General features: G+C 40.3%; 4 protein-coding genes, 1 long non-coding RNA gene and 1 pseudogene across 10 annotated transcripts; 2 read left to right on the top strand and 4 right to left on the bottom strand.

Annotated features, from left to right (window-relative positions):
- Positions 1-985: 985 nt before the first annotated feature.
- On the bottom strand, positions 986-6819 carry LOC146679427 (uncharacterized). 4 transcript variants are annotated; one of them, XM_085450456.1, is made up of 9 exons: positions 6732-6819; positions 5182-5490; positions 4921-5095; positions 4736-4819; positions 4488-4633; positions 3749-4293; positions 3507-3664; positions 3000-3177; positions 986-2822 (listed from the first exon to the last, which is right to left on the bottom strand). In XM_085450456.1, exons 2-6 carry the CDS (start codon positions 5478-5480, stop codon positions 4035-4037), a joined length of 963 nt encoding a protein of 320 aa, XP_085306582.1. In that variant the 5' UTR covers positions 5481-5490; positions 6732-6819; the 3' UTR covers positions 986-2822; positions 3000-3177; positions 3507-3664; positions 3749-4034. The 4 variants fall into 4 exon arrangements, with proteins under 4 accessions (XP_085306582.1, XP_085306581.1, XP_085306584.1 ...); XM_085450457.1 differs by having other exon boundaries at positions 987-1051; positions 2643-2822; positions 3507-4293; XM_085450455.1 differs by having other exon boundaries at positions 3507-4293.
- Positions 6820-7198: 379 nt separating this feature from the next.
- LOC146679426 (regulator of telomere elongation helicase 1-like) lies at positions 7199-27246 on the top strand. Of its 2 annotated transcripts, XM_085450453.1 has the most exons (29): positions 7199-7562; positions 8821-9010; positions 9870-9963; positions 10467-10548; positions 11957-12017; positions 12648-12723; positions 14063-14147; positions 14314-14379; positions 15122-15278; positions 15566-15604; positions 15694-15766; positions 15936-16033; positions 16162-16217; positions 16460-16531; positions 16735-16816; positions 17005-17137; positions 18552-18665; positions 19219-19259; positions 19766-19851; positions 20644-20721; positions 20872-20949; positions 22144-22290; positions 22422-22537; positions 22721-22844; positions 23325-23490; positions 23774-23913; positions 25538-25748; positions 26814-26951; positions 27068-27246. In XM_085450453.1, exons 1-29 carry the CDS (start codon positions 7461-7463, stop codon positions 27079-27081), a joined length of 2919 nt encoding a protein of 972 aa, XP_085306579.1. In that variant the 5' UTR covers positions 7199-7460; the 3' UTR covers positions 27082-27246. The 2 variants fall into 2 exon arrangements, with proteins under 2 accessions (XP_085306579.1, XP_085306580.1); XM_085450454.1 differs by lacking the exons at positions 23774-23913; positions 25538-25748; positions 26814-26951; positions 27068-27246 and having other exon boundaries at positions 23268-23392.
- A 2629-nt stretch (positions 27247-29875) lies between these two features.
- Positions 29876-35673, top strand: LOC146679425 (nanos homolog 2-like). Of its 2 annotated transcripts, XM_085450465.1 has the most exons (3): positions 29876-33613; positions 34349-34409; positions 34895-35673. In XM_085450465.1, the coding sequence occupies exon 1, from the start codon at positions 31005-31007 to the stop codon at positions 31503-31505; it is 501 nt and encodes a 166-aa protein (XP_085306591.1). In that variant the 5' UTR covers positions 29876-31004; the 3' UTR covers positions 31506-33613; positions 34349-34409; positions 34895-35673. The 2 variants fall into 2 exon arrangements, with proteins under 2 accessions (XP_085306591.1, XP_085306590.1); XM_085450464.1 differs by having other exon boundaries at positions 29876-34409.
- Positions 35674-36336: 663 nt separating this feature from the next.
- LOC146679424 (uncharacterized) lies at positions 36337-39056 on the bottom strand. Its single transcript, XR_014918657.1, has 2 exons — positions 38996-39056; positions 36337-37192 (listed from the first exon to the last, which is right to left on the bottom strand). It is a non-coding gene; the product is annotated as an uncharacterized LOC146679424 (long non-coding RNA).
- Positions 39057-49031: 9975 nt separating this feature from the next.
- Positions 49032-52344, bottom strand: LOC146679423 (uncharacterized). Its single transcript, XM_085450467.1, has 9 exons — positions 52125-52344; positions 51558-51866; positions 51297-51471; positions 51111-51194; positions 50863-51008; positions 50588-50668; positions 50288-50469; positions 49705-49929; positions 49032-49619 (listed from the first exon to the last, which is right to left on the bottom strand). Exons 1-9 carry the CDS (start codon positions 52199-52201, stop codon positions 49222-49224), a joined length of 1677 nt encoding a protein of 558 aa, XP_085306593.1. The 5' UTR covers positions 52202-52344; the 3' UTR covers positions 49032-49221.
- A 7781-nt stretch (positions 52345-60125) lies between these two features.
- Positions 60126-61347, bottom strand: part of LOC146679422 (cytosolic arginine sensor for mTORC1 subunit 2 pseudogene) — a 2066-nt pseudogene continuing 844 nt past the window's right edge.

The raw sequence follows: 61347 nt of genomic DNA, 5'->3' as shown, positions 1-61347 counted from the left end.
CGTCTTCGTGTGGAATGCGTTTCCTGCTCTCATTTGCTGGTTGTTGTTGAAATAGTTTTGTGAGCTTTAACCTGAGATTCTGGCGTTTCTGGTAAAACACATTTATATTCATTCAATTCAGGATTTAATGAATCGATATCGCTTCATTCAAGCTACTCACCTGTCTATATCCACCTCCACTTCCAGCTGGACCACGGACATTTACTGATTGGTTTAGACCACGAAGGGGAATCACGTGTGTCTGTTGTTGATCACATGGACGTCTGTGGCAAATTTTACAAACACTTCTCATAATGAACGAACTCAGGAGGTTCAACGTTCCAGCGGTGAGCTGCTCTGTGCCACTTCCTTGAATATTAGCTGGGGAAATCAGCCAGATCAGCAGCAGGTGGACACAATCACACAGGTGCGTGGGCCAAGAGCGAGAGCCCGTAAGGATCTCCACCCAGGCAGAGAGGAGGAGGAGAGACAAAGAAAACAAAAACGAACAACAAGAACAACAAAACCTGTAGCCAGCGTGAGCGAACCAGAGAGACACGGGGACCGTGACACATTTTCCCCACCAAGTTGAAGTCACTGATTTTGCTGTTCCAGACTTTTGGACTGAAAGTGAACAGCGGGTCCTGACTCCGCGTCTGTGGTAGAGGTTGACTGTCATGTTGTGTAAAGGTGGCATCCTCCTGCCCTCGTAGGAGTTTTTTGAGCTGTGGATCTAAACAGCTTTTTTTATTATTATTTTTGCTTTGCCAGACTTCTACAACCTCAACTGAAAACTGTACGCTCCATGGTAATCCGCTGTTACTGGGAAAATATAAGTCAATGCAGTACTGTGTAAATACAGGGAGTTTATTGAAACACAAAGAACTTCAACAAAGCATAGCATGTTAAACCATGCAATCTGAATGGGAAAAAAAGCCCCCCCCCCCCAAAAAAAAAGTGGCATTTAACATGATGATATTCTATTGCCTTCTGGGGGAGGAGGTGGTGCGCTCTTTCGTTTTTTCGCCTCTTTGGTGCCGCTCTCCTTCTTCTGTTTATTGTCCTCCTGTAGCTGTAACAAAGAGGGACGAAATAACAAAAAAGAGAAACATATTTGTCAAGTAATTTTACCCCCCCCCCCCCCAAAGTGGCATTTAACATTTAACATGATGATATTCTACTGCCTTCTGGGGGAGGGAAGGAACAGCGGTTTTTCTTTTGAGTTTATATTCAAGTTTTCTCCTTCTTGCCCCCTCTGGTGTACAATTTCTTCCTTTTTCCTGTTTAAAAAGAGTTCATATATTTTGTCATTTGACTGTAAGCAGTGCAAGGAGGAGATGCTCGCTTTTTGCATGACAGTCTGCCACTTCAGCCTTCCCTTTCTTTATAAGGCTGGAAAATACTTCAGACCCCTCCTCAGGCAGTAAGGGGCCTGAGGTGGGGTCTGAACTGTGGGTACCGGTATGAGGAGAGAAGGGGCACAGGACTGGATGGTGGGTTAAGGTTAGGATTTGGTTGGGGGAGGGAATTGCTAAAAGTCCTCATCTCGTCTTCAAATCCCTTCTTTCCTGTATTAATGAGAATCCTGCGACAGTCTGTTCAGACCCCTCCCTGACTGAGGAGGGGTCTGAACCGGGTCGGGTAGAAGCTGGAGTGGAAAATGGGTTAGGGTAGAAAGGGAAGGGTGACAGACAGTCACACAAAAAGCAAGCATCTCCTCCTTGCACTGAAGTGGCTGCAATCAGCTGGAGGTCCAGGCTCCAGTGGATGAGGGTACAGGTACTCAACAGGTACAGGGGGCAGCCACGGCATGTTGGTCATGAACTGTTGAGATGGAGATGAATGGCTGCTGGGGTAAAAACCAAACAACCCAACTATGGAAGGCTCCTCACATACCCTCGAGGATACTGGGCAAACCCCACTCAATGAGGGCACCTCAAGAGCCGAAAGAAACATCCAAAATTATTGTTTTATATTATATTATATTATTTTATATTATATTGTTTTATAAAAAAGCAAGAAAAATCTTTTCATTTCAGACTGTTGAGGCACACTTGGTTGAGTGGAGCTTCAGTGGCACTGTAAACTATCTGAAAACACATTCACTTCAGTAATTATAATCTTTTAAATGGAAGTAGATCAAACAAGCAACAAGAAAAACTACTCTCGTTCAGTGTAACAAAAAGCACTGTAACAGCTTCATATAGCAGAAGCTTCTCCTGACCACTGGAGCATAGCTGATTCTATAATGAACAGAATAAACAATTATTGAAAGAAGAAGAACTTATTTCTGTCCAAAGGACCTACTGAGCATTGGAACTTAAGAAAGGTGAATCACTCCTCCCACTTTTCCAAGGCTTATGGGGATGGCTCATTTACACACTGGTTCCACTGTTCTAACATACACATTGCTGCTCTACTAGTCGAGTGAATGTTGTCCTTCTGTGCCGAATATCACAGTAGGAAGTGCAGGAATCTGTTCATCTAAACCTGTAATAAAGTTGTTAAGATCCAACATTGTGGCTTGTTCTTTACAGATAAGGGCCTTAGAAAGATTGCTGACTGCTCTGCCTTTAGTCCCATTTTCAGCTCCATCACTGGTATTCAGTCCAAAGTTATAAAACCAGATTTTCCACAGGGTGCTTTCTCCAACTGGGCCTCACCGGGTGGCAACATTTCGCTCATGGAAATCTGTCGATCTGTACCCCTCTGCTTTATAGGACGGAGGAGTCTGTGCACATAGGAGTCACCGATGATCACAGATATTTTCTTCACATGAAGATTCCAGTCCTGCAGTTTCCTCTGTGTGTTGGGGTCTCTCGTTGGAGTGCAGACCTGTCGTTCTGGTGAGGATGGTGAGGAAGGAAGACAATAAGAGGAGGAGTCCTCTGTTATTCTTGTTTGGAGGCAGGTCTGCACACAAGGTTTCAATCTGTGTAGGTTTGTGAGTGTAACTCAAAGCTGTATTGTTTCAGTGAGGGGTTGACACGGTTATTCAGCTGTGTCGTTTCCCTGCTCACCTGTGGCTGTTGTTCTGGTTTACTGGGTGTGTCACTGCTGGTGTGGTAGCTGGATTCCAGTCTGCTAGCTCGGCTATAACCACCGCCTGGTTCTGGTCCAACGACTCGGGCTGGAGACGGCGGCCCAGGTTCCGTTTCTCCCAGGATGCTGCCATCTCAAAGGGGCCTCTCTAGAAAACTGAAAACAAATTTTAAACTCATACTCTATGCTTTGGTTATAATAGTCATGAAGGATAAAAATTGATCTCTGAGCTGAGTTTTTAGCATCTCCTCAATTAGAGTCTGTGTCCTTCTATTGAGATAGCTGGTTTAATCAAAGTTACTAAGTTTGTGGTTATTTTTATTCAGAGATTGATGATAACGGTCTTCTGAAACATTTTTCTGATGATCAACCGCTTTAATAAGTCTGTAAATTTTGCAAACTTTAATAAAAAAAAGTGTGGATCATCCGATTGTACTCTATTCCTCCGAGGTTCAGCTCTTTCATTCAGGGTGGATTTTACATACCGTTTGTCTCTGGCCACTCCTCGTTAAAATCTCCGATCTCCACCAGTCTGTACAAGGTAACAGATCATGTTGTTTTTTCATGTTAGGCTTCTTCTGGGTTAGGCCTTCCTGTTGCTCATGGTGGAAGATGGGTGCCTTTGTTGACCTAGGAGGGATAGCTGGAGACAGGTATTCTGAAATTGCCTTCTTTATTTTTTTTAACGTAATTTGAGATGGGCTACGTAAAAGGTATTTGCACATACCAAGGCAACTCTTTGGATTCCCCGTCCATAAACATCCGACAGTTCTGAAACATGGTTTTTTCCACACAGAGGATGGGAGAGGAGGAGGGGTGAGGAGGGGAGAGCTGGATGGGGAGGGTTCTGTGGGTTCATAAAATGGAGGTGGTCTGGTCTGATGGATTCCTCAAGCAAACGTGTCCGGTGGCAGTTTTATTTTCACCTAAATAACATTTGGGTGGGAGGAATCGGATCCACCGCAAGGCTTCTTTTTAAACAATTTTTCCCCGTTGTTGTAGCCGTTAACTTTTTAAGTGTCATGAGGGACTGGTTGTCTTGTATACTGGGCTGCGGAGCAACCCAGGCCTGCAAGATGGCATTGACAGTGGGCTTGTTGGTGTGCCATTTCTCCTTGTCCAAAGCCATCTGCACACGTGCAGGCTGAGGTGGGTAAAAGTATTTTCATTCTGAAATACATACAAAACAAACAAAGCAATGCAACAGAAGAGGCTTCTACTGAGCTTGATGCTGACTCAGCCATAGCATCCCCAGGTTCAGTGCTCAGGTATCTGTGGTTTTTAATGCATGCAAATTAATTAGAGCCAAGAGAGATGAAAAAACCAAAATACAAGGGGCGAACATCTCTGACATACAGCAACATATGTGGCTGACTGTTATGAGTCCAGGGTTAGGGTTTCTCTGTCAGATCAAAGAAACAAATCTTTCTTAATATGCTATTGATCCAGTTAGGTCAAGCACTCACCTCGCTTTCAGGCGTTTTACATCTAATGATGGGTTGGACAGTGGGACCCCACATTCTCCTAGGAAGAACTTGCCCCTGTCATCGCTGCCAGCAATTTGATTTTGCAAGGACACTGGACGGATGTTCCTAAAATAGCAGTCCAACAACTGCAGAGAAAAAAAGGAATCAATGTTAAATATCTCATAAAATCAATTCACAAGGTGCCTATAGAGCAAGAAGAGAGTCGCTGCTGAGAATGAATGACTTACTTGTTCTTCCTGGCTGGTTATCTTCAAGTTACCACTCAGCTCAACACCATCAGCTACTGCTTTCCGCGCCATCCAGTCCTCTACCTGTGTATGTAAAAAAAAGGTGTTGGAGCTTAAAGAAATACAGACTTACATCAGCTGTCATTTCACTTATCGTGCACTTTGGTTGTTGGTGGCGCACTTACACAAAGTTCTTGAACAGCATTTCCTGTCAGTCCATGTTGTAAAATCAGGATGGCCTCGCAGTACTGTCTGAAGGTAGTCATTGCATATGTGGGGATGCAATCACCGCCTGAAAGTCTTGCGTGGAAATATTCAATATCCTTCTTGGCCACGGCAAGAATTTCCTTCTTATCAGACCTATTGCAAATGTGACAGAGGTAAGACATTATTGAAAGTTTGTATGTGTCATCCAATATGTGGAAGTGGCAATAAGGTCATCATACCTCGCTGTTGGCACAACTGTCGAAAACGCTTGGGGACTGTTCGTGATGATAAATCCACGTGTTTGAAGGCGAGTGCAGAGTTTAATGCAAGATTCTTCATCCTTGCAGTACTCCTGGAGCTCTGAGAAGTTCCAGACTCTACCTTCATTAGAAAACAGCTTCTGTGAAGCAATGGCTCTGGAAGCTTCTTCCTCACATTCCTGTGGTGTGCAGTCTTTCAGGCACACTCTGCTCAGGTGTGTGCGAATGGACTGTTGCGGCTTTTTACAAAGCAGGCAGTAGACAATGTTTCTCTCCATCTTGTTTGCACTGTAAATACAAAGAGTGAGAGGCAGAAAGTGAGAGAGAAAAACTGCATACCAATTTAGTTTATTTTGATAGTATGAGAAAACAAACAAAGAACAACAACAATACATCCACACACAAACTTTGCTTCCATCCCACCCCCCCAAAAAAACTTAAAGAAAAAAAAGTTTTAAAACAAGTTTTAAAGTTTAAAAATGAGGAGAATGGCACATGCAAGTTTTACATGTTCAACCTGTCACGGCTGCCGAGGCGAGCCGTGTGGATTTAGAAGGAGGACCCAAGATGCAGGCAGTGGATGAGATACCGGTGGTTTTATTTACAGAGGTGTAGAAGCAAACAAACAGTGGGGCATAACAAACAACTAAAGACACCTAAACTGGGAGAACTAAAATAACAGACCTGGGAGCATATGACAACGGATGATGAATAGCAGAGAGACGCAGACGAGGAACAGGACTCCGTGGAACACAGGGTAACAGACTGACACGGAGTTACACAGACTGACACGGAGGAACACAGACGAACCGGCAACAGGCAGGAGAACACACAGGGCTTAAATACACACACCAGTAATCAGGGGTTGAGAGACAGGAGGGCAACACAGCTGGGAGGAATCTGGGCTGACGGGACAGGGGAAACGTAAACTGATCACACTCACATACGACGCGGACCTTCACAATAAAACAGGAAACTTGCATTAAAATATTCATTAAAATACCTCATTTGTAGATACCATCATTTTGTAGACCGCGGCTGAATACCCGCTAACTAGCTTTAGCATCCAGCTTCACCACGAGACAAAGAAATCACCCAAACACGCATAAATTCCAATCCAGGCAGAGAGACATACGCATAAATAAATCACTTTCAAACCGGGAGACGCTTAATATCCACTAAATAGCTTTAGGTGCCGAACATGACCACGACAGACAAAGAATCACCCAGTCACATGAAAAAAATCGCGATCGCCAAGATACACATACAAAGAAAAAAAATCACTTCGCTTCTTACAAGTTTTAATTACAAACGATACCTCTGGAATAAAGTGACGTCCAAGTGCTAACCACACCATCATTTTGTAGATACCTCATTTGTAGATACCATCATTTTGTAGACCTCGGCTGAATACCCGCTAACTAGCGTTAGCATCTGCCGAACATGACCACGACAAAGAATCACCCAGACACATTAAAAAATCACTTTCAAAGCTAAATTTTAAACCGGAGAGAGAGAGATACACTTACCTTGTCAAACCTTACACTGTTGTTCCGAATACTTCAGAAAATGACGTTCAAATCTCAATTTCAAAACGTAGGAGAGGTGGACAGATGCATGCGGGTCCAGCATACGCTACGGTGTCTTCTAAGGTCAATTTCAAACTGGAGGAGGGGCGGACTGACGCGCGCCGTTGATAGTGTCATCATTACGTTAATCCGAATAGGCCGCACCACTCCCGGCATACCACTAGAATAAAGGAATTATCGGCCCATATTAACGAAAAATAAGTCCAGTGTGAAACAGTCGCTTGGCGAGCGATCGGGTGGTTTAGCGAGTGTCAGCCTCTTAAGTTTAAGACAAGCCCGGCTGCTTTTTAAGCGACGCGGCGCTAGCTACCCAGCTAGCGTCAGTACACAGGAACTACTTCCGGTAGTTATACAAAATAAAAGCGTCCCCCATTATAATCCGCTATAATGCTCTTATTGTGAAGGGCAAGCGGGACGCCATACTTCCGCTGCAAAATGTATTCTAAACGCTTTTAGGTTGTTTTTTTAACTCACTTTATGTGTCTTCCACAATGTTATTTCCCTTTCCTACAGTGTCTGTTACAAATGCTCAGGCAGGACCAATTAAGTAAATTATGGGATTAGTTATCTCGCGACTTCTTGGACAGCCAATAGCGATCGTCCTTACGTAGGCGTTGACAAAACTGGGCGCGATTGGGAACTGCTTTCTACAAATCGTCAGAGGACAGGATGCCTTCGCTGACTCTTAGGGGAGTGACAGTGAATTTCCCCTTTTCTCCGTATGAATCTCAGAAGGCATACATGAACAAAGTAATCGAATGTCTTCAGGAGGTAAGAATCGACTGTCATGTGTATGTCTGTTGATGGAAATGGGGGCAATACCGAGTAGTCATGGCTGCTGGGCTTTGGAGTTGACACATTTCTTGCAAGTATCAGCTCGTCTCACAGCTGCTATCCAGGCTAGATGACTTCTTTTGGTAACATCTGATACACGAGCTCCCTCATGATGCTTCCAGGTGGGGAAATAATAAAAATAGAGCCGATTTTCCAGCTTATTCCCTTCCCGATCGTGCGATTTAACAACCAACAACACATTAAGTGCGAGCCATTGCTGATGCTTTCGCTCCTTCAGCCCTTTGTTTGGCCTGCTAAAATGGCACTTCGGCAGTCACACCCCCTCCCGTGACATCACGCTCCAAAGCCCCATGAAGCCACCATGCTTACCATTTGCCGAAAGACAAGCCGTCTGACGTCTGCTTGTCCAAAATGTAGCTTCACATAATATAATGATAATAATGGGGAAAAAAACATATGACAAAAGAGGCTTCATGTCATTGACCTGTCCTTAGAATTTCTTTACAGTTTCTATGTAATACAATAAATAGCACTCTGCTGACTTGTCTTGGGTTTACCCTGGCTCTTGACAGCTGACAAACAGCTCAAATACCCCCGATGTTTAATCAAGAACTGATTTAAAAATCTGCCTTTTCATGTGTATGAATGATTACAATGTTTTTCAATCATAAAATATTTGCTCTGGCAGTGAAAGCTTACTGAACCTGAACCATCCTTATGTTAGGCTCCCGAGACAGTTTTGCACTAAACATGTGGTTGTGTACTCTCTCTGATAGTTTTTTTCTACTTCTCACCACACTACACATCTGGCCAAAGGTCTGATCAGTTTATGCAATTGCAAGGTGTATATCCACATATCAGCCACAAGTCACAAGAATTTCTACTTCTACAGTGCTGGTCAGAGTTTGATCAAACTTGTACACAATTGTCACCTAATGGATCTTGACACACGCTGTGCTGTTTTATTTATTTATTTATTTTTCACCTTACCTTTTAACTGATCTGTGCAGATATCTGCCCTTTTATGAACCTGATCTGCTAGATATTTCTTTCTGCTAAAAGGGAGATCTTTCTCCACAATGCCAAATCTTTGCTCATAAAAGCGTAGTCTAATACCTGGAAGTCTCTAATATTTTAATGTTGTTACCATCACAATTTGTGTTTTTGGGTTTTCTCCGTTTGTTTTTTATTTTATTTTATTTGATGTATATCTTTACCTGTCTGGTTATTTCAGAAAGTCAATGGGGTTCTGGAGAGCCCAACAGGCACAGGTAAGACTTTGTGCCTGCTGTGTGCCACCCTGGCCTGGAGGGAGAACTTCAAGGACACCATGTCTACCTGTATGATGGCAGAGAGGCTGGGCCAGGAGATGTTTCCAAACACACCTATGTCTTCCTGGGGGACAGCTGACGGTGACAAACCATGTATGTTTGTATCATCTGCAAATCAAGAGTCATTTGTAATTTTACTTGTCAAAGAAGAATAACAGATACATATACAAAAACGCAAAGGATATAAGCTACGAAGACATGCTGTGTGCTTACATCGCTATGCAATAGAAAATGAGCTAGCACTGATTTCTTTATATTTTGATAAATGGTAAATTGACTGCTTCTTCTATAGTGCTTTTCTACTCTTTTTGAGCACTCAAACCACTTTATATTTTGTTAGGAAAATAGGATTTAACGATTCACTCAAACATGTAATGTTTCCAAACATACATGGAAATATTCTACATATTTCAAGACAGCATTTGTACTACTCTAACAAGGTTGTAAGTCAATATTTGGTAGGATGTCCTTCTTCCATTCCCTGTCAAGATGGGTTGTCATCCCCATGTTTCAGCTATGCATTCAAATCGTACAAAGAATGGTTGAGATGTAGGAGGCTGCTCAGCTTGGTGTTCAGGGGCTCCATGAGGTGGTAGCACAGCTAATAGCTGTGGCAGGTGCTCAGTCTCTCGCTTTGGGAAAACAGCTGTTGTAGAAATGTCAATCTGGACAGAAGGCTGATATAGAAGTTTAGAATATACATCATGTTGCAACTTTTGCATATTTATTGCTCAGCTGTTTAATCTGTTCAAACTGTATTGTCTGTGTTCTTTTGGATCATTGCATAAATTCTCAAATTTCTTCAAAGACAGATTTGCGCATATACACTGTTAGTAAATGAGGCCCAATATCCCAGAAGTTTGACTTGATGGTATACTATGTTAAAAAGTGTTCAGTTAATTTTTTTCAGCAACGTATAAAGCCCTAATTGTCTTTTCTTATTGTTGTCAAGCCTACTACACTGATGTCCCCAAGATCATATATGCAACGAGGACACATTCTCAGCTTACACAGGTTATTAATGAGTTAAAGAACACTTCATACAGGTAAGCATTTCTAACTTTTTGATCATGCATGATTGTCTGAATGACAGCTATTCACAATATAAAACAACATTTCTAATAGGTTTTGTGATCATGGTGTAATGAGGACACCAAACCCCTACTGTTAGTATATACTAGGGAGATACAAATTTTAATTACCAGGTTTACAGTATACATTTTAGTATAGCTGAATTTGATCCTGGAATGGTACAATAGCTACCGTTTTTATTTTGTTTTGTTGTGTAATGAGTTCAGTTTCACAAAAAAACACTCAGGCCTGATAACTGAAACCTAATAACAGAATGTATCTGACAAAGTTTAACAGGCTAAAAGATCTCAAAAAGCAACACACAAGTCCCAATTAACCAAATACTACTGGTGCTTTAAAGGGTTATTACATAAGCTATAATCATTTTGAAGTCTTACTGAGTGCAGCACCTTTTGTCTGTTCTGGTTTTTTTGGCTATTTGTGGTAAACCAGTTCTCCCATGTCTCTTTCGATTCAGCCCAAAGGTGTGTGTGATGGGCTCAAGAGAGCAGTTGTGTATTAACCAGGACGTCATGTGTCAGAAGAGCAACCACGTCAAAGTAAGTTATAAAGGCAATATTAGAGATATAAATATAATGGGATGTTTTAACTGCTATGTCTAATGAATTGTTTTAAACACAAAACAGTGAATTTCTTCAAGCTCACTGCTGAAAAAAAGGAGGAAAATCTACTTAAAGTTTGACTACATTCACAAAGAACAAAAATCAGTTGTGCCAACTGTATTCTATTGGACTTCCACTCGAAACAGTAACTTCATCCTTGTTCTGGTCAGCCGCCAACAGTAGCATTATAAAATCAGTTCTCCACCTGCTGCAGGTTCTGGTTGGTGTGGTGCCTTCAGTGTGCATTAGATCTCAGGAACACAAGCACTACTATCGCCCGCTCTAGTTCAAGACGGTGGAGCTTTATTATATCTGAGAGCAAGATGAATTCCTCATTTTTGTGGAAGCAGCTCAATGAAACCAACGGCCACCACACCAGCCCCTTTACATGAATTCCAAATCCTGCTCCTCACATACAAGGTCTTAAATAATCAGGCCCCATCTTATCTTAATGACCTTGTAGTACCATATCACCCTATTAGAGCACTTCGCTCTCGCTCTGCAGGCCTACTTGTTGTTCCTACAGTATTTAAAAGTAGAATGGGAGGCAGAGCCTTCAGTTTTCAGGCCCCTCTTCTGTGGAACCAGCTTCCAGTTTGGATTCAGGAGACGGAGACTATGATCATGCTTAAAACCTTCCTCTTTTCTAAAGCGTATAGTGAGGGCTGGATCAAGTGACCCTGAATCCTCCCTTAGTTATGCTGCAATAGGTGTCTACTGCTTCTACATTTTAAATATTTACAACATTACATCATGACAATTTTCTAATTTTGGTGGGCTCAGGCCATTTGCTAGTAGTTGTCTTTCTACTGCGTGCCAATAGTGCCTCTACCAACTTGTTATACTTGTTCAGTGTCAAACAGGGAAACCTATCCAGGGTAAATTTTCTCAGAGTTTAAAGTAGGCTACTCCTCCACATTCAAACGAGCCAGTTGAGGTGGTTTGGGCATCTTACAAGACCTCACCAGCATGTCAAAAAATAGTTATTACATCTGCAACAAGAGTGTCTCAACCGTGTTTTTCACGTAACAGTCACATGAAGATTCACCTTCCAAGGCCTCCCCCCGCAGGCCCTCTCAGTCCCAAAGGTCAGAGACGGGTCTCCTCTTCTCCAGTGATTTATGGTGCCTGGGTGTGCCAGTCTACATATAACTTGCAATACCTAACTGTGTGTGGAATAAAGCATAAAAGACATATGTGACGCTATCCTTTCTAATGTCTGTATGTGTACTATTAAAAATGAGCCAATGAGCTAGCTGGTGGAAAAAAAATGATAAGTAACGGGTTATGGGTAGATAGTTAGTGATTTTTGTCTTATTGTGGAATCAATTTTTTTGTTTTTCAGGTTCATATGTGCAGAGGAAAAGTTTCCACCAGGTCATGTGTCTACTACAAAAAACTTGAAGGTAATGGTCTAACAGAGTGACTATATCCGTGTAGCATAATAGTCTAGAAAAGCATGTAATTTACCTTTTTTGTTTGTGTTGTACAGACTACATATATCATTCAAATATTATATTATTCAACACTAATAACTTTCTATGTATCGTACAACCTTGGCCTCACGTACTACTGTGAGGAAGTTTGAAGTCCAGGAATGTCCAAAATGTGGATATTAATGAAATGTCTACTGCCTGCTTTTAGTGGCTGTAAAAATTTGAATGAAAATTGTTATGTTGAGAATGTGGTCCATGCATTTGTTACTTCGAGGATAGCAAATTATAATAACTTGTTATGACGCCGTTCTATAACTTATATAAAAATCCCCCATTTGATAGAAAACAGGAAACTTGACACGTGTCATTTTTATACATCTCTCTGTAAATTTTTATCTGCACATATGAATTTGGTTTCTTGTGTATAAAGGACTACTTGTGTTTATATCTGTCTTGCTATAAGAGCTGTGTAACCATCCCAAATTTCTAATTTCTGGGAATATAAAGGTTTAATCTATTCTATTCTATTCCATCAGTGATTTATAGCAATTTATCTTATAAATACTCAATCTTAAGCTTGATCTTCTTTTTTTCTTCTAGAAAAGAGCACTGATAGAGACTTTGTTAGTTCTATCCTTGATGTGGAGGATTTGGTCCAATTTGGCAACAAGCAGAGGTGTGTAATTGATGTGTTCTTTTTTTTTGTAAATTTCTGTTTCACTAATAAGTCTCTGTTCTGCACTTTCTTACTTTGGTAAGAAATAATCAGCATTGGCAGGTGGGTATGTCTCTGTGTGACACCAAAGTATTGTCTTAATAGTAGCTAATGAATCAAATAGTATTTTATTAATCAGTCACTTGATTAGTAGTATCCTCTTTACTTCAGTATAAGATGCTATTTAGCGCTGTCCAGCAAAACCCTTTAAAACTGTAGCCAGTGTGAAACCCCTGTAGGTAATCTATAGATGGGTCACAACTTAAAGTTAAGCTGAACTCTTGATTGGAACAGTGAGGTGACCCAATAAATATGTTACAAAATAGAGGCATTTCATTATAGTGGGTGGAGTGGGTTAAGTGACTTGCAAAATGAATGGGGCTTAACAGATATTTGGTGTTAACCGTTTAGGAATTGCAGCCATTTTTAATGCATCGTCCTCTATTTTTAGCAGTTTAAAAGTAGTTGGATAACTGACTGATAGACAGTTTCATGGCCAGGTAAGGACTGGTCTTTCATCATTTCATGACAAATTAAGCAGAAAAAAGATCTAGAGTTGATCAAAGTGTTGAATTTGTATTTTGTATCAGTTCACTAAAACTTTCAATACAAGGACCAAAGTCATATCAATACAATTGAAGGAGAAACATCATAATGCTGAAAAAACCCAAAGAAATCCATCAGAGGTCGAAAACAAAAATAAATAAGAGTGGTCAAATCAACAATCTAAAAGTACCTGGGTGTACCATAGCCGAAATAATAAAATGGCCACTGACACCTTATATAGGCTACTGATATCAGGACATACGGTGTCCTCACAGTTTATAGAGATCTTCACCCAAACTCCAGCACCCCAACCAATAGAAAGAGGCAAGGTGATTAGTGAGTTCAGGATGAAACCCTCAGCATCCATGAAGACACTAGCAAGATGGGCCACCCGAGATGAGCTGCTTGGGTGACTCAAATACATGATAAGGAATTGTCATGCACAATCCCTCTAGCACACGCACCATTGACATGGCAACTAGCAAAGGCTGGCTTAAAGGACAGCACAGAGGCTCTGATTGTGGCACCACAACAATAGGCCCTAAGCACCACTTCAATAAAGCCAGGAGTCAACCATAGCGCACAGGACCGAAACTGCAGAGTGTGCAATGGCTCCCCGGAGACTATCCAACACACAGTAGCAGGATGTAAGATGTTATATAGGCCTGGCTACACTTAGACCCAGCTATCAGGATGGGTCTGTTTTTGTTTGAAGTTCATGTATTTGATTTCGGATTTGCACATTTTTCCACAGAGTCTGTCCTTACTACCTCTCTCGTTCACTGAAACAAGAAGCAGATGTCATTTTTATGCCATACAACTACCTGCTAGATCCAAAGGTGAGCTCAGTCATCCATCCTCATTACATCTCAGGATGATATATGTGACCATAATTGAGCATTGAAAGAGACTTTAGTGTTATGATTGGCACTGTCATTTCCAATTTCCATGAATCCTAATATTCAACTGCCACTCTCTCGCTCTCTCCGTCTTTCCATTCCACAGAGCCGTAAGGCACTCAGTATCGACCTGAATGGAGCTGTGGTTATCTTTGACGAGGCTCACAATGTGGTATGGTTATATCTTTCCTTTGTTAAATGTATTCACTAAGTAAACTAAATTAAAGCTTCGAAGACCAGAAGTGACCCACTACTAAGGCTTTCAAATTCATTTTAACTTGTATGCCACATAGAGCCTAAATAAAGACCGCTGGGCTGCTCAAACCCTAAGCACATATTAAAACAAATGCTTCCAGATTTTCCTTTTGTTTTAGTGTAGAGAAATACAAGTACATGCACAAATTCACATTAATGAACTATCCTTTTGCAAGCCAGATATTGAACAGCATAGCTTCACAAAAAAATGCATTTTTTAATAAATCCCATGTCATTACTGTGCATTACAAGTGATTGATTACAGTAGATCTACAATTTCACAAAATGCTCAGTGTTCAGTATTTAAACATGAACAAATATTTTCTTTTATTAATTAAAGAACCTAAAAAACATAAATTCAAACTCCTGTATGAAATGTACTCTTGGGCATACTAAAGTACTAATGTCATCATCATGCCATAATAGTTGAAGTGAAATGTATTAAAATTTCCAGTTACTTAAGCTTTACAAACAATTTGTAATAAATAAAACACAATGTGGTGCGATCACTATTATTTATAGGCTGATACATATTCCATTTTCAAACATGAAGAGAACGTTTGCAGACCTTTCAATTTGGGGTAGCAATGTTTATATTATATTATATTAGATAAAACTTTATTAATCCCTCCGGGAAATTTTACTTCTTTTATTTGCAGGAAAAGACATGTGAAGAATCAACATCATTTGATCTCACTCCCTACGATGTAGCCTCAGCCATTAATGCTGTGGACAGGCTGCTTGTGGAGCAGTCTAAAGAAATCAGCCACAGAGACTCTGTGAATGTAGACTTTCATGGAGAAACCTCCGCTTCTGGTAAGAAAACCTACTTGTCTCAATTTCTCAGGTTATATACATGTTTCTAAAAGAGTTTTCCATGGAATATAGTATAGTTATGTATAAATTTCATGGCATTTTGGGCTACTTGTATACTTGTATAAGTTTGGATTTACTTCTACCTTCTAAGTCTTCACTAACTTTATTAGCCTTAGTTTAGCCTTGGCCTTATTAAATTATTAATAGTAATAATTTTTTGTTGTTTTGTAAAGCAAGTAAAGGATTGTCAGCTGCACGTCTTTTAATATTTTCTTTTTTTGTTTTAGGTTTCAAATTAGGTTTGTCCACCATTGCAAAAATCAAACGTAAGTATTTATTAAAGTATTGCGGAGTCAGTCGTCCTGTTGGTTTGTGACAAGAGTTAATTTTCAAAACTTATTTTCTGCTTTAACAGAGATACTACTGGATCTGGAAGCTGCCATTGATGCCTATGATCCAAGTGATCAAGGCATTACCAAACCTGGAATGTAGGTGACAGCATGGTAGAACAAATAAAGTGTGGTCATAGAATGTCTCTGTAGTTAGTACCTTAACCGTAGTGCGGGTTCTCACTTAAAGCTGCTGAGAGAATGATTCTGAATCTTAACTGTTATAATAAACCTAATAAGCACTGCATGTCTCTATGTTGTGTCTTAGCTTCATCTATGAGGTGTTCGAAAAAGCTAATCTGACCTTCAGCAGCAAGACAGCAGTCTATGAAGCTCTGGAGCACATCATTGGATACCTGGCACAACGTAAGGCATCATATTTTGGCTTAGACACATTATCACATCATTTATCATTTGTAACATTGGCTGGTTTTATTATACCGATCAGTGCAACTAATTAACAAATGACCTGTTTGATGCATGTTTCTCCTCAGAGCCAGGAATATTTCTCAATACTAGTGGACTCCAGAAGCTTTCTGATATCATACAGGTACACTTTGTATGGCTATTAAAGAATTTGGTCAATATTAAACTTTTTTTGGGGGGGGGGGATTTTTGTCTTTTTGAGTGAAAATTAATATGCATTGGTCCCATATTATTTGTGTGGCCTAACAGATTTGATTGAGGACAGTCAATAAAATTATAGAATTCATTACTCTTCGTTGTATAAAGAGTAGTTATTTAATCACCTTGTGGCATGTTTGAAGGTTCTCCTTTGTTTTGTTATTTCAGCTGGTATTTTGTGGTGAACCGTCAGAAAAGGAGAAACTACACCAGATGGAAACCAACACGGCTCATTTCAAGGTGTGTTCATTAAGTCAATGGAATTTTTTTTTTTTAAATTTTTTTTTTTGGGGGGGGGGATACAATTCGTGTTCATATTGGAACCAGCTAAAAGTAGCATATCTTTGCCACAACTATCACCATTGTTCCGGTATATTAAATTTAAAAAGAAATCTTGGAAATTAAATAACTAATTATGAGCTTCTGTCATTTGTTCGGCTCAGGTTCATATCCATCGGGACACCAGCATTCACTCAAAAAAACATAGTGTTGATATGTGGGCTTCAGGTTCATCAAAAAAGCAAGGTAACGGTGCACAACCTGATGCATTGTTGTGTTACATGGATCCACATTGACAGAATGAATTTTATTAATACCATTTATATATTTCCGCTAGAGTGTGAACCCTGTTAAAAGTTATAGTTTCAATCGTTATTAGTGTATGAAAGATTCGTACTACAGGTAAATGTGATGTGTTTCTCTGGAAATTGCAGGAAATATTCTGAGTTACTGGTGCTTCTCTCCGGCCTTCAGTATGCAAGATCTGGTGAATCAAGGCATTCGCTGCATCATTCTGACAAGTGGTACCCTATCGCCCCTGTCTTCTTTCACATCTGAGATGAGAATGTAAGTTAGCTGTCACTCTGACTGCCCTGCTGCACAATTACATTTTTCCCACACCAGCTTGAGTAGCAACTACTTTAAAATAAAAAAAAATAAAAAAAAACAATCACCTTTATACCTGTTTAGTCTGAACATTGAACAGAAGAATTAAACCCTTTCTACAGTGAACTGCTGTTTGATGTAGAAACTGTTCACTATCTCATAATTTAAATCTTCTGTTCATTATTTGATTTTTCTAGCAATTGAACGATGCTCAACATAAAAGTTAATGATTCATTTTATAGCCAGGAGAACTTGTTTGACATGGTCTATGAATAAATCAGAATGATTCTGACAATACACAGATCTATGTAATCCTCTAACAATTTGTTAGCATCCAAAGGCATTGTCATCTCTGCTATATACAGTGTAGTATATAGCGAGACAAGACGATGAGGCTCCAATTCCATGCAGTGCAAATGACTAACAATAAATATAAGAAGAGTAAGAAACAAATACACACTTTATGACTAAAGTAAAAGGATCAATAACAATTTAAATTTACAAGTTACAGTTGAAAGAGTTAAATTGACCTTGATGGTCAAAGGAGCTTGCAAAGGAAAGCGTCTGGACTTCTTTAAGTTGCTTGAAGACGTTTCACCTCTCATCCGAGAAGCTTCTTCAGTTCTAAGGTCAAATGGTGGAGAGTCCCAGATATAAACCTAGTGGGAGTTTCTCCCCACAGAGGGACAAAAGGACCCCCTGATGATCCTCTAGTCGCCTGAGCCAAGGTGGGAAACTGGGTGTGGGTCCCAATCAGCCAGAGTTTCGGGTGTGTTCATTGTGAAACCTGGCCCCACCTTATCATGCGAATTCCTGAGGTCAGATGGCCCAGGATGTGAGTGGGCGTTAAGGCGTCTGGGAAGGATCTCAAAACTGGATTATAGATGGCAGAGAGTTGGTGTCGTAAACCCCGCCTCTGTTCAAAGATGGTCGCTCACAGTGGACATAGATGGCTTCTTTCACTCCTCTTTCAAACCATCTGTCCTCTCTGTCCAAAATGTAAACATTGGCATCCTCGAAAGAGAATGCCAATTGACCTTGATGTTATTTAAAGTGACGAGTGTAGCAGCTTGTAAATATGGGCAGGATTCTTGAGAGTGGAGTTAGTCAGTATGACACATGCCGATGAATTTGCGGCATTTTATCTTTACATTTTCAAAAAATTCTGTCTAATACATCTAACATATATGGTTTTCTGTAAGTGTAATGCTTTTTGAAAATGTTGTAACCTCCAATTTTTCTGTCCTTCACTGAATAGAAATTCATCATGAAGTATCATATGAAGTAGCATTACTAGTAAACTTTTGTTTGCTGCATGGACAGCGGGGTAAACCTAAAACTTGATCACAGTGAGTTTCTGCTCCTCCTCTTACAGAGAATTCCCAGTATGTCTGGAGAACAGCCATGTGATTGAGCGCGACCAGATCTTTGTGGGCGTCATTGCACAAGGCCCAGATGGAGTGCCCTTAAGTTCAGCGTTTGATCGAAGGTCAGTATTCTTTTTTTAGCATATGATTACTTTCTAACAGGTCACTTTGGAAATTTGCAGTTGTTTGAAATGAAATATGTTTTGCCATATGCCTAAATACAAATTAAGGTGCATGGCAAAACTTATAATTTGCTCATTTATTTGCTAGTTTTTCTGACTTCTGGAGTCAATTATCGTTGTGTAACGATATTTTTTTCTCATGTTTTGATTTATTATAAAGTCAAGTTAAATCCTTTTATGTGTATGTAAGACTTTAGTTAATTTTTATATAATACTAATTCAAGAAAACAGTCTTTTCTATGCACTTTGTATTGCAAGATAAGTATTAGAAAGAACACCCCACCAATCATACTGTTTTATATTCTGCACTCCAGATGGATTGAGTGCGTTAAAATATTTTTCATGTTAATTGTGAGGACTGCCTTAACGCGTTTAAGCCTGTTAACGCCAGATTAACGTGTGAACGCTGACAGAACTAATATATACCTACATTGGTTCTGACTGTGAAGTTTTTACTTGATTGCTAAACTCAAACTTTAAATTTCTGTCACAGGTTTGTTCCTGAAAACATGGCATCTTTAGGCAACACTGTTGGTAAGATCACAATATACAGTATTGAAATTGTTTGGTTTTGCTGTTTCTAAGGAGATTTTTTTTTCTTACTGACATCAGCAACACTGTTAACTTAATGCTCTGATCTTCATGGTTATTTCATATTGCTTATTATCTTTTTCATTAAGTGATGACGTACCTGAACCCAGTTTCCGGGCCCAAACTACTCTGCATTTATTGAGGCTGTTGTGTTTTTAACACATTTTAAGGCTTTTATCTTGTTCTATTCAATCTGAACAAGCCCATTTTAAAAAAAAAAAAGTTAGCGTCCATCCTTCGGCTGTATGTTGTAATGTTTTTTTTTAGAAATCTCTCGATCAGAACATGGCGTACTATGTTTAGGTGGAAACTAGCAAGCTAACTCTCTGCTAACTTTTAACTCTGTTAAATTTCATAAATTCTATTTTCACAGATGCCTGGATTTTAAACTTAATTGTTACCTTGGTTTTGATTGTGATACAGTTTTGTAACCTGTGTTCTTTTCTCAGCCAACCTGAGTCGTCTGGTTCCTCATGGACTCTTAGTATTTTTCCCTTCCTTTCCTTCAATGGAAAAAACATTGGAATTCTGGAGGGTAAGTGTAATTCAGCAGAATCACCTGTGGAAAACCATAAGGGTTTGGTTTTTTTTTTTTTTGTTTTTTAGCTTTTCTAGTCACTTTTATGTTTTGTGTTCTCTTTCTCCATGAATTATATTTTGTATTGTCTAGCAAATTAGAAATACATTTAATGGAAATTTAATATACAGACAACTCTGCTATTGTTTCCAGTGGATGATGGGCCATGCAGACGAGCTTTTGCAACAGTCGTATACGGATCGAATGGCCCGGAGCAATGGGCCAGACACCCTTCTCAAAGTCCACAAAACTTCTCAAAGTTTTGTGGACTTCTAACTATACCCTTACGTTCACGTGGTCTGTCCAGCATTCTCCCTGGTAACCCTGTCCCGGGTAGTAGGAACTGTTCCTTTGACGTTCTATTACCAGGGGCCTTTTAAATCGCTCTTTGTGTGGCCCCTCAACCAGGACCAGTTTGCCATGGGTGACCCTACCACGGGGCAAATAGCCCCCTCACAATTTAGCCTCTGGGATACCTGGGACATACAAACCCCTCCACAACGATAAGCTGGTGGGGCGGGGAGCCATCAGGGTGCGTAAGGGTACAGTGTGCATATTTTAAAAAATAGTAAAGATATCAAAATATAAATGTAATAATTAAAAGTAAAAAGCCTTTTAACCAGTATGAACTCATTTCTTTCTTTCTTTCTTTTTAAGTGAGGTACTCCACAGTCAATTTAATCATTTATAACAATCTAAGATGTTACTGTATAAAGTAATTTCCTGCGTGTGTATATGTGTTATCACCAGGCTACTGGACATGCAAACCGCATTGAGAAGTTAAAGCCCATGTTTGTTGAACCTACAGAGAAGGGCACCTTTAATGAAGTTAGTATTTATTTATATTTTAGGTGTCTTATCACTCGGCTGTGAACCCCTCTTTAAACATTTCACATCTGAAGAAATATCCTAAGCTTTTTATAGTTATAAAAATCTAAAGATTTGAAAGAAATTGAGCTTCTTTCTGTCTATTCCTAGGTCATTGATGGTTATTACACCAAAGTCAATGATCCCCGATCCAAAGGAGGAGCCTTCTTTGGTGTGTGTCGAGGGAAGGTGAGGAGGCTGTCCATGGACTCTGCAAAAGTCCTACAATGTTTTCTGTTGTCATGTTTCAGCTCCAACTTTTGCTGTATAGTGTGGGTATACAGTTGTGATCAGAAGTTTACATACAATCATCATGATCATGAATGTTCGTACAAATCATCCATCTGTACCATACTTGATAGTTGGTGCAGTGTTGTTAGGTGTTAAGCCCTCACTTTTACTCGTCCAAACACACCTTGTAATTGTGGACAACAACTCGATCATTGTTTTTCTCGGTCCAAAAAACTGTTCTCCAGAAATCATTTGGCTTATCTATGTGGACACCTGCAAATGTTGTAGTTGTTGATATCCTAGAGTCCCCCCCTTCAGAGCATGGTAAAGTAGTGAGTCATTTGAATATCTTGTATTTAATTGAAGTTGTTTGAACTAATGATCTTGGAATTGCAGTTCAGAATGGTTCCAAGAGACCTTCCCAATTTACATAAACTGAGTTCCTTGGACTTTCATGTTGTTCTGAATATTTGTCCTTTTTATGCTTGCAAAGAGAAACTTCCAGCTGTAATAAATCACAATCACTGATGAGTTTAATGGCCTTGACCTCATCAATTTGAAAGACAAAGACCTTATGAAAGATTTAAGTGGATGTCTGTTGATATTTGAGTTTATTATATGCCTTTGACCCTGTGCGATTAATATAAAATCTCAATTAATTTAAAGTAGTGCATCCAATAATGTTCAAGTCATAATAGATGAATGCTGTAAAACCATTTCAACCTGGAAAAAGAGCAGTTGAAAGAAATCATTAGAAGCCCAAAATAATCATGACATTCATACCCATGATGAGTGTTCATAAACTTCTGATCACAATTGTATATGATATTCAAAGGACATGTCATATCTTTGGTACCCTTGTCCTCTTGTGTCAACATCAGGCAATTTTTTTTCTTTTGTTTACAAGTGTATTACCATACAATGTTTTGGGAATGACTGTTCATTTTTGTGACATGAATATCTCTCTTTGTTAACCGTTTTATGCTGTTTTTCCATTTTGCAACCTACCTCTTTTTCTATGATGGCTGTGACTAATTGGATAAACATTTAAGAAAACGTAGATATGGAGTTAGGATTCTCTTTCATTTTAATGTAGGGTTACACAAAAACTTTCTCTCAAAGCTGCTATGTAATTATATCTTCTTGTCTTAGGCGAGCGAGGGTCTGGATTTTGCAGACATGTTTGGTCGGGGTGTCATCATTACTGGCCTTCCTTTCCCTCCAAAAAAAGACCCTCGCGTTGTCCTGAAAATGCAATTTTTGGATGAGATGAATCAAAAGAATTCTGTAGGGCAAAAGGTGAAAGAAAATCAACAAAATTAACTATTGAGGTACACTAAAGGATTGCTTGGTCGTATAACGGTAGTTGGATTTCTGTGTGTGTGTGTGTGTGTGTGTGTGTGTGTGTGTGTGTGTATGTGTGTGAACAGTACTTATCAGGGCAAGACTGGTACAGACAGCAGGCTTTCAGAGCTGTGAATCAGGCCATTGGTAGAGTGATTCGTCACAAGGAAGACTATGGAGCGATCTTCTTGTGTGATCAGAGGTCAGATATAGACCACGTTTACTTAATTAAGTAACATCATACAAGAGGGAACATTCTCCACTATACCAGACAGTGTCTCCGAAGCTTCACATTTAAAAAATTCTCAATTAAGTGCTTAGTTCACCTTATTAATTGAAAATGTAAAAAAGTATTCTTAAACTAAAATGAAAAGTTTCCCAACAGATTTAAAAATGCTGATACCCGGGCCATGCTTCCATCATGGGTGAGGTCTTATGTGCGCCTCTATGACACCTTTGGCAATGTCGTCCGTGATGTCTCTCAGTTCTTCAGGACTGCACAAAAAATGGTGGGTAGTCGCACCTGCACAGTTCATACAATGCTGCAAATTCTTTCATTATTCAGTTTTGTTAAGGAACCAGCTAATAGTACTGTTGGTAATCCGGATTTGTGGGTAGGTTTTTTAAGCTCTGAAAAGATAGGAAACTTGAGTTGTGATTTAAAACAAAAAAAATCCAGAGTAGTTAAAAATGTGAATATTTACCTTGAGTATTTTCATTAATGTCTATGGCACTATTTATCTCGCCAAAATATACTTTTAATGAACTTTGATTTCTAGTTTTTTCTGCCAGTTTTTTTATAATAAAGTTAGAGTTATGGGTTTTTGTAACACCGTGCCAACCTTTGTTGTCGGATTCTTTTAATAATAAATATCGGCTAACATATCATATCATTGCATGTGCAGTAAAATGTGTAGACGCTTTTATGAAAGTTGTTTGCAGGTCAGTTGGTCAGCTTCTCCTGACAGTGTGTGCATTAAACATTTAAGAGGCCTGTGGTTGGGAAGAAGGCTCCAGCACACAACCACGAGACTGAGTGTTCACGAGACACTCAGTCCTCCAGTTCCACTTCTCGCCGCTACTTGCAAACTTCTCACACCCAGAAGGCCAAGGTGTTGGACACATACCTTCCCAGCTTGAAGAGGAGGAGACTCAGTTAGTACAATGGATGTGGTTTGATGTTTTGCTATGTTTCGTTTTAGCATATTAAAGATCAAGGTGTGCTTTTGCTATACCAGATATATTTCACTAGAATGTCTTTACAATTCATTGAGTTTAAATGGAGAAAAACTACATTAGAAACAATGAGTTCAATAATAAATGGTATAAATTGAAGTAACTAAAAGCCAGTTAAACCGAAACCTACAGAAATGCAAATATTAGTTTTAAAATGTACAGCTGCCCCAATGTGAGTCCTTGATTATTTTTTTGTGATCAGATGAGAAGAATGGAGCCAATGACATGGCCAATTTCCTTAATCAGTATGAGGTGCTGCACAATAACAGGAGACCACTCAACTTGCTGGATGCTTTGGAGCAAGCCAGCAATACCATTGAAGAGGACATGCGAGAGCAAAAGGTAGATCATTTTCTGACATTGTCACAGTGTAAGAAGTACTAATTCACATCATGAGTAACAGACAAAGTGTGTGAGTAATTGTGTGTGTGTGTGTCTGTGTGTATGTGTGAGGGGGGATTACTATAGATTTTGAAGAGGATGAAAATTGGAAAGGCAGTTGGTACAAATGACATACCTGTGGAGGTATGGAGATGTATAGGAGGGAGAGCAGTGAAAATTTAACCAGATTGTTTAACATAGTCTTGGAAAGTGAGAGTATCGCTCAGAGAAGAAGGATATTGGTACAGTTATTTAGGATGTGCAGAACTATAGTAACTACAGCAGGATAAAGTAGATGAGATATACCAGCAGCTAAGGAAGATATATATTCTTGGTGCATATATACCAATCTGTTTCAGGTATGCTAAGGCACGAAAACTAGATTTGTTTTTTGCATTGAGTGTTAACAGAGAAGTATGCCAGTATGGTATAACGTTATAACCATTTTCCTAATATTGTGTTGGTTGTCCTTACTTTCCGAAACAGTCCAAAAGACCTCTGAAGGTCGTCTGGGTTATCTGGCACCAATATGTTTGCAGCCAGAGTTGTGTTCCTCAAAACATTTTTGAACGTATTTTACATTATCTTGCTTAGCCATCATGGAATACTATTTCCATGAAAGGGTGTGCATGATCTGCAACAATGTTTATGCAAAATTTACATCTCAAAGTAACATCCAAGTAATGATCATCTTCTACTGTGGCTCCATTGAAAGTGTGCTCACATGCTGCATCTGTTTATGGTTCTCTAGCTGCACCATGCCACACAAAAAGGCATTTGAGAGGGTCATTAATATGACCCAAAAAAATAATTCAATTCTAATTACCTATTATTGGCAGTGGACAGGGCTTAGCATGATCACCCTGACTGGTCTGAAGCTATGTAGCCCCATACTTATATGTGATCCACTCTGTATTCTGACAGATTTCTATCAGAATCAACCAAGACTTTTTTAGCAGTTTTAGCCACAGTCGCTTTTTTTGATTAGTACACATAGGCCAGTTTTTACTCATTAGTGAGCCTTGGCCACCCATGACCCTGTCGCTGGTTCACACACTTTCTTTCTTGAACCACTTTTGATAGATACTGACCATTGCAAACTGGAAATTAATATAAACCAAGACAGGTACCATGATGAAGAGAGAATCAATCTTCTTCACTTCAGCTGTTAGGGTTCATAATGTTAAGCCTAATCTGGTATATAGAGAAGGTCAGAAGTATTCGCATTGTGTCTTTTTGGACCTCACATGGTAGCATGCCAAGAAAGGAAATATGGTACTGCAGAAATAAGTCAGAGTAAGAGCCAGATACATGAGTAGGTGTGCAGTAGGAATGACAGATGGGGATCTGATCTGGGCCACTTTTGTTTGCAGTACTAATGGTTGACAGATGAGGTCAGGCAGTAGTCTCCATGGACTGTGATGTTCTCAGACAACATTGTGAATTGTAGTGAGAGATGTAAGCACGTGGAAGACAGTCTTGAGAGCTGGAAGTATACTTAGTTTTTGATTGATTTCTGTACTTGTAAAATAGTGGTAAAAAAGTTTATGCTGCTCAGATTTTGTTTCTTCTAATGTCATTGAAGAAGCTGGGTGTCCCTGAGGATTTGTCTCAAGAACGTAAACCCAGCAGGGCTAAGACATTCCTGGCGGACATGAAGAAGTCCCTGAGTGAGGTCTGCTGTCACCGCATCATACGGGCGCTGCACACCTACAAAAAGACTGATGACCTGAATCACCTGCTGACTGAAACCGCATTTTTAGGCAAAGACACTAATACTCAGAATCTCCTACATGGTAAATCTTCTGCTGTCATAAATTAATAGCTGCAAAAATACCTCACTTGGTTAACACTGAGACTTTAAGAATGACAATATACTCACTGGAGGCATGAGAGTACGCTCTCTCACCTACATCTATGAAGTATACCTGCTTTGCACAGGTCTGAACTCGGAACACGTTTTCTAGATTTACGAGTAGTTCATATTACTCTCTAGGTAAAATGTGTCTAACCAATTCACTTATTTACAAATCCATTAAAGTCATTATCTTTTTTTCAACTCTTTCGAATTGAATGAAATATTTTAAATTATTATTTTTTTAATATTAATTTGTTTATTTAAAATCTCACGCCAGCAAAATAGTTGAAATATGTGCAGAATGCATTGACTTATTGAAACAAGCAGGGATTTTGATTTTCAACTTGGTCATGCACAGTACAAAATTGTAAAAGTTGTGTTTTGTCCAAATGGTAAAGATGAAATGAGCTTTAATTCAAGATAGAGAGAGAACTCTTTATTGTAATTGCACATTCATACCTATCACAATAGTAAAACAAAATAGAAAAATTTCCCACGTCGGCACTACAAACCAGGATAATTGTTAACATGGATTGTTTTTAATAACTGGGTAAAAATCTCTTGCAGTCAGTGATTTCCTAAATTGTCCCATCAACATCACCATATTTAATTTCAGCCTTCATACATGTTGACCATGGCTTGCCCACCTCAACTTGGATGAACTGGCATGTTTGGATACAGTGCAGATCATAGTTGGTCAATATGAATTTCCAGTCTTTTCTTAAATTGATTTCTCTACCATAATATGTATACGTAATGAAACTATGTACTGTGGATAGGATCATTGCGTTCTTTGTAGTTTGCCCAGTTTTTCACAATAGCTTAGGAACCCCTCAACCAATGTTACTTTTAAAAAACTGAATATATCTGTATTCATTATCAGACATTTACACAATACTAATAACAATGTCAAAGTCATAATTTCGCACCAATATAACAGTGTGTTAGTGGAATATTGCTAAAACAGTTTGTAGTTGATTGCTATTGCTGCCTTGTGTCACAGGCCTCTACCACTTTGTTCGCCCACACCACAAAAAGAGGTTTGATGAAAATTGCCAGAAGATGGCAAGGCAGGGCTGTGGATACAAACCTGATCACACTCTGTCCAAGGATAGGAAGAATACAGTAATGCTGCAGAACGGTAAGAAACATTATCTGATATTTACTTAGTGCTCTTGTGCGAACAGATCAAGTTAAATTTTAGTTAAATGCCTGCTGTGGATGTCATATTATAGTTTGTGGTGTATCTACTCACAGACAAGTCCAAGTAGTTTGGAGATGACATTTGGGTGGAAGATGTCAGACTGGCGTATCACCTCTTCCAGGATGTCTCCTATTCCAGCAGAGAAGATGACTTGTCATTTGAGGACAACTTTACAAAAATGTTTTCAACGTTCAATAAAATAAACCAGCCATTCAGTGACTCCCGTACCTCAGCTTGGCTTCAGAGTTGTGTTCTTATGAACGTATGTATGTATATGTGGACAGTGATTGTGGAGAAGTGTTCTGGCAAATTGGAAAGACAATTAAAATTACAAAAAGCCAAACAGACAAAAGCTGTCTTGGAATCAACATTCAAAACATGATCACTACTGTATAAAAAAAAAGGTCCATAAATTACAAATGAATATGTTGCTTAACTGTAAACTGTAATCTCAGGTAACAAGGCAATTCAAGTGGCTTTTATTTTAATTTCAACCATGTATAGTGTTACAGTACAGAGTGAAGTGAGACAGCGTTCCTCTGAGACCCTGGTGCTACATACGACATATAACGGACAAACACAGGACTACTAACATCAGTCATAGTAAATGTTCTGTAAGAAAGATTGCCAACTCTAACTACATAAACCTGTAGTGGACATTTCAGTTAAGTAATTATATAATCTACACATTAAGGCCACTATTCAGCATCAACATGGACTGTCAACTTACAACATGAAGCATGTAGAGGTGAGCACTATTGCTGTTTTTCTAGCAATTTATATAGATCCAGCCAAGTGCTGCCTTTTGGTGGTTGCATTGTGCATAAGCAGCATGACCCTATAGAAAACAAGACGAAAGGAAAGCTTTGTACAATGTCATCACTCTGAGATGGACATCAAAAGTTTCCACGAGGACTCTGTGCCTCCCTGGACTACTTCAACCACAAAAACAAGAAGGGCTGGAGATGTGTCAAACCTCAACATATTAACCAAAGGAAGAGCAGGGAAAGAAGAACTAAGTAAAATCACAGGGGGACCCTGAGAGCTTCAAAAGACCAATCCCTGGCGCTCTGATCAAGATTCCTGTGGATGCAACTCATCAGGGAATGGCAACGAGGAAGAGGAGAGGGGAGGCCTGTGGGAGTAGCATAGTGAGAACAACCACACATCTGCCAACTGAGTCAGCACTGCAGGATTGATCAGAATGACACAGAATGGCCCTGTCACAAGCCTATTTAGATATGCTTGAAAACAGACTTTGGGGGGACATGTGATACCACTGACTACTCCCCAGCTTTTTCCAACTTGGATGTTGTATGTGGAGTTTGTTGCTTTTTTCTCCTCTATCTCTCTCCACGTTTATATACATTATTTTAATCGTGTGTGTTTTGGTCTGCCTCTGTAATGTGAGTGTCAGCCCAGTGATGCTCCAATTCAAAGTGACATTGCTTTGGCAATGACTCCATCTAATGGTTAAATTTCTGAACTGCAGGCTCAGTAAGTAAGTAAGTAAGTAAGTAAGTAAACTTAATTTATTAAGCGCTTTTCACAGACAGACATTCACAAAGCGCTGTACACAAATATTAAAATAAACAATAAAATCAATAGACATTATATACAATGTAAAAGATCAAATGTAATTAGTGTAAAAAATATAAAATGTAGATCAACAAAAGGCTTGTTTGAACAGAAGAGTTTTTAACTGTTTTTTAAAAGAATCCACAGAGTCAAGCAAACGTAGTGGTAGTGGTAAACTGTTCCACAGCCTTGGTGCAACAGACTGAAAGGCTCTGTCCCCTTTTGTCTTCAGTCGTGTACGGGGAACAACTAAGAGACTCTGAGTCTGTGAGCGGAGATGACAAGCAGCAGTGTATTTTAAAAGAAGCTTGGATAAGTAATCTGGAGCCGTTTAGTGCTCTGTATGTTTAAACAAGAATTTTAAAGCGAATTCTAAACTCTATTGGGAGCCAATGTAAAGAATATAAGATGGGAGTGATGTGAACACGCTTGGTAGAGCGAGTTAGTAGTCTGGCTGCTGCGTTTTGTATTGTCTGGAGGCGAGAGAGAGATGATTTATCCAAGCTAGTAAACAGGGAATTACAGTAATCTAAGCGTGATGACACAAATGCATGAATGAGTTTCAGTCACAAAAACGCAATATTTTGACCATTACTGAGCTTACACTTGAGAATACTATTTGACCTTTGTGACCTTTTGTACTCCTATTGATATATGTTATATTGTACAAATAGTTCATTAAACACACATTTTCTCAATTTGATGACAAAACAAACAAACTGGGAAATAATTATTGGCTTTATTTGTCACACCGTGACTGTGGCTGTGGTCTGTGGCAAATTTTCATCTTCACCACTGTACGTGGAGTCTAGCAGTTATCTTTGTGAAAAACAAAGGATCTTGCGGTGCTTGCGGGCAAAATTGGTGCTTGAGGGCACTTCTGAACTCCTTTCAGGCTCTTTTACTCGGTCTTGTCTCACTAGGGTGGGCTGTTATGCAGTGAAAGCAGGTGGGAAGATGTGAGGGACACTTCTTCAAAGAATTTGTTTTCAAAAAAATATTTATCACTTTACACAATATTTATCACTAAGCAAATGTCTACGTGACTTTTGACATGAAACTCTTGTATGATAAACAACTTACAGCTTCCTCTTACTGTAAGAACATGCAGATTTAGAAAAAGGGGAACCTCAGCTCTGAATTCTTAGAATAACTCTGTTGTATTTGTACACACACACACACACACACACACACACAGACACACAGAGAAGTATAAATAAAGCACGCACACAGTGATGAGACGCAGGTCTTGCGTCCATGACTGCCCTCGCGAGTTAAAGACAGCTGCAGTGTTTGTGTTTTCTAACTCAGGTGTCTCAGCTGAAGAACTGCGGGGTGATTTTAAGAAATCCCCTGTCAATTGGTTATGAGCAAAAATTGTTTCTATAAAATAAAAATTAAAAAAACACAAAAAAACCCCCAGTTTTAACCGTAACGTGAAGTACACATTTTATTATTTTTTTCCTTTTAGTGAAAGGAAACAGCCGTCGCCGGTATGCTAGTGCGCACGCTCCACCCCCTCCTACGCCTCTTTTCCCCCCTTCTTTTTGCTTTGTGAATAAACAGAAATGTGACTTTTGCTTCATAAACAGTTTGACAAACAAGTGGTGCCTGCAGGGTGTATATTCATGGTATAACCGGCATAAACACAGCCTCACTTCGTGTGTGATTGTGCAGGAAATACAACTGTGCGCTCAGCTTCGAAAAAGGACCGCATCTATCCATTTATCCTCATACCTCACCTCTATGTATGTGCTCTCTTTGAGCGCAGGTGCGGCTCTTTGCTGTGACACATCTCTAATGTAGTCTAGACGCTCCGGCGCCAGGGGTCATCGGGTGACACACACACACACACACAAACAACAAGTAACACAACATGGACCATGAACTCTGCGTGACTCAACTATACCAAGACAGTTCACCTATTACGAGCCTTTAAAGTAAGCTTATTGCTAAATAGTCTTGATATTTAATCAACAGGTAAGGTAACACCTGATTCTGTTCACATGGACGGAGTTTTTTCAGTGCTAAATAGTCTGCACATCCCGGCTCTTATTATTTATTTTGCTGCGTTATTTTGCAAAATTATCTAATCTAAAAATAAACTACATAAATGAGTGCGATGCAATATTTTGCTCTTGGTGTTTTCAGTCCTTTATGTCCATCTTATGTGTCCTTTTTTTCTGTTATCAATCAACCAACCGATCATTCGATTAAAGGCCTGTCAACGGGCTTCGTAAAGGTTCTTTTAAGGTCACCAGAAAGCTACATAAAGACTGCACCTGCACCTGCACCAAAGTTCTTTTTTTTTTTCTCTCTATCTCCGAACATTGTTGCATTTTAAAACCTTCTTCAGTGAGCTATAAATATGAGGCGCTCCAAACACACTCTCAGTTTTACTTCTGCCAAAAAATGACCACAATGCCGAGACAACTGGAGGTCCAGAACTCGATCCTCACTGGTGGGGACAGCTTTAACATGTGGCACGACTACATGAATCTGAGCCAAGTGTTCGAGAAACTGTGCAGCAACCGTGAGGTTGATAACCGAGACACCGAGCGTCCAAAGAAGGGACAAGCGCCCCCTTGGAGTAAGGTCCACACTTCCACTCGGGGGAAGAAATCCTCCAAAAACTCATCACAGTCCAGTCCGACCAGCAGCGCGTCGGACACCAGCAGCAGCGCCTCATCCTCGGACTACTGCCGCTTATGCAAGCAGAACGGGGAGACTCCGAGGGTGTACCTATCTCACAAGCTCAAATCAGACGACGGGATAGTTTTCTGCCCCGTCCTCCGGAACTACACTTGCCCGATCTGCGAAGCCACCGGTGACAGCGCTCACACACGCAAGTACTGCCCGCAGATGAAGTGCGAGGCTGCTGGGAGGATGCAGACGGTAGGCAAGTTCTGGTAGCTGCTGAAAACTGAAGCTGCGAGAAACTGTACATATTTACCGAACTGTTTGGGGTATGTGTTCGTGTTGGCAGAGACCGTTTCAGTTCCAAAGACTGTTTCAAGTTTGACTGTCAAACACTCCGCTGCAGTCTGCAGCAAGGAGCTCTCATCCAGCACATCTGTGGAGCCCCGAGCCGGGGTGAGCGCTCTCAAACCTCGGAAAAAATTAAACTCTTTAAAGTCCTCGAGTGTTTATTGTTGTTGTTATTGTTGTTGTTGTTGTTTAATATGATACAATTTCGGGGGTACTTCATAGGTCACAAGTGAAACACTAAAGTGGCTAACCTTTCTGTGGAATTAAATAGATTTCTAAAAATGTGCCCATAGTGTCAGTGCGCGAGTCTTTTAGTTAAAATGCAAATGCTATATTATCCCTCATGTCAGACAGATTATTCGACAAAAACGTCAGTATTTTGTCTTTTTTTTTTTTTTTTTTTTTTTTTTTTTGGTATTATAGAAAATTTTTAACTCACATGCAACTCTTCCACTTGAAGTTACAGATGTACCTGAACTCACCAGAGAACATGCGTCATAAAAAAATAATTAAATTAAATTAAAAGTAACACTTCAAGGCAAAAGTGAAACGATTATGTGAAGTGAGAAATTGAATTAAGGTTCAATAGTTTTAGTTTCAAAATAGAGGGGCTGGGGAAATACAGTATACAAGGTCAAAACAGAGTTTGTACAAGTTTGTACAAAGACAGCTGCAGTGTTTGTGTTTTCTAACTCAGGTGTCTCAGCTGAAGAACTGCGGGGTGATTTTAAGAAATCCCCTGTCAATTGGTTATGAGCAAAAATTGTTTCTATAAAATAAAAATTAAAAAAACACAAAAAAAACCCCCAGTTTTAACCGTAACGTGAAGTACACATTTTATTATTTTTTTCCTTTTAGTGAAAGGAAACAGCCGTCGCCGGTATGCTAGTGCGCACGCTCCACCCCCTCCTACGCCTCTTTTCCCCCCTTCTTTTTGCTTTGTGAATAAACAGAAATGTGACTTTTGCTTCATAAACAGTTTGACAAACAAGTGGTGCCTGCAGGGTGTATATTCATGGTATAACCGGCATAAACACAGCCTCACTTCGTGTGTGATTGTGCAGGAAATACAACTGTGCGCTCAGCTTCGAAAAAGGACCGCATCTATCCATTTATCCTCATACCTCACCTCTATGTATGTGCTCTCTTTGAGCGCAGGTGCGGCTCTTTGCTGTGACACATCTCTAATGTAGTCTAGACGCTCCGGCGCCAGGGGTCATCGGGTGACACACACACACACACACAAACAACAAGTAACACAACATGGACCATGAACTCTGCGTGACTCAACTATACCAAGACAGTTCACCTATTACGAGCCTTTAAAGTAAGCTTATTGCTAAATAGTCTTGATATTTAATCAACAGGTAAGGTAACACCTGATTCTGTTCACATGGACGGAGTTTTTTCAGTGCTAAATAGTCTGCACATCCCGGCTCTTATTATTTATTTTGCTGCGTTATTTTGCAAAATTATCTAATCTAAAAATAAACTACATAAATGAGTGCGATGCAATATTTTGCTCTTGGTGTTTTCAGTCCTTTATGTCCATCTTATGTGTCCTTTTTTTCTGTTATCAATCAACCAACCGATCATTCGATTAAAGGCCTGTCAACGGGCTTCGTAAAGGTTCTTTTAAGGTCACCAGAAAGCTACATAAAGACTGCACCTGCACCTGCACCAAAGTTCTTTTTTTTTTTCTCTCTATCTCCGAACATTGTTGCATCTTCAGTGAGCTATAAATAGGTCACAAGTGAAACACTAAAGTGGCTAACCTTTCTGTGGAATTAAATAGATTTCTAAAAATGTGCCCATAGTGTCAGTACAGGATTGTGAACATCGCAACGCAAAGTTTTTGATTTCTCTCAAAACATATATTTCTTTTCATGTTGAACAGATAATATCTTTAATTTGAGTCAAAGTGATTTGCACTTGAACACGCCCACCAGAAATAGACCGGGACCCATTTTTATTCTGCATGGCTGCTGGAAACATCATGTCACATCTTTGATTAATTTCATCTGAAAATAAACGTAAGTAAAGCCAAGTGTGTTACAAAAGCTTTTATAATTTGTATTGCCAAAATCGCAGAAAATAACCCCATTTAAGCTGGGTCGACAGCCACCCCTAATTTTTGCATGATTGTAGCTGCTAGCTATAAGCTAGCTAGCTATCCTGCGCAACGTTAGAACTGGTTACCAGAAACCGACCATCACAGTCGGGAATACAAGTTAGTATACTGGTAAAAAACGGCTTTTTGCCTAACTAGCTAGCGTTACCACGATGCATCGGTGGTGGATAAAGCTAGCTAGCATAAGTTCATAGTTCATAACATTCATAGTATAACTCCGTGCTCCGCTTCGTTTGAATTTTTCTGGTGAGCTCGCGGTTTCTAGACACAAGCTTGTGTTTGTGCGCGCACGTTTGTCTCTCTTCATATAAATATCTGTGTGTTATGTGTGTGTACACCGAGGGCAAAAGATAATTATTAATGTGCATGATTTAGAGACAGAAATAACAAGCCAGCATATAAGATCAATGACATAAGACTAATTCCTTCAATTGACTTTCAGGCGCAGCTCGGAAAAATGTGCATTTTCTGAAGAAATTTTAATTTTAACAGCAAAAAATTGACCCTATGCCAAACTTAGTCGCTAATGGCTGGTCTGTAGACTGTTTGGTATGTCATGTTACGTATTTCTTGGTTTTTCTATGTAATGTGTTTTATAGAGAAGTAACATTATTCTTTTTTTTCTGTATGCTTTCAGAACCACAGATCGCTCCATCCATTCCATGGCTGAAGCATACATTTTCATTTAATCTGAACAGGTATCATTTTGCATTTACACTGCACATCCTTTTTAAACATTTCATAATAATCTAGACTCTCCCTCATTATCCTCTCATTCACCTTGCTGATGTGTTGAGGACTTGATAAAAGAATACATGGTATGTCCATATCTGTTCTGTCTCTACATGAGATGCAGTCTCTTGATGTAAATTTGACAACTCTGCTATTAAATGCAGTGATTAATGTAGGACAGCAACGATTAATCAACTCATCAAGTTAATATCTTAGGGTTCTGTATTGTTTTCTTTTTTTTTCTTGGGCTTTGTGGAACATTTATGAAAATGTTCCACCATTGATTTAATTTAATGATTATGCAATTCACAATCTGATTAGTCAAATAATTGTTCTAATAGTCTGTGACCAAACAACTATCAAAATAGTAGTTTATTATGGTCAAAGATTTATCAGGTGTGCCAGACTTCAATTCTTCACTTGTACATTTTGTTCCATATTTTACCTCAAGATATCCCAGAAAGATGAAGCTGAGGAAGAGCTGCAGAGTACAACCATGGCACTCTTCATCTTCAGGGACAACTCAAGCCTCCTACATCAGCCTCGAGACATCGGGATAATCATTGATGGTGTGGAAGTCCTGAATGAGTTGCCTTCTGTGGCAGCTGGAGAGGCAATGGTCTTTGGACTCTGTTATGCTCTTAATATGGAATATCCACGAGGATTCAGGTTCACCTTTGAGGCTCTTCAAAAGATTATGATGGAGCTTGACTTTAACAAGATGACCTCTAAGATTCGCAAACTTAATTGTGAACTTAACACTGCACAGTAGTGTGTTTGCATGCATGTGTGCATGTGTATGTGCACATGCATGTGCATGTGTGCTTGGTTATTTTGCTTGGTTGGCCTGCAGTGGTATTCTACATTCAAAATTTATAAGAACACCCATTTGAAAGGGAGATTTAAGTTGATTTCATTGATACATGTGTAGATTTTTTTTTTTTTTTTTACATTGTACAGGCACAGTGCACATATAAACATTTTTGAGTACTTGCAAATTGGTTTAAAAATAGTTTTTATAATGGTTTTATGCCAGTTTTAGACAGGTTGCAGGTTTTATACTGGTTTTCAAAAGATTGCAGGTTTTATACTGGTTTTCAAAAGATTGCAGGTTTTATAAAACAAACATTTCTCTAATCATTTCTGCCGTAGCACTAAATCTGTATATTACTAATCCTCTCTATTGATTATAGTTAAAATGGTTTGGAACAATAAATAATTTTGAAATAATTGGTTGGCCAACTGTCTTGTTTTTTATAGGAAATGCAGAGCATTTTTGAACTGAAATGAAATGTAAAAAATATAGTTTGAATATATGTAAATCAATTACCTGGCTTCAACACAAACATATTAGTTCATGTTAATTTGGTTCGATGTGAATACATTAGGTTGGTTAAATTTCAATATATTAGCTTGGTTCAATAATTAAAATATGGTTCTATGTAAAAAAAATCAATTTGGATCAATGCAAAATTTAAAGTTTCAGTCAAGTCTAGTAATATTGTTTATATCAACATAAAAGTATCAGGTCATATCAAGTGACTCAATTTGGATTCTATAAAGCCAAATATTTTGGATGTGACAATTGGACATTTTTTTTAATTTGAATAGGGTTATTTTTTTTACAGTGTAGTTTATTTCTCAGTTTTTTAAAAATTCTCTTGCTTTATGGTTCTTAGCGCTGTTACCAGTCTTTGCATTTATCATCATTTTTTCTCTTTTTTCTTTCATGTTACACAAACATGATTACATATTGCATATGAATCAAGGTTGCGCAGAGGTGGTTGCATTTCCCAGACAATCATGCAAAATATATACATTTCTTTTTTAAAAAATGACATGGTGCGACAGGACTGTAGCACAGTAATACAGCAACATCAGAGGCAAATTCCATTCAAGTTTTGCAAGCCTAGCTTTGAACTTTATTTAAATAAACGGCAGTGACTCGTTATGACAAGGATCATTCTTAATCTCACTCAAACCATGCTGAACGGCTCTAACCCAATTAGGAACATAGGGTTGTTGTTTTTTTTGTTTTTTTTAAAAAGAAAAGAAAAACATAACTGAACACAACAGTATGTCAGTGCAGTGACTAATCAGGCAGTACAGTTTCAGGAACCGTTTTAACTGAGGCAGGATGGCATTTTGGTTTTTAAATGGGCATTTAAAACCTGAAATAATCCTAAAGGCTTAGACAAAAAGGTGACATTTGTTTTCGAAATTGAGGTGATGGGCATCTTAGTCGCTGTCACTCCTCTCTCCTCTCTGGAGCAGCCTCTTTCCACTGGAGGGCACGGGAACCTCATGCTTCACTGAGACCTTTGACTTGCTTTTGCTGTCCTTGTCAAGCAGCTCCAAACCGTCATTGATCTTCTTCAACATCTCGTAACGCTCACGCCCACGAACAGGGAGGAGAAAAACCTCCTTGTCGTCCCCCTCAGCACTGGAGGTACATTTGGACTTCTTTGTGGATGTGGTGTCAGGAGGTGGTGCGCTCTTTCGTTTTTTCGCCTCTTTGGTGCCGCTCTCCTTCTTCTGTTTATTGTCCTCCTGTAGCTGTAACAAAGAGGGACGAAATAACAAAAAAGAGAAACATATTTGTCAAGTAATTTTACCCCCCCCCCCCCCCCAAAAGTGGCATTTAACATGATGATATTCTACTGCCTTCTGGGGGAGGAGGTGGTGCGCTCTTTCGTTTTTTCGCCTCTTTGGTGCCGCTCTCCTTCTTCTGTTTATTGTCCTCCTGTAGCTGTAACAAAGAGGGACGAAATAACAAAAAAGAGAAACATATTTGTCAAGTAATTTTACCCCCCCCCCCAAAAGTGGCATTTAACATGATGATATTCTACTGCCTTCTGGGGGAGGGAAGGAACAGCGGTTTTTCTTTTGAGTTTATATTCAAGTTTTCTCCTTCTTGCCCCCTCTGGTGTACAATTTCTTCCTTTTTCCTGTTTAAAAAGAGTTCACATATTTTGTCATTTGACTGTAAGCAGTGCAAGGAGGAGATGCTCGCTTTTTGCATGACAGTCTGCCACTTCAGTCTTCCCTTTCTTTATAAGGCTGGAAAATACTTCAGACCCCACCTCAGGCAGTAAGGGGCCTGAGGTGGGGTCTGAACTGTGGGTACCGGTATGAGGAGAGAAGGGGGACAGGACTGGATAGTGGCTTAAAGTTGGGATTTGGTTTGATTAGGTGAGCCGGTTTTTGGTTGTGTCTGCTTATGATTTGAAACAGGTCTGAAATGAGAGAAAGAGGAGTTTGTTCCTGGGGAATTATAAGACAGTGGTGTCCCGTTTTCCTTCTCATTAATCATATGAGAAGAATGAAGGCGTTTTAAAGATTTTTGAGTTGAGGTTTGTCCTTCTCTTTGGTTTTTCTGTGTGTTTTTTTTTTTCAAATCCACAGCAAGTGTCACTGTCTCTCTCTGAGTGCGCAAAACTTTTTTTCTTATGCACACCATTAAAAAAAAAAAAAGTTGGGCGCACCCAAATCAGCGTTCAAAGATTGATGGCTCCCTGTCAGAGCACTGGCTATGAATTTCAGATCGATCAGGCCTTAACTTGACAAAAAAGTTATCAATCGTTCTTTTCATCTTTTCTCATTGCCCACGGTCAGTTATATCCACTTCTGTCGGTCCTAGGATATTCACAAGGCCTGTGTATCATCACTGATTTCTATAATCCACTTGATTCCGCTTCACAAGGTCCAGATTCGATTTGGTGCAATTTTTACTCAGAAAGTGAGAGATCTTATAATTCTGATCATTTATCAGTACTGACACTAAACTTTATCAGAGATGTGACCATCACAGCACATGCCGTTGTGTCAAAGTAACTGAGAATAAAATAAAATAAAAAACATAAAGGAGATTTTCCTGGCATGGATTTTATAGCAGATAACCTTAAAAATATTCTGCAATTATACCCAATTTGAAAAAGTTTACATTTCTTCAGTATTAAACAGCAGAAATTATTCTTTCTTGTCCGAGGTCATTTAAGTACAAAGAAAAGAAAAGACAGCGGCCGCCAGCGCTGTAAACAACGGTAGACTGATGGGTAATAAGCGAATGAGTAATGCGGAAAACAGATGTTTGAGATGGGAAACTTTTCTTGAAGTACAGAGCGAGAGCTGTGCATGAACTGTGGTTTTTATCGTGTTGGAAGCAAAACAGCAAAAGTAATAGGGAATTAACGACGATATTTATCAAATGTGAAGCATAGTTTGGTTCTTCTTTTGCTGCTGGCCTAGTGAATTTTGGTTGAAGAGAGACAAAACCTGCAGCCCAGAATCTTGCGCAAAAAAGACGTAAAGACGATTCAGACACGACGAATCAGAATTAGTGAGCTTTTGGCTTTCAGCCCCGACGGCGGCTAAGCTAATTCTGATGCGCCGGTCCGCTCTGTGTTTACCGTTTCCTGCTCTCATTCGCTGGTTGTTGTTGAAATAGTTTTGTGAGCTTTAGCCTGAGACTCTGGCGTTTCTGGTAAAATACATTTATATTCATTCAATTCAGGATTTAATGAATCGGTATCGCTTCATTCAAGCTACTCACCTTTCTCTATCCACCTGCACTTTCAGCTGGACCAAGGACATTTCCAGAGGTCCCGCCCCTGACTATCTCTGATTGGTTTAGACCACGAAGGGCAATGACGTGTGTCTGTTGTTGATCACATGGATGTCGGTGGCAAATTTTACAAACACTTCTCATAATGACTAACTACTCCTGACATTTTTGAGATGTTAGCTCTTTATACAACGAAGTTATAGTGCGATACAAATAATATCAGGCTGATCCTGCCACAATTTGTTCCCCCTGTGTAAATCACGGACAAACAGTATCCCACATTGCTGATTTTTCATTCACAAACACTTCTTATTATGACGCATTACTCCTGAAACTTTAGAGGATTTAGCTCTTTTTAGAGTAAAGTTACAGGAGAATAAAAATAGTTATCAGCCAAAATGTTAATGTTTTATTAAAATAATCCCATCTGATACCCCGTGAGATGAGATAACTCTTTAATGTCATTGCACAGTCATACATAGTACAGTAGTACAATGAAACTGGAAAACTGTCCTACGTCGGCTTTTCCATATATATATATAATTTTCTGTTGTATGGTAATGTAACGATACTAATTTTTCACAAAATGAAAACATCAGTACTTCCTGCGTGCTCCCAGCACAGGGGAAACAAATTCTGTCGGGGATACCTACTTTGGCACAACAGATCCAAGTATAAAAACAATAACAAATACAATTTCTAGGTTCCATAACAGTTTTTATCATTACTTTATTGTGGATTAGGTGAAGAATTGTTAAATGTGGACAATTTAAATAATAGACTAATGCAATAGCAAATTGTGCCTTTTTCTCAGATGGACAGCAGATGGAGTTAGAGGAGATGAGGTAGGAAGAGAGGCAAAGATTGAGTCATGGGCAGAGCCTAGTTTATTTCTCATAGTTTTTTAAAAATTCTCTTGCTTTATGGTTCTTTGCGCTGTTACCAGTCTTTGCATTTATCATCGTTTTAAGTGTCTTGATTTTAACTGGATCTAAAAGGCTTGGATCTCCACATCGTTGGTGGGAGAAGGTTATCAGGGTGGCTTCAAAATTTGCGACCACACGTTTGCTTTGCATTTTCCCCACCAAGTTGAAGTCACTGATTTTGCTGTTCCAGACTTTTGGAATCTCAGCTGAAACCCACATTCGCCAGGGTAATCTGTCGTAACCGGAACAGTGGAGGCTGCAGGTGTAATGCCGTCTTTTTGCAAAATGTCATTTGGCAGCTCAAAGAGATTTTCACCAAAGTTTTCAGCTAATTGCTGCTCATTGATGATCTGAAACATCTCCATGGTGTCATCTGGCCTCCAGGTTTCATCATGACCCGTTGTATTGCTGTTCACGGTTGAGGTAGTGTCCAAACTGACGGACAGAGATTCAGTCACAGGTAGCTGTTCCCACAGCTCTTTAAATGAATTCTGGCTGAAGGGTAGATTCTGATTAAAAACCAAAATGCCATCCTGCCTCAGTTAAAAAGGTTCCTAAAACTGTACTGCCTGATCAGTCACTGTACACTGTTAGGGTTAGGTTGTGGAAGATAATCCCTTCTCCGAGAGGAAAAGGAGCGTACCCGTACCCGTCCCAGAACACTTGGCGGTCACGTTGGCGCCGGCGGCCATAGTGCACCACAGTCCAGCCGTTTTCCATGGCGTCCAGTCTTTTTTTCTTTTCCTCTTTTTTAAATTGTCTTTCAAAAAATCAAATGTTCTTCAAAAAAATATCTATTTAAGTTAATGTGAACCAAAAACGGGAGATTTTTTTTTCTTTTGTGTCCTTTCTCACTGTCCCTGTTGCCCAGTTTTTCTGTTCCTTCATCTTTCTCTCTCATCTCTCTCATCTTTCTCTTTCCCCCAACACTGTTTGTCCCGTCATGAACAACTGAAAATAAAATTTAATAAATAGTAACAACAAACGTTGATCAAATTGTTTTAATTTTCATTATTCAACATTTGCACAGTATTCAGGTGAGTATTCGCTACGACCAGGTAAGTATGTAGGTAGGTGTGTGCTTGGTGAACAGGTATGTATTCAGGTAACTTTGTGGGGAAGGCGTCACGGTGTGCAACTTGGAGTCACGCGCTGCACTCCGGGGATGGATGCACACAAGAGAATTTATTAACGTACAGTGTCCAACAAGTGTATATACAAAAGGTGAAACGGGCATGGCTCCGGGGGGAAATCCAGGGGAAAACTCTCGTTTCTCTCCAAACAATCACAGGAATCCACTCGAACACTCGCCACTCAGGGAACACCAGGGAAAACAGTCCAGAGGGTCTGCGCATAAGGAAACGCTTGTTAGTTTCAAACACACAACGACACGGAAAAACACTTGCTAGAATTTCACTTACGCGATTCTTACAAATCCAGCGAAAAACAACCGTTGTTTCCTGGCTTAAATGCAATCCACACTGACGAGGCACAGGTGTTTCTTCCTCCGAGAGCTGGCCCGAGGGCGTAAACCCGTAATCAGTTCCGCCCTGGAGAGAGAGATAGTGATAGGGAGAGAAACACCTGATCAGCGACCAGCTGAACCTCCAGGCAGTGACAGGAGGGTGAGGGACAGGAAGTATACTGCTCTGTCCTTCACTGTTATGGCCTGGAGGTTCAGCTGGTCGCTGATCAGCTGCTGGACTCTTTGGTTGTGTCCCAGAGGGACACGTAAGCCCTCACGCCACGTCAAGGCAGAGTCCATGTGAGGGGTGGTTTTTTTTTTTGGTTTTTTTTTATTTTAAATACCTCTATTTACAGTGGAACTTGTGAACACCACAAAATGAACTGAGATCACACTTCTTCAAGATCAACTACAACAGAAATCAAATTCACACTTGTCTTAAAGTGGATTCAAAAGATAAACAAATATGTCCTACTGTGCTAGTTCTAAGCATAAAGTCAAAATAAAGAAAGGACATGATTAGAACAGGAAATCAGCTTGTATGCCTATGCATCCCTGAGAAGGTCTCTTCGCTTTCTCCCAAAGCCCTTGTACGACCTTGCAGGTAGTCTTGCTGCTTTGCATTGTCCGACATACTCCTTGTACGCCACGCCAGTGGAGATTGTTGGATCAAGGTTGATAAATCCCTCTTCCTGCTGTGTCCAGTGTCTGCTGGTTTGAGCGGGCATGTACACAGCTCTCGTCTGCAATAGGTCAGGTTCCTCATCCTCTTCAAGTACAGGTGCATCCTCTTCCTCCATCTCCAGGGGGAGATCTGGAGGCAACTTTTTCTCCGCATGGGGTTTTGGGTTCCCCATTCGATAAAGAATGTCATAGTGGAGCTTATAGAGAGTGAAGCCGAAAACCTTTTCACAGACTGACGTTGAAAGGATCCTGTACTTTTGGAGCTCTGCCTGTGTCATCTTCAGCTCCAGGAGTAGGTCCTTCACTTTCTCATATGACACAAAATCCTTATTCATGATAAGTCCCACTGAGCTGACCAGCACCAAGACCTTGTTCCGTGTGTGTTTTTCAGTCTTCCCCGGAATCCTCTTCATCACTTGCGCCAGCCATGGCATTCCATGCTCTCTGTACCTTTCAAGGGTCCTGGCGTAGCACAGTCCACGGCGCTCCATCTCCATGGCCACATCTCCCACTATGGCCATGGCCTGGGACTCGATGGAAGGCTCCCTGTCTTCATTATGTATCTCTACATAATCAATCAAGTTCCAAGAAGCCCTCCTTGTTCCCTTTATGTCGCGGTACTTAATGTCTGGGAACCACCTGACCTTCAGCTCAAGGAATCCTGCTCTCAGGCATTCTTGTACATTCTTCCCTTCCCCTTCAACAAGCTTCCTCGCCCGGGCAAAGGTGAATGGGGTCGGGAAGGAGTCTCTGGTGGCCAGGTTCTCCGTCAGTGCAGCCAGATTAATGTGTCCCTTTAGATTCTCTGGGCATTTTTCCCCTTGCAGCTCTGAGATGAAGATGCCGTCGTTCCTCCTGAAGAGGTCTTTCAGCAGGAGTTTCACAAGCTCAGGTCCCAGCACGGAAGGCTCGCACTCGAGAGTCAATGTGAGAGCAAATAGCCTCTCGATTCTTTTCATCTGGAGTGTGTCCCTTGTCCAGTGTGCCAGAGGAGGTGGGCAGTCGTCAACAGCTGCACCAGTTGCTGCACCCAGGCCCATGAAGCCCCGCATGTTGGTTGCACTGAATTCGTGCAGCGAGCTGGTCCCGAGTGCTGCAGAGTACTGTCTGTCCATGTTGGACAAGGGGTGCCCGTATAATGCCTCCTCCAGCGCAAGCTCCAGCTGGAATGCCTTCCACACTGGGAGAAAGCCGCCTTTGCCTGTGTGCTTCTCCCCAAGTTGCCGGAGCTGGTCAGCCATATACTTTAGACAGCGAGACAGTATTTCATTCACGCTTGGCTGTTCCTGTTCCCGTTTAAAGGGTACAACGAGGGGGAAGTCCGTCAGGCACTTATGTAATGCACTCAAGTCGAAGAATGAGCATGCATAAACAATGTCTGTAAAGTCTGCCAGTTCCTTCCCTTCTATCCCCTCCACGATCTCTATTCTCAGGTTATAATTACCTGCTGCCTTCCTGGCCAAGTCCATCATGTGGATGTAGTAGTCCTCAGCTCTGGTGGCCACCGCCTGAACGTAATTCGGGTGGCCGAGGCCACCAGTGACGATCAATCCACTAATGGGGTGCCGGAATGTGGACATATAATGAGTGTGTGGGCTGTCCACATAAACTTGCCAGAAGGTGACGTTAGGCCTAGTGGCAATCTCTGCCAAAGCTGGCAAGATGTCCGGTGGGTGCTGGTCAAGTTCTGTCTGCACGTTAACACACTCGTGCATGGACATGGACGTGAAGAGCCTAGCTCTGGGTCCAAACATCCTTTCCAGTCCTGCTCTTGACCAGAAAAGTGTGGTGTGAGGGTCCAGTGGTATGAGGTTGCAGGCCACGTGCAGAGAACATCGCACAACCTCGTCAGGGTCAGCTACTTCCCACAAATGAAAGGGGTCCCTTGTCTTTTGTCCAAATTTATAGACAAAGAACCGGACTTCCAATGTTGGATGCTCCGGCAACATCCTCTTCGCTTCATCCAGTTTGGAGAGTACGAACGTTTGATCCTGTGGCAATACGTTCATGCTCCCCTTGTTGTGAATGATGGTCTTCTGCAGCGTGGGTCTGCTCAGGTCTTCCAGTGGAAGGTCTTTGAGCAACTCAACAAATTTTGTTAAGATGCCATTAACAAGGTCCACCGTGTGTCTTGGTAAATAGTCAGCCATTTTACAGACTCTGTCCACCACCACAAGGGACTTGGGAATTACTATAGCTTCTAACTTGAATCCCCCGTCCAGGTAGGCAAAATCAAAGCCTCTTACCTTTCGCAGCACTTTTAAGCCCTCCACAGACAACTTACTAAGGTCAAAGTGTTTCTTTATGGTGTGCCAGGAGTTTTTCAGCTGGTGCATTTTGAAGGGTGCCATGTTCAACCTAGAAAAGGGTATATGCAGGCCTTCCAAGTTTTTTAGTTCAACCACCACTCCGTCGTAATCAAATTTACTCCAAACACGTCTCGTTGGATCCTCAACTGTCGTTGCCTGCAATGGAATGAAAATGTTGGGGTCCAGGAGGAAATCCTCAACGCTTTTAGATCTGGCGAAAGCATCCGCCAAACCCTTCATGTTTTCGACACCAACGTCCTCCATGGCTGTTGTGTTCTGGAAAGAACAGAAAGTATAATCAGGTAAGTAAAAAAGAAGTGAAACAATGTAACTGAAAAACTGTTAAACCAGGAAAGACAAAAAAAGTGTAATCATGTAAGTAAAACACATTAAAATCAAGTAAGTAAAGAACAGGAAAGAGCAATTTGCAACAGTTAAGAATATGCCAAAAATATTACCTGTATTGTAAATACAGTCTTTCAAGACAGCAGATAAAAAAAGAAAAGTTGTGTGTCTTAGTTAACCAAGACGCTGTGGTCATAAATCCAGAGACACTGCTCCTCTGAGTTTCAGGGCATGAATGACTGAGCTGAGCACTCCTCCCCTTATATAGGGTCCAGTCAAAAGTTGCCGCCATAGGAAATGAATGTCGTTCAGTGAATGAGCCAGTGAACGACAACCCCTGAACGACACTCACTGAATAACCCACTCAACGACACTGACTGAATGAGCCAGTGAACGACACCCACTCAACAACACTGTTATTAGGAAAATTGTGCTTAGTAGTCAGTATAATCTTTTAACACTAGCATCCCCAGGCTTCTACCTTTCTACCTATAAAACCCGAGAGCAGTCAAATGGTGGAAGTGGAAGCTAAATTGGCTAAATTGACCGCGGAGTCATCATTTTGCGTTTCTACCTTTAAAAGCCGGAGAGCAGTCAGTCAAATGCTGGAGTCGTTCATATGTATATTAGGTCGTTACCTAGGAATTCTGGAGGGAGGGGAGTGGGGGTGAGTGATTGAGGGGGTGGGGGAGTGGAGTGTTTCAGTTTGCCATCTTAGGGAGAAATCAACACGTCCTTTGTATGTCCTTTGTTGCTGACATTTATTGATGAAAACAGTACAAAAAACCAACCATTTGTACACATATTTACAAATAATGATAAAAAGTGAGTGAGTACATTTCAACATTTTCAGCAATCACTCACAATCCTGGCACTGCCACGGTATCTGTCGTCTGCATTTCCCACATGTGTACCTGTAGCAGTGAACACATCGCACAGTGGCCTGATTTTTTTTGCATCTGTGTACTTGGATTTTAGGTCGCAAGCCACCCAAAACTTGCTCCATGTACCACTCAGCAGGCCATTTGTAAATATGTGTACAAATGGTTGGTTTTTTGTACTGTTTTCATCAATAAATGTCAGCAACAAAGGACATACACCCATGTGTGTTGATTTCTCCCTAAGATGGCAAACTGAAACACTCCAAGTTGGTGACTTTTGGAGATTTGTTTCCCTGGATGATTGAGAATGCATCAAGATGAAACACAAAAGGAAGCTCACCGCTTTTAGCAGCTCCCCCACCCCCTCAATCACTCACTGAGTGATTGAGGGGGTGGGGGAGTGGAGTGTTTCAGTGTTTCAGTTTGCCATCTTAGGGAGAAATCAACACACATGGGTGTATGTCCTTTGTTGCTGACATTTATTGATGAAAACAGTACAAAAAACCAACCATTTGTACACATATTTACAAATGGCCTGCTGAGTGGTGCATGGAGCATGTTCATTGGTTCATGGACCTCCCTGAACTAATGGCATTTATTGCAATTGTCATCTTGCAGGGGGTTTACAGGGTTCCATCGGTAAATGACTGCTGGTCAGCAAACCTGGGAAACCCACAGATAATTGGAACTATGGCACGAAACCGCTTCCAAGACATCATGCAACACTCCACTCCCCCACCCCCTCAATCACTCACCCCCACTCCCCTCCCTCCAGAATTCCTAGGTAACGACCTAATATACATATGAACGACTCCAGCATTTGACTGACTGCTCTCCGGCTTTTAAAGGTAGAAACGCAAAATGATGACTCCGCAGGGGTCTAAGGTAGAAAACCAAAATGACTGCTCTCCGGGGGTCTAAGTGCTAATGATATAAGTTTGCATATGGTAGAATGCTGCATGTAATCATTTGTGTGTAGAAGTATATGGTAAATATATAAATAATAAATATACAAGTATATAGTTGGTGGCATATTGAAAGAATGTCTCATCCTAGGAGGTCTGTAACATTTTAGGATGTTCACCCCCACATCCTAGGAGCATGAGAGAGGTCGTACCTTGTCTTATTCTCAGTTCTGGAGACTGCACTTTTGCTAGCAAGAAGTTTCTCTTCTCTGAGTCTTTACTGAAGAAGTGTTTTAGACTATATTTCTTAACAGACACTGACTGCATGAGCCAGTGAACGACACCCACTGAACGACACTCACTGAATGAGCCATTGAACGACTCATTGAATGAGCCAGTGAACGACACCCACTCAACGACACTGACTGAATGAGCCAGTGAACGACATCCACTGAACGTCCCAAATGTTATTCTATGTAATAATTTCTGAAAAACCTTTAGGTATTTATTTTATAAAGTGCATTAGTTATGATTTCAAGTATGGTTTTAGGAAATTTTTCCTCCATATGTACAATTATATAAACATACAGACACACAGACACCTTTTAAGCCCTTGTCCTCTGATCAGGTGTCCATGTAGCATTTACCTGGACCACTGTCGCCAAACCATCTGTTTCATAATACATGTAATGTTTAATCCGCACTGGTCACTCCACTTTATTGTCATTGATATTTATATTTAAAAGTGCAATACTGTAATTTTCTGCTGCTCATTCCTGTGCAATATCCCATCTGCCCTCCCGTCATATTTCTTTTCAAGATTTTCTTATTTAATCACTAGTGTACATATATTTATAGATACATATATATTTAGTCATCTTTTCTCTTTTACCATGTCTCTCTAATATTTTGCTCCTTACTATTTTTCTATTTTCTTATTATTTTATTTTCCTATATTTTCTCCTACTGTATCAAGCTGCTGAGTGACTGCTGCTCGTCAAACACATTTCATTGCAATGTTGACCCTGTGCTAACTTGCATATGACAAATAAAACTGAAAACTGAAAACATGTAAGCTTTTTCTCTTTGGTTTGTTTGAGCGTTTGTTTTTTAAATACACAGCAAGTGTCACACACACTCTCTCTCTCTCTCTCTCTCTCTCTGTCTGTCTGTCACACACACACACACCTCCACATTCCAATCTAAGGAACAAACGCTCACTGAATTATAAATAAAGACCGGGGCAGTTCCTCAAGGCAAGGCAAGGCAAATTTATTTGTATAGCACAATTCAACAACAAGGTGATTCAAAGTGCTTTACAGAGACATTAGAAACAAAAACAAATAAAAAGCATGATTTAAAATAGATTAAAACAAGCAAAGAAACAAACTAACTAATTAACAAACAAACAAACAAAACAGTATATAAAATCAAAACAGATCAGCATCAGAACTTTAAAGTCTATCCTCTGACGGACAGGCAGCCAGTGTAAAGACCTCAGAGCTGGACTGATGTGGTCCACTTTTTTGGTCTTAGTGAGGACTCGAGCAGCAGAGTTCTGAATGAGCTGTAGTTGTCTGACTGATTTTTTAGGTAGACCTGTAAAGATGCTGTTACAGTAATCAAGCCTACTAAAGATGAATGCATGGACTAGTTTTTCCAGGTCCTGTTGAGACATCAGATCTTTTATCCTTGAAATATTCTTGAGGTGATAGTAAGCTGACTTTGTTATTGTCTTAATGTGTTTTTCTTTTCTTTTTCAAGTTTAGGTCTGCATCCATCACTACACCCAAATTTCTCGCCTGGTTTGTGGTTTTTAGATGTATAGATTGAAGTTCTCTGGTGACCTGTAATCGTTTTTCTTTGGCGCCAAAGACTATTACCTCAGTTTTGTTTTTGTTTAGCTGGAGAAAATTGTGGCACAACCAGTCATTAATTTCCTCAATGCATTTACCAAGAGCCTGTACAGGGCCTTGGTCTCCTTATTTATCTTATTTATCCAAAGTGCGACACCTGAGCGCAGACCCGGGCTGTTAAACAAATATGAGTCAATGCAGATGTCAGACAGACTGTCCAAATTCTCCCAAAGAATCTGCAGGCACCTGTTTAAAATTGGCTTAGGATAGAAAATTCTAAGTCTATTATTGAGATATTCTTATTTTCTGTTAGTAGTTAATCTTTCAAATGACAAGAGATAATGCCTAGATATCTCACCTCATCTTTCATCTGTGTATTACATATTAACTGCAGGAGACACTCATGTAGAGCTAGTATCTCACATTTATTATTATTATTGTTATTATTCATCTGTAAACCTGACGTGTTTCATAATCACCTTGGCTATGTTAATCATCATGCTCTTCAGGAGGCATCAAGACGCGGGGAACACAAATGAGAAATTAAAATGGAGCCACAGTGGAAGCAAAACCAGACACCTGAACATGGAAACACAAGACTTTCACAATAAAACACGAAACAGTGAACGTAAATAATACAATATGAAGCAGAGTGAAATTTGGAAACATCACACTTTATTTCAATACGTAAATTAAAACAAAACAAAACAAAACAAAAAACCCTCAAACCACATTTAAATTACATGCAAGACAATGTAAAAACAGCTGTGTTTTTTAAGAATAAAATCACTACATAAAAAAGCCCATGCAAAGAGAATAGGAAAAGAACAGATAAAATGAAAGTCAGCTGTCCAGCCACTCCAAGTCTTCCCCTTCACCACCATAAGATTTCCGAGTTACCCCGTAGTCCCATAACACCTCCTCACCAACTGCGATGTCCTTCAGGGCAATGAAAAGTATTGTCTCCTGAGGTCCTGCAGGGAAGTTCATTGTAAACTTCTGGGGCTTGATGTTTGGATTTTTTCGGGAATGGTTCATTCGCCTCCCATAGGTGTCAATGTCGGGATGACAGGCACAGGGGAATGCAGTGGCATCGATGCACATCCCTCGGTCACACTCGTCCCTGAAGAAGAACAGATACCCCGACTGGGGCCTCCGTTTCCCTTCTGCTTCAGTGATATATGTCCCGTGGTAATCGCACACTATATCCCCTTTGTGGAAAGGCATAAGTGCGATCACACCTGTAAGTTGAAAGATACCATCGGTCATGACAGGGCTCTTAGAAACGTTCACTTGCAATTTGTCTAAATGTTGTGTGCATTTTACCTTTGCCCTTCCGTTCCCCGAAGTCTTGCAAAGCCAGGCCCTTCCACTTCTGCTCTGCAATCGAAGACATGAGGGACTGGTTGTCTTGTATACTGGGCTGCGGAACAACCCAGGCCTGCAAGATGGCATTGACAGTGGGCTTGTTGGTGTGCCATTTCTCCTTGTCCAAAGCCATCTGCACACGTGCAGGCTGAGGTGGGTTTCCTCTTCTGCCAACTGACTGACCTAAATGAAGTGGTCACAAAGCGACGTACAAGAAATAATGCAAGTGATTATTGCGGCTTAAAAATGAAAAATCAACCATATGCATTTTAGTCAATCACGTATTTGTACCTTAAAATATTCCTTATATTTATAATTGAGCTATCTGTGTATATTTGGGTGTACAACATTGAGTGGGTTATACTTACATGTATTGTATTATTTAATTAGTTCAGACTGTTACTGCTATTGTCTCTACACAAGTGTAACCCACATAATTTTCTTAGAGATTATTAAAGTATTTTCATTCTGAAATACATACAAAACAAACAAAGCAATGCAACAGAAGCAGCTCCATTAACATGACATGCCCAGGCCTTACCGAGAATGTACCCAACTCTGTTCTTCAGCTGAATATCCCTCCATTTCTTGTAGTGGTGTCTGTGCTGTGGAAAGCCAGCCTGTACACACTGCCGTTTGGATGGTGGCTCTCCATTCAGGGTGACCGGGAAGGCCTGGAGGAAGGCATCCCATTCTTGGAGTGGCAGGTGCGTAGATGATGTGCTACATGAAAGGTGTAGAGGAGGGGATGCATCAAATCCATCAAAAGTTTTTAAATGTGGAAACGTGTAACACAGGTTGACTTGTGGTAGTGTGTGATATTTTTAAAAAAAAAGTGTACCTGGCCTGTCCTGGTGTCGGTAGTCCTACTGAGCTTGATGCTGACTCAGCCATAGCATCCCCAGGTTCAGTGCTCAGGTATCTGTGGTTTTTAATGCATGCAAATTAATTAGAGCCAAGAGAGATGAAAAAACCAAAATACAAGGGGCGAACATCTCTGACATACAGCAACATATGTGGCTGACTGTTATGAGTCCAGGGTTAGGGTTTCTCTGTCAGATCAAAGAAACAAATCTTTCTTAATATGCTATTGATCCAGTTAGGTCAAGCACTCACCTCGCTCTCAGGCGTTTTACATCTAATGATGGGTTGGACAGTGGGACCCCACATTCTCCTAGGAAGAACTTGCCCCTGTCATCGCTGCCAGCAATTTGATTTTCCAAGGACACTGGACGGATGTTCCTAAAATAGCAGTCCAACAACTGCAGAGAAAAAAAGGAATCAATGTTAAATATCTCATAAAATCAATTCACAAGGTGCCTATAGAGCAAGAAGAGAGTCGCTGCTGAGAATGAATGACTTACTTGTTCTTCCTGGCTGGTTATCTTCAAGTTACCACTCAGCTCAACACCATCAGCTACTGCTTTCCGCGCCATCCAGTCCTCTACCTGTGTATGTAAAAAAAAAGGTGTTGGAGCTTAAAGAAATACAGACTTACATCAGCTGTCATTTCACTTATCGTGCACTTTGGTTGTTGGTGGCGCACTTACACAAAGTTCTTGAACAGCATTTCCTGTCAGTCCATGTTGTAAAATCAGGATGGCCTCACAGTACTGTCTGAAGGTAGTCATTGCAAATGTGGGGATGCAATCACCGCCAGAAAGTCTTGTGTGGAAATATTCAATATCCTTCTTGGCCACAGCAAGAATTTCCTTCTTATCAGACCTATTGCAAATGTGACAGAGGTAAGACATTATTGAAAGTTTGTATGTGTCATCCAATATGTGGAAGTGGCAATAAGGTCATCATACCTCGCTGTTGGCACGACTGTCGAAAACGCTTGGGGACTGTTCGTGATGATAAATCCACGTGTTTGAAGGCGAGTGCAGAGTTTAATGCAAGATTCTTCATCCTTGCAGTACTCCTGGAGCTCTGAGAAGTTCCAGACTCTACCTTCATTAGAAAACAGCTTCTGTGAAGCAATGGCTCTGGAAGCTTCTTCCTCACATTCCTGTGGTGTGCAGTCTTTCAGGCACACTCTGCTCAGGTGTGTGCGAATGGACTGTTGCGGCTTTTTACAAAGCAGGCAGTAGACAACGTTTCTCTCCATCTTGTTTGCACTGTAAATACAAAGAGTGAGAGGCAGAAAGTGAGAGAGAAAAACTGCATATCAATTTAGTTTATTTTGATAGTATGAGAAAACAAACAAAGAACAACAACAATACATCCACACACAAACTTTGCTTCCATCCCACCCCCCAAAAAAAACTTAAAGAAAAAAAAGTTTTAAAACAAGTTTTAAATTTTAAAAATGAGGAGAATGGCACATGCAAGTTTTACATGTTCAACCACTTAAAAGCCCAACAAACAGTACTTACATTAAAATTGAACCGTTGTCTTCTGTTGTCGTCTTTCTCTCTCTCAGTGTCCTGCGGAAACAGAGTGGCAATAGCATATCACAAGTTGGCTACATTTATGTCCTTGTAGCTGTATGCTTCCCCATCCCCTTTTGCCCACTGAATGACAAAATGACAGGCCCACTTTTATCACCTACTGAACAACCCACTAAACGACCCACTGAACGACCCATTGACCCACCCACTGAACTGAATTTCTTGGTGAAAAATGTTTCTCATGTTACTTTAAGAGCTGTTAAAACGAACTAGTCCATTCTCCCGAGTGTTACTTTGTGTGTGTGTGTGTGTGTGTGTATATATATATATATATATATATATATATATATATAAAAATTGTAAAAATTAACTATTGCTGTGCAGCAGTCTTTAAAGAAGGTGGTGCTCAAAGTAAAAAAAGGGGCACATATAACCAGGCTGTATAGCAACAACACACATTCATCGGTATTCATATATATATATATATATATATATATATATATATATATATATATATATATATATATATATATTTTTTTTTTAAACTTTTCTATCAGTCCTTCACAAAGAGGGAACAGTCTGTCTACATATTGGCCATCTCTCAGCTGGTGCTGGTTCCTGCTCATACTCTTCCTTAGGCGCTTGTGACTGTGTCCCCCTGTATCATCAAGGGTCCCAAAGCCAACACAGATGACCCTGCTAAAGTGGGTCCCCCAGTCTCTCCTGACTCTGGACATTTGCAGGTTCTCACACCTGGAAGTCAAGCAGGTCATAGGCTGCAGCACTGAAACACAAGTTACAGTTATAGGTAAATGTTCATGTACCTATAACTGTATGTATGAACAGTTTATGAACATTCAGCTCATAGATTTCTCACTTCTGAACTCTTTTAGTGTGTTTTTTTTCATTTATTGTTTAATCATGTGTGTGTGCCTGTGTGTGGTTATGAGCACCTTCTACAGAAGCATCACTGAGAGTATTCCCATTTAACACTCGTAATAACACACGCTGAAAATACTCCTTCTGTTGTTCTTTTTCAGTACTGTACACCACCTGATGGTTTTGGCTCCTGTCTCTTTTTGCTTTCTCTCTCATTGTGGAAAAGCATTATAAACATGCCAAAGAGAGATGGGTTCATGCATTTCAGTTTTAACTGTTAAGCATTCTGTGTGCATGCCTGTCTGGTTGTGTGTGTGTGTAAGACATTTGCTGTGTATGTAACCTTCCTGTCGTTGCCGGGTCAAATCTCACCAATTTACAAATTTAAAAAACCCTCACCAATATTGGGTTTTACATCTGAGTGCCTCAAGGCCTTAGTACGTCCTCCACACTATGCACTTGAACATATTAAGGTGATGAGAACTTCTTTTGTTTAACTTTGAGTGTTTGAATCAAGTTTGTTACATATGTGGGAATAGGAATCCACCCCCACCCCACCCCCTTTTGCCTACTGAATGACAAAATGAAAGGCCCACTTTTCCCACTTACTGAACAACCCACTAAACGACCCACTGAACGACCCATTGACCCACCCACTGAACTGAATTTCTTGGTGAAAAATGTTTCTCATGTTACTTTAAGAGCTGTTAAAACTAACTAGTCCATTCTCCCGAGTGTTACTTTGTGTGTGTGTGTATATATATATATATATATATATATATATAAATTGTAAAAATTAAAGCCGGCTATTGCTGTGCAGCAGTCTTTAAAGAAGGTGGTGCTCAAAGTAAAAAAAGGGGCACATATAACCAGGCTGTATAGCAACAACACACATTCATCGATATTCATATATATATATATATATATATATTCATATATATATATATATATATATATTCATATATATATATATCTATATATATCTATATTCATATATCTATATATATCTATATTCATATATCTATATATATCTATATATATATATATATATATATATATATATATATAGATATATGAATATATATATATATATATATATATTCATATATCTATATATATATATATATATATATATATATATATATATATATATATATATATATACATATATATATATATGTATATATATATATATGAATATATATATGAATATATATATATATAAAGTTTAAAATATATATATATATATATATATATATATATATATATATATATATATATATATTTTAAACTTTTCTATCAGTCCTTCACAAAGAGGGAACAGTCTGTCTACATATTGGCCATCTCTCAGCTGGTGCTGGTTCCTGCTCATACTCTTCCTTAGGCGCTTGTGACTGTGTCCCCCTGTATCATCAAGGGTCCCAAAGCCAACACAGATGACCCTGCTAAAGTGGGTCCCCCAGTCTCTCCTGACTCTGGACATTTGCAGGTTCTCACACCTGGAAGTCAAGCAGGTCATAGGCTGCAGCACTGAAACACAAGTTACAGTTATAGGTAAATGTTCATGTACCTATAACTGTATGTATGAACAGTTTATGAACATTCAGCTCATAGATTTCTCACTTCTGAACTCTTTTAGTGTGTTTTTTTTCATTTATTGTTTAATCATGTGTGTGTGCCTGTGTGTGGTTATGAGCACCTTCTACAGAGGCATCACTGAGAGTATTCCCATTTAACACTCGTAATAACACACGCTGAAAATACTCCTTCTGTTGTTCTTTTTCAGTACTGTACACCACCTGATGGTTTTGGCTCCTGTCTCTTTTTGCTTTCTCTCTCATTGTGGAAAAGCATTATAAACATGCCAAAGAGAGATGGGTTCATGCATTTCAGTTTTAACTGTTAAGCATTCTGTGTGCATGCCTGTCTGGTTGTGTGTGTGTGTAAGACATTTGCTGTGTATGTAACCTTCCTGTCGTTGCCGGGTCAAATCTCACCAATTTACAAATTTAAAAAACCCTCACCAATATTGGGTTTTACATCTGAGTGCCTCGAGGCCTTAGTACGTCCTCCACACTATGCACTTGAACATATTAAGGTGATGAGAACTTCTTTTGTTTAACTTTGAGTGTTTGAATCAAGTTTGTTACATATGTGGGAATAGGAATCCACCCCCACCCCCTTTTGCCTACTGAATGACAAAATGAAAGGCCCACTTTTCCCACTTACTGAACAACCCACTAAACGACCCACTGAACGACCCATTGACCCACCCACTGAACTGAATTTCTTGGTGAAAAATGTTTCTCATGTTACTTTAAGAGCTGTTAAAACTAACTGGTCCGTTCTCCCGAAGTTTACTTTGTTCTTCTAGACCAGGGGTAGGCAACCTTTCTGATGGCGAGTGCCATTTAAAATGTCCTCAGAAGTCAGTGTGCCAAATGATGTTATGGTGTTATAACATCATTTGGCAACATAATAATGGTGTTATTTGTCTCTCAGAAACAGCTCATAACTTTCCTTCAACTCATTCCTGTCACCTAAAAGGTAAACCTTTCTCCATCACCTGTCCAGCTCTGATGATTCAGTAAGGACATCTCCTGGATTCATCTTCATGTTTCCCTCTCACCAGATATACAAACCATCATGAGCAGCAGCTTTTACAGCTGTGGCTCCAGCAAACATCAGCTGATACTAGAAAGTAATATCAAATTCCAAATTCTAACAGCAGCTGATCAAGCTTAAACGTGCTGCTCTTGTTTAGCGCAACATCCGCTGGTTTCTTCTTTCTGGCGCAAAGTGGGCGATAAATAAACACGAGAAAAGCCGTTGAAGTAGCAACAGGAGCGAGAGGGGGGAGAATGAGAGGAGAAGAGGCAGCTGACAGCGTAAAGACAGAATAAATCTAGCTTTGTGTCTTTTTTTCCATTCTAGCTGAAGTCCGGGACAAACTGTGTTCCTTTTCACCTTAATACAAAACGCGTGATATTTTCTCTGAATGAGGGTTGATTCCGTCTTTTTTACAGGCAACTCTACTAACTAACCTTATGAATAAAATACAGTTCACTATGGTATCAGTAACATCAAAGCACCCGCCCAGCTGTATGGAAACTCCATCATGCTAGCTAGGTATTGTAACTGACTGTAAAAAGTCAGCATAACAAAAATAAACTCCACCTAAAATTGGTTTATATCTGACCCAGATAGACTGCAGGTCATAACTTCTTACCATAAGTTCAGTTCACCTGATACTCGGACAGGTGTCCTGCCAAACTAGGTATCCCCGACAGAATTTGTTTCCCCTGCGTCCGGAGCACACGCTGGACTGTCCAAATCACGGACAAACAGTATCCCACATTGTTGATTTTTAGTTTACAAACACTTCTCATAATGACTAACTACTCCTGACATTTTTGAGAAGTTAGCTCTTTATACAACGAAGTTATAGTGGGATACAAATAATATCAGGCTGATCCTGCCACAATTTGTTCCCCCTGTGTAAATCACGGACAAACAGTATCTCACATTGCTGATTTTTCATTCACAAACACTTCTTATTATGACGCATTACTCCTGAAACTTTAGAGGATTTAGCTCTTTTTAGAGTAAAGTTACAGGAGAATAAAAATAGTTATCAGCCAAAATGTTAATGTTTTATTAAAATAATCCCATCTGATACCCCGTGAGATGAGAAAAGATAAGATAACTCTTTATTGTCATTTCACAGTCATACATAGTACAGTAGTACAATGAAATTGGAAAACTGTCCTACGTCGGCTTTTCCAATAAATAAATAAATAAATAAATATATATATATATATATATATATATATATATATATATATATATATATATATATATATATATATATATAACATAATTTTCTGTTGTAACCCTCAAACTGAATGGTAATGTAACGATACTAATTTTTCACTTTTTCACAAAATGAAAACATCAGTACTTCCTGCGTGCTCCCAGCACAGGGGAAACTACCTACTTTGGCACAACAGATCCAAGTATAAAAACAATGCTGTTCACGGTTGAGGTAGTGTCCAAACTGACGGACAGAGATTCAGTCACAGGTAGATGTTCCCACAGCTCTTTAAATGAATTCTGGCTGAAGGGTAGATTCTGATTAAAAACCAAAATGCCATCCTGCCTCAGTTAAAAAGGTTCCTAAAACTGTACTGCCTGATCAGTCACTGTACACTGTTAGGTTGTGGAAGATAATCCCTCGTCCTCCTCATACTGCAGACTGTTTAGGAAACTTGGCTCAGAGCTGCAGAAGTTCTTGACTGTCGTACATTTGTGGTTAGTCTGATGAAACTCATTTTCAGTGTACTGACTGAAAGTGAACAGCGGGTCCTCACTCCACGTCTGTGGTAAAGGGTTAGGGTGTTGAAAAAAGATCAGGGAACCAGCAATCGCCGGTTCCTTGAGATGCACTCTCCACCGTGGGACAGGATGGTGGTACCCCTGCCCCAGTTCAAAAAAATTGCCCATCTTGGGTTTACGCGCATCTACTGAGCTCTTCGCGACGTTTCGGCGTTCCTTCGCCTTCTTCAGGCCGAGCTCAGTGTGTCTGTGTTGTGTGCCTTGTGCCAGAACTAAACTGAAAATATTAGAGCAATATTTCAATGAAATATCCTGAAACGCGTACCTTCACTCAGAAATCGGGGCTGGGGAAACAAAAGCAGAGTCTGAAAGTTTGAGGACAAACAGTCAAATCTTTTTCTCTCTCTCTTTTTTTTTTTTTAAACATGTCATAAAGACGAGACCCACAAACTCAGTATGTCTACTCATTAGCTACCTTGCATTATAAATATATAAAGTTTTAAAAAGTGCTTATTAAAAGAAACTATAGTGATGTGATAACTTCCAGCAGTGTCATTCTCATTTTTGTTCTTGACCAGCATTAATACGAAATGTCAGGGAGAGCAAAACGGTCGTCCTTCACAGTCCTCCTCCAACACTGACAAGGATTGTCCACAAAAAAACCCCAAAAAAACCCCCCAAAGAACTGGTCTCCCATTAACATTCATTCAACGTGTACACAAAGATAGACGTTTTTGGAAAAGCATAGTTAATACAAAAGGAGACTTCTCAAACTAAAGAGGAGAGTATTGGCGACTGGTAACACACTGCTGCTGCGACCGACTGGAACACAAGACGACAGGTAAAAATTAAAATAACTAGCAATAATTAGGGGTTAGGTTGGTGTCTAGGTGGGGGTTTTGGTGGGTGCCGGACGCTGTGGCGAAGAGGCCACGCCGATGGCTTCTTCGGTTCTGGAGATATGGCGAATCGGACCAAAAAGGATGGGACAAAACGGTCCCAATCGGAGAAAGGAAGGTGCAGAGGGCCTGGGTCCACCACCACTGTACTCAGCAGGCCCTGCCGGGTCGTTAGACACGCAGCATGGCAGGGATTGGTGACATAACATGTAGCAGTTTCCCTTCACAGAAGCGTCTGCAGCAGGTGGGTGGAGGAGGAGGCAGCAGAACCAGGCCTTTGGAGCACTGTGTCATCTCCTGGTCCTGATGCTTTGAATCTCCCTCTCTGTCTGTCTGTCTGTCTGTCACACACACACACACACACACACACACACACACACACACAGAAGCTGGTCAAGTGCTGTGCAACTGGGATTGCACCTGTCGTCCACAGGAGGGCGCCTAGCTGGGAAGTCCAGTACATTCCATATTAAAGTTGTTGCAAGTGCATTTTTTGTGTAAAAGAGACACACACACACACACACACACACACACACACACACTCACACTGTAAGGTCTGAAGTGCAAAATTTGAATTACATTCCTTTGTATCTCTCCCTCTCTCTCACTCTGTCTCTCTCTCTCTCTCTCTCTCTCTCTGTCAACACACACACACACACACACACACACACACACACACACTCACACTGTAAGGTCTGAAGTGCAAAATTTGAATTACATTCCTTTGTATCTCTCCCTCTCTCTCACTCTGTCTCTCTCTCTCTCTCTCTCTCTCTCTGTCAACACACACACACACACACACACACACACACACACACACACACACACACACACACAAGCTGGTCAGCTGCTTTGCAACTCAATGCGGTACAAATCGACTTGTGTGCCTCTTTTTCTCTTTGGGTTTTCTGTGTGTTTTTTAAAATTTTTAAATCCACAGCAAGTGTCTCTCTCTCTCTCTCTCTGTCTGTCTCTCTGTCACACACACACACACACACACACACACACACACACACACACACACACACTGTAAGGTCTGAAGTGCAAAATTTGAATTACATTCCTTTGTATCTCTCCCTCTCTCTCTCCCTCTCTCTCTCTCTCTCTCTCTCTCTCTGTCAACACACACACACACACACACACACACACACACACACGCTCAATGGAGTATAAAATAAAGACCGGGGCAGTTCTCTCACTGGAGTCTCTTAGAGTGGAGGCTGCCCTTGCTAGCAAGAAGTTCTGTGTGTTTCTCTTCTCTGAGTCTTTACTGAAGAAGTGTTTTATAACATTTTCCTTAACAACTGACATGTGTTTTTTGTGTAAAAGAGAGAGAGACACACACACACACACACACACACTCACACTCAGCGGCTCAGAGATGAGGGAAAAACAACAGAAATCAGGATAGATTTTAATGTCAGGAGATGCCCTGTGATGCTGGGGCCATTGTGTAAGATTGGAATGTGTACCAGTGGCTGGTGGGTGGTCCTTGAAGGTCCCGGGAGGAGGCGGCGAGGAGGCAGCGGGTGGCTGGGCTTGAGCTGTGGATCAGGGACGTCATTAATTCTGCCTGGTGCTGCGTGTGCCCTGTGCAGCTTGGATGTCTGCCGCTGACGCTCTGTGGTTCCTGTTCCTGTCATAAAAGGCCCTGTACAAGGGGAGAAGAAATGCATCATTGGTTACCACAAATAAAACAGTGTCTTTCTGCCTGTGTCATTCTGTTTGGTTTCTTTGAGCGTTTGTTTCTTAAATACACAGCAAGTGTCACTCTCTCTCTCTCTCTCTGTCACACACACACACACACACACACACACACCAAAGCACACACACACACACACACCAAAGCACGCACACACACACACACAGACACTGTGAGGTCTGCAGTTCAAAATTTGAATCTCAGAGCTTGGTGTTTTTGTCTCCCTCCAGTGGACAAATGCAGGTATGATTAGGGTTGGTTAGGGATGAGGAAAGAGAAAGGGGACCCAGCAGCCGCTGGACCCCCTTGGAGGCACGCTCACGACGAATGAAGTGGGCAGACGTCCCCCGTTCAAAAAATTGCCCATATAGGGTGATAATTGGCCAATGCGCATCGTTGGGCCTTCGCGACGTTTCGGCGTATTTGTGCCTTTTTCAAGCTGGCCCAACGTGTCTTCTGTTTCTGTTTCTTGCCTGTCTCGGCTTTTATATACTCTCTGTCTCCACCCACTTTGGGCTTTCTGTTTTCTTTCTTTTCTTTATATTTCTGTTTCTCTGTTTGTTCTTTAACTTTCTTATATTTCTCAACTTGTACGTTTTCTTTTCTTATTTCTCAACTTGTACGTTTTCTTTTTCTTATTCTTTCTTTAACTTTTTCATTCTGTTTATATTTTTAATTTTTAAATGGCACCCCCTGCTTTATTGACATCCCGTCCTGTATTTTTCCTCTCTGGCACCCCCTTCTCATTTGTCCTTTCCAGTTCTACGGCTTTTACGTGTTTCTTCCATTTCTCAACTTGTACGTTTTTCTTTTTCTTATTTCACAACTTGTACGTTTTCTGTTTCTTATGACTGGATAAGGGGTGAATGATAGGACGGGGCACTAGTTTTGGTTTCACAAAGCCATTGGTCACCCCCAGATTGTGAGCAGCAACAGTCTCCCCGTTGACCACTCGAAACAAAGTGAATTCGGAAGACAGAGTGTGCATGACCATCGGGAGATCTCGCTCTCGAACCAGGATGAAGTCCGTCTGATACGTCGACAGCATGAAAACAGAAATGTTGTGGTCGGCCAGTGGTGCGATGACTGATTTAGCGATTTTGGTGACTCCTATGGGTTGTGAAGTGGATGTGTTGCTACCTCCTGACACCACGTTAAGGGCCACCCACGTGGCGTCGGCAACGCTGATGTGCTCCGACTGGGGCAGCTCTTTAAATCCTTCCTCGTCGACGATGATGGTATAGTCCTCTGGAGTCTCTGTCAAACTGAAAAACTTGCATCTTGTTTTGGAGGCCAGGAAGGCGAGTTTTATTAATCCGTGAGTGCAAATCTGGATCCCTTCTTTCTCTATACTCGCCACTTTCAAGCTGTGCTCTAAAATATGAAGCTCCAT

Source organism: Copadichromis virginalis, unplaced genomic scaffold (genome assembly GCF_057382275.1).
Source record: "Copadichromis virginalis isolate Kocher_CV1m ecotype Utaka unplaced genomic scaffold, C_Virginalis_male_GT1.1 unmapped_scaffold_2, whole genome shotgun sequence".
NCBI lineage: Eukaryota > Metazoa > Chordata > Actinopteri > Cichliformes > Cichlidae > Copadichromis > Copadichromis virginalis.
The sequence above is the reverse complement of the archived record's forward strand: the minus strand, read 5'-3'. Positions and strand labels throughout refer to the sequence as shown.

What these genes read in the sequence shown, in the direction of transcription:
- LOC146679427 (XM_085450455.1), bottom strand. Translation starts at nt 5,480, where the DNA reads ATGGAGAGAAACATTGTCTACTGCCTGCTTTGTAAAAAGCCGCAACAG. An exon ending in ATGCTGTTCAAGAACTTTGT is followed by an intron (nt 4,820 to 4,920) that starts GTAAGTGCGCCA and finishes TTACATACACAG; the next exon opens with GTAGAGGACTGGATGGCGCG. An exon ending in GTAAAACGCCTGAAAGCGAG is followed by an intron (nt 4,294 to 4,487) that starts GTGAGTGCTTGA and finishes TAAAAACCACAG; the next exon opens with ATACCTGAGCACTGAACCTG.
- LOC146679426 (XM_085450453.1), top strand. Translation starts at nt 7,461, where the DNA reads ATGCCTTCGCTGACTCTTAGGGGAGTGACAGTGAATTTCCCCTTTTCT. An exon ending in CCAACACGGCTCATTTCAAG is followed by an intron (nt 16,532 to 16,734) that starts GTGTGTTCATTA and finishes TGTTCGGCTCAG; the next exon opens with GTTCATATCCATCGGGACAC. An exon ending in TACTCAGAATCTCCTACATG is followed by an intron (nt 25,749 to 26,813) that starts GTAAATCTTCTG and finishes CTTGTGTCACAG; the next exon opens with GCCTCTACCACTTTGTTCGC.
- LOC146679425 (XM_085450465.1), top strand. Translation starts at nt 31,005, where the DNA reads ATGACCACAATGCCGAGACAACTGGAGGTCCAGAACTCGATCCTCACT.
- LOC146679423 (XM_085450467.1), bottom strand. Translation starts at nt 52,201, where the DNA reads ATGCTATTGCCACTCTGTTTCCGCAGGACACTGAGAGAGAGAAAGACG. An exon ending in ACAGTCGTGCCAACAGCGAG is followed by an intron (nt 51,472 to 51,557) that starts GTATGATGACCT and finishes CATTTGCAATAG; the next exon opens with GTCTGATAAGAAGGAAATTC. An exon ending in CAGAGTTGGGTACATTCTCG is followed by an intron (nt 49,930 to 50,287) that starts GTAAGGCCTGGG and finishes CACTTCATTTAG; the next exon opens with GTCAGTCAGTTGGCAGAAGA.